This window comes from Sceloporus undulatus, chromosome 6, assembly GCF_019175285.1.
Source record: "Sceloporus undulatus isolate JIND9_A2432 ecotype Alabama chromosome 6, SceUnd_v1.1, whole genome shotgun sequence".
Taxonomy (NCBI): Eukaryota; Metazoa; Chordata; class Lepidosauria; order Squamata; family Phrynosomatidae; genus Sceloporus; species Sceloporus undulatus.
The window spans coordinates 89,052,913-89,108,755 of record NC_056527.1 but is presented as its reverse complement, the minus strand read 5'-3'; the positions used below and the strand labels follow the sequence as shown (position 1 = coordinate 89,108,755).

General features: G+C 39.5%; 3 protein-coding genes across 4 annotated transcripts in view; all 3 read left to right on the top strand.

Moving 5' to 3' along the window:
- Nucleotides 1-4,535, top strand: part of LOC121934290 (keratin, type I cytoskeletal 10-like) — an 11,666-nt gene extending 7,131 nt beyond the window's left edge. The window contains exons 6-8 of the mRNA XM_042474646.1: nt 1,444-1,661; nt 2,081-2,145; nt 4,280-4,535. Of these exons, the coding sequence (XP_042330580.1) occupies nt 1,444-1,661; nt 2,081-2,145; nt 4,280-4,383 (387 nt within the window). The 3' untranslated portion in view covers nt 4,384-4,535. The remainder of the gene's footprint in view (nt 1-1,443; nt 1,662-2,080; nt 2,146-4,279) is intronic.
- Nucleotides 4,536-12,938: 8,403 nt separating this feature from the next.
- Nucleotides 12,939-24,316, top strand: LOC121934291 (keratin, type I cytoskeletal 24-like). The gene is made up of 8 exons (XM_042474647.1): nt 12,939-13,573; nt 15,049-15,131; nt 15,769-15,925; nt 19,617-19,778; nt 20,599-20,724; nt 21,034-21,248; nt 22,937-22,971; nt 23,983-24,316. Exons 1-8 carry the CDS (start codon nt 12,998-13,000, stop codon nt 24,084-24,086), a joined length of 1,458 nt encoding a protein of 485 aa, XP_042330581.1. The 5' UTR covers nt 12,939-12,997; the 3' UTR covers nt 24,087-24,316.
- A 7,178-nt stretch (nt 24,317-31,494) lies between these two features.
- KRT222 (keratin 222) lies at nt 31,495-50,982 on the top strand. 2 transcript variants are annotated; one of them, XM_042475879.1, is made up of 6 exons: nt 31,495-31,654; nt 44,354-44,482; nt 45,957-46,177; nt 47,524-47,603; nt 49,062-49,170; nt 49,873-50,982. In XM_042475879.1, exons 1-6 carry the CDS (start codon nt 31,559-31,561, stop codon nt 50,084-50,086), a joined length of 849 nt encoding a protein of 282 aa, XP_042331813.1. In that variant the 5' UTR covers nt 31,495-31,558; the 3' UTR covers nt 50,087-50,982. The 2 variants fall into 2 exon arrangements, with proteins under 2 accessions (XP_042331813.1, XP_042331814.1); XM_042475880.1 differs by having other exon boundaries at nt 31,567-31,737.
- Nucleotides 50,983-55,843: the final 4,861 nt, after the last annotated feature.

The window sequence follows — 55,843 nt, the reverse complement described above, 5'->3', positions numbered from 1 at the left end:
ATAATAATAATAATAATAATAATAATAATAATAATAATAATAATAATAATAATAGAGAAAGGAACCCCAAAAGTTAAGGAAAGCTATTGAAGGGGGACAAAGCATGGAGGAAAGAAACAAAAGCAAAACCTTAAGAGGTTACAAACAGACCATAATAGTAATTAATTTTAATTACTATTAATTAATAATAGTAATGAATTTTAAACATGCAGCAGCAAGCACCTTAATGTGTTTCTTTGTGCCAAAATAAATACACCACCATTTAATTAATTGCTCAGCAACTGGAATAATAATAGTAATTATTATTATTATCATCTTTATTTATTTATTTATTTATTTATTTATTATCCACCTCTCCCAAGGCTCAAGGTGGGATACAACATAGATTAAAATGTATCAAACTATTTAAAAACACATAAACTAGGCTATCTTAAAATCATCCAACATAAAAATTTGAATATATCACTTTTAAATTTTAAATCAACTGGACAGGCCTGACAAAAGAGACAGGACTTTAATACTATTTGAAATTCAGACAACATATTCAGCTATCAAAACTCTCTTGGCAGGTCATTTCATAGTCTAAGAGGGGCCAACGAAAAGGTCTTCTGGGTGATGGTTGCCAGTCTAGTTTTGGCTGGCTGAAGTAAATGTCCCCCAGAGAACCTGAAGGTATGAGATTTATTATACAGGAGGGGGTGATCCTGTAGGTAACCTGGTCCCAAACCATGTACGGCTTTAAAGATAATAACCAAAACTTTGTAACTTGTCTGAAAACTAACTGGCAACCAGTAGAGTGATTTTAATATTAGTGTGATATGCTCATTTTTAGAGGTACAGTGTGTCCGCTTCATACCCAGACGCACTATACGCGGCTTTCATCATATGCAAGGGGTGCAAGGGGTGGCGTGTCCCATTTAGATGAATGGGGCATGTGCCCATGGTGCGTGTGCACCACCATGCCACCGCACCACCGCCACATGCACGAGCCCCATTACTTTCAATGGGGTTCAAGCATACACGTGTTTTTTTACATGGGGGGGCCAGCAATCAATCTGGCTGCTGTGTTTTCAACTAAGCAAAGTTTCCAAACGTGGTAGAAGGGTAGCTCAATCTAAAGCATGCTGCAATAGTCGAGCCTTGAGATTACCAGCACACGCAGTACCATCTTTGAATGGCTTGTTCAAATAGTTTAAATAGCATGTGAGGTAGTATCCTTCATGGTTGTAATAGTGAGATCATGGTTGGAGAGAGAGAGTGGATCTAGACCAGGAATGGAAGATCAATTCTGGCTCTCCCATGGCACCTTTGTTTGGTAACTTCATCTATTTTCAAGCTACATTTTCATAGTAATATTTTGCAAAAACAAGCTTCCTGAGCTTCCTAGCTCCTTTTATATTTAATAAATGTTAAAATAATTTTTTTTCTACTTCCTCCTTACAGAAACAATCCCTTGAAGGCACTTTGTCAGAAACAGAACGGAACTACTGTGATCAGCTCAACCAAATTCAGGGTCAGATAGCTGGCATAGAAGAACAGCTTTTCCAACTCCGGTCTGAAATGGAGACCCAGAATTCAGAGTACCAGCAGCTTTTAGGGATCAAGACACGTCTGGAGCAAGAGATTGAGACCTACCGCCGCCTACTGGATGGAGAAGGGGGGTAAGGAAGACATGCCTTGTAGTAGGAAGAAAGCACATCCTCATATCAGAAACAGTAACAAGCAGTGTTTTAGCATTGTAATGGCAAAAAAAATTGTTAAGTCATGAAATTTCACAGACTAGAGTGTATAAATATTTGGCTGCATGCACACTGGAGGAATAACCCGGTTTGGCACCGCTTTAAGGCTATTGAATTCCAAGGCAGTTAAAGCAGTGCCAAACCGGGTTATTCCTCTAGTGTGGATGCAGCCTTTGTTCAGGGCTACAACTGACAACTGAGCTGGTCCGAGTGGACTATCAACAGTTACTTTTTATGCTTGACCATTATAATTTTGTTACCTTTCTAAACTATTCACTGAAAAGCAAAGTATTGCATAGTGCAGGATATTACCCAGCTATGTATATATTTCTCTTTTACAGTAGCTTTGGAGTTTCTTATGGATCTACAAGCTATAGTTCTATGGGATCAGGAAGCTCTGGCACAGGTAACTGTAAACATACATATCCATTAGAAATATTAAGTCAACGATTTGGCTGATGATTCTCTCTTAATGCATCAAAGTGCTTCTTTCTTTCCACCTCTTAGCTCCTTCCTTTCAAAATTCCCTTGCCTTCCCAGTAGCTTTTAAGAATGGTATACTCTCTCTTTTCTGTTCTTCTTTTCTTCCTGATGCATCTTTTTCTTCAACTTTGTGTGCCCTACTCAGAACTGTGTGGGCATTCTCTATGTGGGGCCATCATTATGCATAAATAATAGGAATTTTAAGAATTAATTCATTACCCATAATTAGACTGCATCTGCACTGCAGAATTGATGCATTTTGACACCACTTTAACTGCAATAGCTCAAAGCTATGGAATTCTGGGATTTGTATCTCTGTGAGATATTTAGCCTTCTTTATCAGTGCTACAACAAACGACAAATCCCAAGATACTTTTACATTACTGTATTTTAATGCATTTCTTTAGAGGGTGGCTTCATGGAGTGTTTTGCCATTTAGGACATTATAGTCATTTTAATTGATTCATTTAAAAACAATGTATTACTAATGATAAACATGATAAATTAATTTTATAATAACCCACCCAATTACCAATGTTATTGACTTAATTTTCAAATCAACATTAGTGCATTATTTAGCTGTATTATTTTAGTTGTATTTCTTGGGATCCTATCAACACGCCCATCCCATTCCAGAGCCACATTGGAATGAAATACTGTTTTTAAGTCTTCTGTAATGAAAATCAATGTATAGTTGGGTATGCATTTTCCTGAAAGCTGCTGCTGCTGCTCCTTCTGCTGTTGTTTTTGCATGCCATTTCCCTATTCTTTGCATTTTTATATGTTTCCCTCTCGATCTAAGCATGTTTGTGCACATATTCATATTATTCATTTTAATTGTGTATCATGGTCCTTGGGCAAATCACAAACTATCGGCCTCAGGGGATGGCAATAGCAAACCCCCTTTGAAGAAACTTGCCAAGGAAATCCTGTGATGGATTCAACGTAGGATTGCCCTAAGTCAGAAACAACTTAAAGGCACACAACAACAACAACAACAACAACAGCAATAGGGGGATGCCTTATGTCTCCCCAAACATCCTTACCTCAGGACTCATATTTTCTAGCTCAAAATTATGCCACTCACCCAAGGTTAAGATTTCTGGAAGAATAAAATTTAACTTAATGTTAAACTGTGTGCTTTTCAAAAGCAACTAATATGTAAACCTTTTGGAAATTCATTCTCAACACTGCAATTGTGTTGGCATATTTTCTTTTTGACATACTTTCTTTTCATGAGTCTAACTCAGGGCCTCAACATACTTTCTTTTAATGAGTCCAACTGGACAAAATGGCAGCAAAAATTCAGCTCCTGCCAAAATTCTAAATGGAGTGGGGAGATTTAAAGTGTAGTAAGCAGGGGAAACAGATGTTGTGCATTGTTTATTTGCTGTTGTTCCTTGTCTTGCTCCATGGGGAGAGAAATAAATAGAGTGGGCCCTTGTTATCCACTGGGGTTTGGTTCCAGGAACCCCCGTGGATAACCAAATCCATGGATGCTCAAGTTCTATTAAATATAATGGAAAAGGAAAATGGTGTCTCTAACAGAAAATAGAAAATTAAGGTTTGCTATTTAGCATTTATACTTTTATTGAGTATTTTCAAGTCGTGGATTCTTGAATCTGTGGATAAAATCTATGGATAAGGAGAGCCGACTATATCATCATCATCATCATCATCATCATCATCATCATCATCATCATATTTTTCTCCACCTATTTTTTCCAGAGAACCCCTAGAAGAAAAGCAGCATTGGAAAAGCTATTTAGGGGAGAGAAATGAGAGGGAGTCAGCTGCCACCCTCCTGCTGCACTTTAAATAATTCTCACCCACCTGCATTATAAGGAATTGGCAGCAATTGCAGATCTGCTACCATTCTATCCTGTCACAAGCTTAAGCCTCTCTCTTGGATGTCTAACAATAGCCTGCTTTTTTTTTTCTTTGCTTTGTTTTGTTTTGTTTTGTTTTTAAAGCGTAAGATACACTAACAGAAGACATGCCAGAAATCTATTTTGAACACTTATTTGACTATATTTTAACTTTGTTTTCATTTCCAGATTCTAAAAAAACCAGAAAGATTAAGACAGTTGTGGAAGAAATTGTTGACGGCAGAGTCGTTTCATCCCAGGTCAAATCAGTTGAGGAGAAGCAAGCAACATAAATGCCAATGACCTTTACTTTTAATACATGTCCCAGCTGGGAAGCAAAAGAAGACAATGCTTTCAAGAATTATGCAGAAAAACAGTTTATCCCTTTTTAAAAAATTCTTTTTACGTTTCTCTCCTCTGCTCACCTTTCTTTAAGCAATCTCCAAAAGCGCATCCCAAAATTCTGATTTCTTTTCAATAAACCTTTTCACTATTTGCATATTAGAAATATTTAATTGCAATTTTCCAAATTTCTCCCATTGCAGTTACCAATAGCAAAAGGGAGGATCATTTTAACAGGGTGAGTTTATTTTTGGGAAATGAACACATTTAAACATAGTTTCTCCACATTTTAGCCTTTCAGACGGACAGAAACCTTATGCAGCAATAATTATGACTAAGGTATCATCAAATGCCTACTAATCCATTGTACTCTATGACTATAAGAAAGAGAAAGGAGTCAGTGAGGATTCAAATGCAGGGGATGTTGAACATTGAGCATGTCCCCTGGTAATACTCTAACAAACCTGTTTGTGCAATCACAAGCACTCCAACAGCCTTGTTTACGCAACCATGCATGCCAATCACATCTGCTATTTCTCAAGTCTAAATTAACCCCAACAAATCTCTAACACAAAATATTATGTACACAAAGAACAGAAGTTGTGCAAGATCTTGTACTACTCATATTGTTACAATAGGCCATGTACCTGCTCAGCTCAGTCATCCAGATAGGACATAGACGTTGACATATCCTTTCCATAAACAAGAACAAAGCAGCTACTGTGTCATCAGAAATATCCAGGTCTCTAAAAAGAGTCCATTAAAAATTACAGCATAATTCACACAATGACATCATGAAATGAAACGGAAAGTTTGCTTGTCCTGACACACTCATGGATTCCCAGCACAGACCAGTGAAGGAACTTGTGGGTCATGTTTTTGTGGCATTTGGAAGCAACAAACATCACTAAAGGTCACAGCTTAACTCAACACAAAAGAAATATGTAATGAGCTTATTTAACAGGTTGTCTATTATTGTGGCAACAGAGTTCTCTGATAGAGAAGGCTAAATGTCTCACAAAACGACAGTTCCCAGAATTCCCTAGCATTGAGCCAGGGCAGTTAAAGCGATCTCAAATTGGATTACTTCTGTAGTGTGTTTTGGACCTAAGACCACAGTAAAAGCCCCCTATTCCCACCCCAGTCTAAATTCATTTTCCCAATGAACAAAGGTCACAAGATTGTACAATCAGCCTTTCTTATACACGCATTTCTTATACATGGATTCAATCATCCACAGTTTGAAAATGTTCCCAAAAAGTATGAATTTCAAATATCAAACCTTGATTTTCCATTTTTATAAGGGACACGATTTTGCTATGTCATTATATATTGAATGGGACTTGAGCATCCACGTATTTTGTTATCCACGGGGGATCTTGGAACCAACCCCAGGGTATAACAAGGGTCCACTATATATAAAAGTCCCTAAAGGTAAAGGTAACAGCTTCCCCTTGACATGAATGCCTGGTTGTTACCAACTGTAGAGGGCAATGCTCATCTCCTCTGAAAAGCCAGCATTGTCCAAAGACAACTCCATGGTCATATGGCCAGAATGGCTGCATGGAAGGCTGTTACCTTCCCACCAAAGTGGTACCTATTTATCTACTCATACTTTTACATGCTTTCAAACTGCTAGGTTGGCAGACGCTAGGACTAATGACAGGAGCTCACTCTGTCATGCAGCACTTGGGCCTCAAACTGCCAACCTTCCAACCTTACAATCATCAGAATTGGCATCTTAACCACTAAGCTACTATGCCCCTCCTATAAAAGTCCCTACATGTGTTATAACTGTTTTTAAAAATACAGAAATTTTGAAAATCGTACAGCTGTGTTCAGAAGAAAGTAGACAAATGGAAGGGTGTCTGGAAAAGCAAATGTTGGCTTTGCACAATTTCTTGCAATTGTCTACTTGATATTATCCAGGTGCGAATGAGTAAGCAAAATTTGTCATATTATAATACATTAAAACATGCCATAGTTTCAGAGGGATATCTGCTTCCATGTGCCAATTCTGCTCCCTACTGAAGCTACAGAGAGGCTACTGCTAAAATCCTTTTCCCTCCCTTGCTGTAGGCTTTTTCTCACAGTGTAGGCAACCACTTTAAAGGGTTCAACACTGGCTGGATGCCAAGAGTTCTGCCTAATCTCCGGTTAAAGAAAATATTGAACCATCTCCAGCTGACTTACCTTACCACTTTGCAATAAAGTTACCAGCTACCTTTGATGTTTGTTGATCTGTTTTTGTTTTTGTTTTTTTTAAAAAATAATCAAAGCAGAAATAACAGCACTGATTTCAGCAAGAGAGTACCAATGAAATTCCACTTGAGATCAAGATATGATTCTATATATGTTATGTTAAGCCAGGACTGGACAACATCTAATATCTGAAGCCATGCTGTGTTCACATGAACCCACTGGGGGAGCCATTCCATAACAACTGTGATCATTGCACTATCACATTAAAAGGGGAAAAAGAGCTATTCCCCTTTAAAACAATGTACATGGGAAGTGTGCGCCTTTTTTCATGCTCATTCCCACTTCGAGTGGCTTCTGAGGGTTGCTTGTTATTTTGCTGCTCTCTGCACCAGACTACCAAAATTAATCAGTGCAGTGGCAAAATCAGCAGTACTGGCATGACAATTGGGCTGTAAAAAAAACCAACAGTGGAGACTGCAGTATGACCCATGGACTGCATATTGCCCACTTTTGCATTAAGCACAGACTTAAAATAGAGTGCTTGCAGCTTTCCCCAGCTTCTTCTCTTTTCTTTGTTTCCAAAGATCCACTTTGCAGTGTGCATTGTTTTAGAAAGAGCAGCAATAGTCATATGTTGGGTGCCTCATTCTGACCTCAGAATGGATGACCCTCCAGCAGATGCACTGTATGGCCCAGAAGAACCCGCTGCCGCATCACAGAAACAGAGGGTTCTTCCCAAAAGATCCGAAGTAACAGGCACATTCTTTTTAATCTATTGTAAGTATGTTATGCATACTGCAACCAGTTTACTCCATGCATCTGAGGAAGTAGAGCAAGGCCTTGTCAACATGGGTCAAAAGTCCTTGTCCCCTCTCCACTTCTGGCATCATCTTGTGCAAAGGACGCACAGCCCAAACCCTGATTCTGGTTTTGGCAGCCCAGACCATGCCCAGCACATCCCATGCCAGAACCAGGGCATAACTCACTTACAGTAAATTAAAAATAAAGTGCCTGTTGCTCAAGACCTTCTGCAAAGATTCCTCTGTTCCTGAGCTGCAGCTGCTGTCTGCATTGGTGTTCCAATGGCCACATGGTCACCTGCCGCAGCTGTGGGTCATCCATTCTGAGGTCAGAATGAGGCACCTAGCATATGACTGTCACTGGGCACCACAATCTGACCTCAGACGTGAACAACCCATGGTAGCAGTGGATGTGCCAGGTGGTTCATTGGGTCATTTGGGACATCCATGCAGACAGCTGTCACAGGACAAAAGTGGAGGTATTGGGGAGAGGGGCTTCTGCAGGGCCAGGATACTCTGGGCTTGCTTTCCCTGTTATATCCCGGGCAGTGCAAACAAGGCCCAAGTCTAGGTAAGCTTCTGCTACAACTTCTTTCATACATTTAGTCTCAAAGGCCTTACTATAGTCAGGATATTTTGCTGCCTGTAGTACAGAACAAGAAAGCATTCGCCAAAATGTCATATAGTGGAGCTGATTGCACTGAGAGTTTAATATTGGCCATGGGATAGTAAATTCCACTGTACTTGAGGATGAGAAGCCAGTTTAAGAGAAGGAAATGGGCCATGTGACATATGTAGGTCTATACTGTAAGAGAGGGAAATGTAAGAGAGAGAAATGTCTATGGAGCTCAGGAGGAACAAACAAGGGACTGTCATTGCAAACTCTCAACATCTGTGGCCTGGGGCATTTATTTCACGGCATAAGGGTATTTCTGTCCTTATGTGGAAAAAGTTCAGGACAGAAATGTAAGAGGGCATCATGCTCGTCTCCACTCTCTCACATAATGGCAGTAACTTGAACAAATGAATCTCCAATTTTTTTTGGGCTATCATCTCCTTTCCTCTTGGCTGACTATCCTAGCACACCCCCAAGACATATTTCTTCATATTAGGTCTACTGTTTGTGCAGCAGCCAGCCAGCTAGCCAACAGTGTCTTCCTAAATCACACCCAGCTCGCCATTGTGTCCTCCTCCTCCTCCTCAGCCTCAACCTCTCATGTGAATGCAGCAGTGGTAATAGCTCAGGCCTGTTTTTCCCTCTTGCCCATACCAGCCTTACAGCAAAAGGAAAGCTTGCTGGCCATCTGCTTGGTTGCTGCTCCCAGAGTAACCGGTTGCAAAGGGAGCAGCACCTGAGCAGATAGTCAGTCAGCCATCAAGAAGCCTCTTGCCTGTGCCAGCCTTGCAGCAGAGGCCAAAGGAAGCAAGAGCCTTCTCAGTCACTGTTTGACCAGCTGCTTAGTTGCTGATCCCTTTGGAGCTGGTCACCCTGAGAGCAGCAACCAAGCAGAAGGCTGAGCAGTGTACAAGAAGCCTCTCGCCAGTGCTGGCATTACAACAAAGGCGGATGCAGGCAAGATACCTCTCCGTCACTGTTTGACCAACTTCTCAGTTGCTGCTTCTCCCCAGCAAGGAAGGACTCTCAGTTCTTCTTCGCTAGGGTACAGAGGAGCCCAGTTTATAACTGCATTCAGCGCAACAGTAACATTTATTTTAGGGGGCTTCCATTCACACTTGATGTTGAAAACTGGTGGAACAGGATGATAAAATGTCTCACACTTAAATTTAAAACACATTTGGTACTGAATGGTGAGATAAAAAGGAAAAAACAGGGAAAGGGCTACTAAAATTATTTGACACACTGGAAAAGCAAGCAATTCAAAAACACACACACACACACACACACACACACACACACTCTATAACACGAGATTTTTCTCCTCCTGCATTGAAGGATAGTCATCTACAATAATGTGACTGTCTGTCTGCCTGTCTACTCCAAGACTGTGAAACCAAGTCACCTGAAACTTGGCAAAGATACTTAGGGGACCCTAGGGGTGTGCATCTGAGGGTTAATTTGTTTTTTAAAAAAATACATTCATTAATGTTAATTAAAATCAGTCTATATCCTGCACTATCATTTTAAACCTCCAGGTGTCAAATCTCCCCTGAGCAGAGAAGGTCTGGGAGACTCATGTCTCTGCAAGGCCTCTAGGCATCTCTGTGTTGTGCTCTCTGGCAAGGTCCCAAAACTCTTTGAACAGTTGAAAGAGAGAGTGGGAGAGGCTTCCTGATGTAGTTAGCTGAGGACAAAGTTAGCACCCAGATGGAGGGAGACAAAGGCCCTAGAGAAAGAAAAACATTGGGGAAGGAGAGAAAGAATAGAAAGAAAGAGGCAAGGCACTGGTGGGAGCAGGCTAAGGGGTTTCTGAACTGGTATGGGATGAATGGAACGGAAAGAGAAAATGACTCGTGAGAACAGCAGGAGGAGGAAGAGAACCCACCAGTCAGAGGTGGAATAACTGGCTTTTAGCCCAGAAGAACTGGTACTTCAGCTGGTTGTAAAAAGTCAAAATCCCTTGGCTTTGACTTAATGATATTTCAGATATAAATACTCCTTGCATTTAATTATCTGGCACAATAAAATCAAGCAATTAGCAGTCATACTGTAATATAAATAAACTAAGAAAATTTAATAAGGCCGGCCTTTCTATTTAAAGTTACCAGGTGCAGGGGTTGTTGTTTTTTAATGCAAATATCCCTCATCTTGCAAGATATTCCACACGGCCCTCCCCAACATGGAGAAACTAAGAGGGATGCAAAACAAACTGAATGTATCTCAAACCTGCAGCTAAAGAAAAGCCTTTATGGGGGGGAGGGGGACTTGCGGACAAATACTCGTAACAAATACTTAGCAAATTTCTATCCTAGCCACCAGCGATGTTTCTCCAGTGGTTTATAAAAACAGAGACGAAGCAATAACATTATAGCAGCATAAAAAATAAGAATAAATGATAAGAGCAGGTATTAAAATAGCAATAAAAGAGAAGGTTTTTAAAGGCTCTGACAGCAAGAAAACCTCCTTAGGGAGACGGTTTTACAAACAAGGTACTACAACCAAGAGGCTCCTTTCCTCCACAGCCACTTTCTTATCTCAGATGGCAGAGACACCCAAAGGAAGGCCTAGACTTAGTGGCACAGAGACTAGTAATTAGTTGCTTTTCATTAATTACGACACCTTTGAAATGTGTCTTGTTTGCTTTCTGGACAAAAACAATGTGGTACAAGGAAGCAGCTTTAGAAGACACAGCGTACATTAGGCTTTCAGTACACACCAGCTCTCCTAGATTTCCTCATCTCATCTCAATTAGGGTGGCACACTATGATTTAAAATATTGGTTGTTAAATATTAATTATTAATAACTATTATCTTTAATAATTACAGGCATAGCAGCTCTGCAGTGTCTTTTTGTTCCTGGAATTTTGATCCCACAATCCTCAATCCAAAATACCTTAAAGGCACCAGATCCTGTCTGATCTTGAAAGCTAAGAAAGGTTAGCCCTGATTAGTACTTGGATGGGAGAATGCCAACGAATACCAGATGCTGTCGGCTATATTCCAGAGGAAGGAACTGGCAAAACCACCTCTGAACATTGCTTGCCTAAGAAGACCCTATGGGTTCACCATAAGTCGACAAGCAACTTAAAGGCACACACACATACATAACTCTGAATCCAATGTACTTCTTTGAGGGCTGTCCAAATTGCAATTTTCTACTCCCTGTAGAAACTGGGCTCACATGACTGCCATGCCAGCTGTGGAAATGTACATCCCACATTTTTTAACCCAGATCCTTGCCAGATGTTTGGTTCAGGTATCATGAAATGAACTACCACTAGAGTATTCCACATGGGGCGTGTTCACACTGCATTGTTATACCGATCTGATACAGTCTTAACTGACCGGGCTCCATTCTATGGATGCTTGGAATTTGTTGTGAGGTACTTAAATTTCTCTAGTGTATTGTCTCGAGTTACAACTAAGGAACTGTCATTGCTAACTCCCAGCATCTCTGTAACACAGTTGTATCATTTGGATCCCGGCACTTTAATGACCATGGCTCCATGCTATGGAGATAATTAGAATTTTCTGCAGGAGAGGCAACATTTGATGGCAAATTGGGAAAGCAAAATATTGAAAGCAAGCATTTCTTGCTCGGATTAAGGAAGTATTCAAATTTCAAGAGTATGGCAATTCAGTCCACAATGAAACAAACTGGCCCACAGCCCACAGACATTACCTGCCCCTAGCTTTTGGACATTAATCTTTGTTTTGTTTCTGTTCCTCTGAGCATTCTCATAATATCTGAAACCTCAAGTTTCCCTGTTACAACAGGACCCTGCAGGAGGCCCTGCTACTGCTAGTTGGTTTTTTGTTGGGGGGGGATCATACTGGGAGATGGATTGTAGCCATGCAGGATCTCAGACATTAATTTAATACAGTTTTAAAGGCTGTTAAAATATAATAACAATGATAAAAGTACTTATACGAATCCAACACAACCCAGATTAGAAGACATTCTCCAGATAGTTATCACTCAAAGCCCTACATAAACAGAGAGGTCTCCACCTTTTAGAAGAAGGAGACCAGAGAAGGAAGCCAGCCTAGTTCTCCATGGCAAGGGTTGCACAATCTAGGAACAGCCACTGAGAAGGTTCTCTCTCATGTTGTCACCAAGCATGCCTCTGATTGTGTTGGAACCAAGAGAAAGTCTTCCCCCAAGCAACTTTAAATTTGGGCAGGTTTATATGGTAGATTGACAAGAGAGAGCATTATCTTGCTCAATGAAACCATCATGGCAAGACAATGGGGCAGGGAACTGGGCCACATTTAGCAAAATGAACATGAGGGGCCTCAAACACAGCAAAATTCAAACTTATTGAATGTTGATGTAAATGAAGTACGTCATATTACCATCCAGTGAGGGTGAGCTCATGAAGATGAAAACATCCAAAAATTAAAATTAGCTAACTATATCCTGATCCCACCAGAATTAATAGTCAAGAAGGGAAACTGTGACAGTTAGGCAAACACCAAGAGCTTCTATTATTTTGTTATAGCAACTAACTGTGGAAGCTTATATGATAAAGCACAAGATTTGCCCTGGGAATGAGGAGTGTTGTGCCTGGGGTCTGAGCAAAGAGGAGGAGCAGGGGGAGAATTACTCATCTGTAATTACAATATCATAATGAATTTTTAACTTTGTTCCATCCCACTCCGCCCTCAACATTACATTAACCCTCAAACTGCCAATGGACACAGTACTGGATTAAATGCTAAACTAGTGGGGGAAGGAAGAGTAAACCATGTGTAGTTTAGATTTGCTGAGCAGACAAAAAAAAGATTGCCACAGGTAGGAGGCATTGCAAAAGCAACACCCTAGTGATCCAGTATAAAAGGAAGGGAAAGCCTCCCTGCTAGCACATTGACTGCATAGCTTTGACTCTATCTCTAATTTGACACTGTCTGCTGCAGTTTAGCAACCCACACCAGCGGGCTACAATGTCTCTTCGGATTTCTACCGCATCCAGGAGAATCTCTTCCATTGCTGGGGGTGATGGAGGTGTCAAAATGTCGGGCATAGGAGGAAGCAGCATGCATGGCTTTGGTGGGGGATCTCTTGCAGGGCTAGGCAGTGGCTATGGAGGAAGTATGAGCGGTGGCTTTGGCGGAGCAGGCTTTGGGAGTGGAGTGAACTTTGGGAGTGGAGCAGGCTTTGGTAGTGGAGTTGGCTTTAGCAGTGGAGGAGGTGGCTTCGGTGGAGGAGCAGGCTTTGGTAGTGCTTCTATGGCAGGTAGTAATTATGGAGGAGGCTATCGCAGCAGCTCCGCTATGGCCGTGGGCAGTGGTTTTGGAGCAAGTGACAGCATCTTTTTGGCTGGGGCTGAAAAGGAAACCATGCAGAACCTTAACAGCCGCCTGGCAAACTACCTGGAAAAAGTCCGTTCTTTAGAGGAAGCCAACACTGAGCTTGAGGTTAAAATCCGTCACTGGTATGAAAAGAACGGACCAGGGGCTCCTGGTGTTGTCCGTGACTACACCAAATATCATCAGATCATTGAAGACCTTCGCCACAAGGTGAGAAAAATGAAAAGATTCAGAGGAATTCTGTATGGATAGAAACCTGTTCTGAGTAAGACTAAAAGCAGCAAATGGAATCAGCACGAGGAATATGTTCTTGGGCAGCTCCCATTTATTTGAATAAGGTAAAAGTGATATTAGGAATGGAGAAGCATTTCATTTCACTTTATTTCTGATATTTATAAAATGCCCAGTTCTGAACATTCCTTCTTATTTGGGATGGAAACGTCTTGAGATTTTAAAAATTCAAACATGGGAGTTTCCAAACTGGACAATTTCACCCATCCTGGCAAATGGCTTTCAGTGTTTACCTCTTAAAAGTCTGGGTTTCAGTCCTTCTGTACTGTATTGAGTTGTGCTTGTGGTGCTGTCAGATTACCACGTCTTTTTTTTTTTAGGCTTCTCATCATTAATACATTTATGGCAAGCAGATTGAATCTGGTCTTCTCAATGCTGGCAGTAGCTGTGTTTATTGAGTTTGGTTGGTGCAAATATGGGAGAACTGCAATTCAGTTTTATTTTCAAAGAATTTACCAAAATTCACAAATGTCTTCATATTCAAGCTGGAAAAAATTTGACATTTAAGCAAATCAGGTGTAGAAAACCGCCAAACTTAAAAACTTCCCCATACCAAGGTCATGATTTTAGGATTTTGGAGTCTGTTATATGTAAGAGATACCATATAACATGACATTTTTGTTTTTGCTTCTACTGCAATTTGTGGATAAAGAAGATAATTTTTTCTATACTTAATACTCACATTTCCCCCCTAATTTATCATTCTCATTTCCCTGGAGCTCACATGGCAGCTAATGTATATCTCAAATGTGCCGTACGTACCATTTGGAAAGTATCTTAAGTATTTATGTAAAACATGCAAAACTGTCTAATGTGTTTGGGAAGTCAAACATAAATGCAATTTCTCTTTCTTGACATGAGCAGCTTCCATCCGCACTTGAAGTATGAAGTTAATGGAAGTGAATTGTTCACATCATTTTGCCCAGTTATTCAAAACTCTAATGAATCAGCATTCAAAATTGATGTATATTTCTTTTTTGTGATATGAGTGTTGTTATCCACATATTATTTCTACAGAGCTACTTTAATATAAACTTAACCATGTTTCCTCCAAGCTTATGGATTACAACAGTGGGAATTAGTTTCAACTGAAGTACTTCAGTTGAAAAATTGCTATAAGAACCAAACTTTGCTGCCTATTCCTTTTCTTCATATTCAACACATTTTGCAGTAAGGAGAGTTTTACAAATAATATTTTGCTGCAATGTTTATTAGGGGAAAACAAAGTGTGCAATCCTAAACTCAGTTACCCAGAGTAATATTCATGATGATTTCTTTTTGCTTTATGTTACTTGTAATCCCTGATTATGCACAAATGCACCTGCTGTTGGCCTAGTAAAGGAACTGTGCCACAAAACAAATGTTGCCTTCTTCTTGTTATGTTTTCACTTCAGATAGTCAATACAACAATTGACAATGCCAATGTAGTCTTACAGATCGACAATGCCAGGCTTGCTGCTGATGACTTCCGCCTCAAGTAAGCTAAACACAATACTTTTTGCTTTTAAAATTCTTGTAGACCTTTATTTTCTACTCTGCTCCAACACATACCAGCAACATTAGGTTATTATTATTAAGTTCTAAAAGAGCAAATGAAAGTGTGAAATCTAAATCCTATGTATTTATATATGGTTAGATCCAGATGTTTTTCACATGTATCCACTGGAATCATGACTAATTTACATTCCACTGGTTTCAATGGATCTTATTCATTTTTATTTCTTTAACTCCTTCCTTCCTTCCTTCCTTCCTTCCTTCCTTCCTCCCTCCACCTGTAGCCCGTAAAATATCTCTCGGGAAGCTTAGGAACACCACTAAATAATGTGTGATTGGTTCAGGGGAGATGAGAGAATTGCCCCAAATTGGACTTGGATCTTGAGATCAGGAATGTTGTGGAAAGTAAGGATTCCCAGCTCCTCCTCCTCCTAAGCAACACCCTGCAGGGCTGGCTTGTGGTTCCATGTCAGTAAGACAGTAAATCTACACTTAGTTTTAATTTGAACATTAAAGAACATATCCAAGGTTATGATCCCTATACCCAAAGCAGGATCATGTCTTTACAAATCCCTCAAGTGACCCATTTTCTTTTCATATTTTCACATATTCCCGTTCAGATATGAAAATGAACTCTTCCTCCGTCAGAGTGTTGAATCAGACATCAATGGTCTGCGTAAAGTGCTGGATGAACTGACCATGAACCGCTCTGACCTGGAGGCCCAGCTTGAGAGCCTCACAGAGGAACTGGCATACTTGAAGAAGAATCATGAGGAGGTAAAGAACTTTAATTCTTTCCTTTTGCTACAATGATTTCCCATCCCAGTCCTGTCAAAGCAAACAAAGCATCCACATCAAAGCACAAGGCTTAACCATTGTTTCAGCACAGAATGTGCAAAAGTCAATTTTGGACCATGACTCTCTTGGCTCCATCTGGGGAATTCTGAGAACTATAATGCAAAAAAGTAATTTCTTCAGCATTTGCTTCAGTATTACAGTAACAAGCTGCAATGTGCTTTTAGGCTTGTGTGATTCTCCCTTCTGTCTCTTCTACATGCAGTTAAAAAAAATGCTTTTATTTTGCTTATCCACATTTTTGTGAGAGACCATGGTTTCAAGCCGGCTTCTTTTAAAGAGACCAGTTTTACATAAACCACAATTATCTGTTCATAACGTGCATAAATTGAAGCCAAGTTTTCCAAACTCCACCATGCAGCTACTCCAGCAGAGGCGAGGGGAGAAACCTTTGAGCTAAAGGTTGGTTGAGCTCATTCTCATCACAGTAGAGTATGGTTTCACATGGTGTCCAAACTGAGCCTGTATGCACCTCTGGAACAAGAAAGATGTTCAGTGTAGTGCAATAGATAGAAAATTTGGTTTTGACTTATGAGGAGTCAGACTCAAATTTCCACTTAGCTGTGAAGGTTCTAAACAACTCAGTTCACCAAATCAAACCCAACTTTATCTACCACCAACACCAACTGAGTTATTTAATTCAATTGTAATAGACTAGCTAAACCCAGAAGTAATGATGTACTTCAGTGGAAACAGTTAGAAAAGTAGGCAGGCATAAGCACAGAACATTGGCAAAAATTTTACCATTTTAACATCATCAACACATACATTAATTAAGTTCATTTATATTTCCAGCATAAGGTTTGATACCATGAAATCCAGCTGCACCACTGTATAGAAGGCATAATGAATTTCATACGCAATTCTGTCCCACACCTGCTATTCCTGATCCAATTGTTATATCATTAGGAGAAAAATTACCGGAGGCAATAGAGGAATAGGCACCCTTATTTGAGCCTCCAGCTGCCAGGAGATGACTATCTCTCAAAATTAAGGTGTTCAGATTGTGTCAAACAGGTTTCATGATTAGTTTAGTCTCTTCTAATGTCTACACATGGCTATCTGTGTGGTCCAATATTAGTACACAAAATACATGGGGAGTGAGCACTGTAGTTTCACCTGGACTTCCCCCAGGTTTCTCTACATGAAGATCATCACCTTATACTTTCAGCCTGTAAGATAAAACTGACATATCCAGACTACAGTGGAAATGGGGGCAGCTGGAGTTAACTCTTTATCCTTTGGAGAGTTCTGCCTTGCCTTTTATGCTTTTTAATGCTTTTATGCCTAGAAGATGCTCCTGAGCCATGCAGGGATAATGGATTTGTTCCACAGATTTCCAGCTCTAAAGCTAGCTAGTTATTTAGATGCAGGTTGTTTTCTCTGTTGTATTTCTGCTGGGAACACTTCCAACAAATATTAAGAATAATGGTCTCAAACCACCTGAAAAAGCAGTTTCCTCTTAGAGGGAATGATTTGTTCTTAGAGAGACATCAAAAGAGTAATCATGAAACAAAGTAAGCTGTGTTGATTTATAAGAAAAATTCCAAAAGCTTGTCAAGTAAATCTTTATTAGGCCAACTTACGCATAATGTTAGGGAAAGTATGTTGAAGTCATGAAGCAATAGCACTTAGCACTTTACATTTCTACACCACTTCATAGTGAACTAAGCACTCTCTAAGCAGTTTACAATGTGTAAGACAATTGCCCCCAACATGCTGGGTACTCATTTTACTGATCTACCAAACTCTGCGTATCAAAGTCTTAGGATATGCAGCTTTACATTTTATGAAACATTCTGCTTGATGGAGATCTTGAAAGTTTGAACTCACAATTATGTGCCCAAAAGACATAGGACCCTATCACACAGGGAAAACCGGAGGGAAATCAAGGATTTAAACAGCAATTATCCCTTGCAAAACGTGGTATCGCAATTAAGATTTGTACACACATTGCTATTAAACGGGCAACAAGCAGGCAATAACCAGCAACAAATCATCTTCAGAATTTCCCCATGAATGATTCGTTGCTGTTTACTACCTGTGTATTGCCTGTTTAAAAGTGACGTCGTGAGAAAGTCTTAATTGCGATTTTGCATTTTGCATGGGATAATTGCTGTTTAAACCCCTGATTTTGCCCGATTCCCCCCATATTATAAGTTCCATAGATAACTGATGGATTTTGGAAAGAAACATTTGGGTGATGATTTTATTGAACCTCGCTTAAGATAGTAGTTAGCTGATGCAAGTTGCTCAGCTGCTGGGAACACCTTCTTCTGGTAAGGAAAAGGATCTTGTGTAACTCTCAAACTGCTATACGCCTTCATCAGTCTATGTGGGACCAGTGAACAACCGCTCTTTCCCAATCATACAGGTCTTAAATGTCATCAACATGCCAATAACTAGGTGATTACCTATTAGGATATGCAGAACCTCTTATTTATATACATAAAGCTGTCGAATCTCAGAGTTGCCTTGAAGCCTAAGTTCTCCCCCACTGAAGATATGCCTGAGAAGCTTTGAATTATCAGTAATGAGAAGAGTTCTGTATATGCTCAGAGGAATGGTTTCACTGTTACAAGTTCCCTCTGGCCTGGGAGAGCTTAAAAAAGAACTGACATCATGCTTTTGGAATGAGATCAGGCTCACAGGAAGGTTCTATAGAGCATCCTTTTTGCCACTGAATATTCTCTGCGACTGCAGCAGATAACCTTTCAGTAATCTTGGCTCATCAAGGGAACAAGAATTGCATATTTTGGTTTCAGACTTTCACTCCAGGAAGGTCTTTGAATATTCAGGAAAGGTGCCATATTTATTATGCCACATTTCTATCTTTCCTTTCAGTTTCTGAAAGCCTTATCAAGGATAATTATTACTAAAACTCTTAACTCCCTGTTGCAACATCAATCAAAATAATTTAATGTGCAAGATTGAGACATTGAATTGAGAAAAATCATACTTAGAGACAACAATTGAAATCAATGGAGTTAAAATTAATCATGGCTAATTTAAACCTCTTTTGTTCAGTGGGCTTTTTTAAAGGATGATTAAATCCAGCACAATGTACACAGAGCAAGTATAAGGGTTTCATTCCCACGCAACAATGTTTAGATATGCCTTAACTGTTAGATCCTGTGGATAAGAATTTTAGCAAGAAGTTCAGAGGACGCCCATCTGGAGTAGCCATGGACAAAGTGCCTGTTCTTTCATGGCCCCTAGATAACCCAGATTGCTCTTTTTCTGACAAAAATAAATAAATAAATTGGGAACTGATTTTCCTAGATGCCTCTAGAAATGATGGTTCACATTTTATAGGTTGCTCCTGAACCCAACAAAGTTGCCCACCTCTGATTCAGATCCATACCCCAAACATCACTTTCTATGCTTCATAAGGAAAACAAGTGGATGAAAATCTAGTTCTCCATCTCCCAAGATCCTATGTGATCTCTCTTCTTGTGGGGCGGGCCTTCAGGGAGGGGCAAATCGGGAATCTCTGTGGACTGGATTTGTGATCCTATGGCCAGATTAGACCCAGGAGCTGGGGCCTTCCATCCCTTGATTTACAGACTTTAGGCTGATCTTTCAGTAATTTGCTTTCCATATTCTTGCTTAGGAAATTACCTTACTGAAGAGTAGCAGCACAGGTGATGTCACCGTGGAAATGAATGCTGCTCCAGGTGTGGACCTGACTAAGCTACTGAATGACATGAGAGCACAGTATGAAGACCTTGCAGAACAGAATCGTAGAGAAGCTGAAGAACAGTTCCACAAAATGGTGAGATGGGTGACTAATGAAACAAAATGTCATGTGGTGCATTCACTGATAACATCTGTTCCTACCATGCCAAGCAGACCATATTAAACAAGAAACTGTTCCCAGCTTAAATGGAATAGACATTGTTCCTTTACCATGCCAAGCAGTAAACAATCCAGACTTACCAATTTTCAATATTAAGGTTCATTCTAATTTATCTTGGAAGAGAAAATGCAAGTGTTTCTGAACTCAGTAGACATTTACAGGGAGTAGACATATGTAGTATTTGGATGGCAAGTTTGATATCTGTACGAATTTGCCTAATTCCCATTGAACATAATGAGACTGGCCTCTGAGTAGAAATGTCCTGGAGCGTGGCTTTGGCATGGCTTCTGGACTCTAAGGACACATGCATCATTTAATCAGCATACCTCCAAACTGATCTGAAGCAGCTTTATTTTAGCCTGTCTGTATGGGGCCTAAATTTCATAATAATGGGATCAGTACAGAAAAGTTCACACTATGCCTTTTTCAAACTTTGGGTCATGGAACAGTGTTTCTGGAATCTTTGGAAGGTGAGGAGACTTATACTGTACTAGGTGAAGAGTTCCATATGGCAAACTGGGCCCAAGCTATAGAGAACAATTTTTTGGTTCCACCAATTCCAGATTTCTTTTCCACAATCCATTCTTAGATTATCTGTTATTATTTATCAGTCAACCTGTTGTAATGGATAAAATGGATCTGTGTCTAAGGCATGCATGACAAGAGGTCACTTAAGACTTCATTTATTTATTTATTTGGTTAAGTTACATTACATTGATTTTGTTTTTATCCACAGAGCCAACCTCTACAGCAGCAGATCTATGATGATACTGGGGCTGCTAATTCAGCCAGGAACGAGTTAATTGAACTCAAGCGCTCCCTTCAGTCATTAGAAATTGAACTACAGTCCCTTCTCGCTAAGGTTTGTACATTGCTCTGCTTTCCCTGAAGGATACCAAAAGCAGCATTTAAGAGGAATGTTATTTTGCACATACATATACAGATACACACACACACACACACACACACACACACACACACACACATATATATATATATATGAGAGAAGATTAAGGAGGCGGCAACTGTATGCACAGGTAGTGCTAGCTCAAAGCCAAAATCCATGTTAAGGGGATGTCTAAATTCAGCACTGAAATAGAACACAAATCAAACATTTCAGCTTCATCCAAGTTACAACAAGCTTTAATTTGTTTCTTTCTCCCATTAACAGAAAGCCTCTCTGGAAAGCACCTTGGCAGAAACTGAAGGCAACTACAGCAGTCAGCTTCACCAGTTACAGCTTCAAGTCAGCAGCCTGGAGGAGCAACTACAGCAAATCCGATCTGAAACAGAATGCCAAAATTCTGAGTATCAACAATTACTGGGCATCAAGACCCGACTGGAAATGGAAATTGAAACATACAGGCGCCTGCTAGATGGGGAGAGGTAAGCAAATGATCTAAATATAAAAGGATGCAGGCAGTATTTTGAAGTAATTCCAAAAAGAAATACTTCTTTACAGAGTTCAGAGACACAGCCATGTTGTTCGGGTTCATCAGTATGCAAAGGGATCTTGTATCACTTTTGAGACTAACTGAAGGAAAGATGTTATAGCTAAGCTTTCATAGACTTGGTCTACTTCCTCCGAAGAAAGAAGCTTAAACTATCAAATGTGGTGCTACAAGGTGTAGTGATGGTTACTAGCTGGGATGGCTGCAAAAGGGTACAGACAAATTTATGGATAATGGGGCTGTTAGTGGCTTCTTACAATGATGATTATAAATCATCTCCAGTATCAGAAGCAGTATGGTTCAGACTAAACATTAAGTGGAATGTTCATTCCCAATTAACCCATTTTCCACACCACAACAGGATTTCCTCAAATATATTTGTTTCAGCAACCAGATTTGCTAATTAAGCCTGTATTTACCTCCCCATGACCAATAACAAAACAAAGCATGCTGAAAGTAGAATATGTATGTGAGAAAAATCGTATGTTATGATTAACACATTTTTCACCCCTTGAGGAAACATCTTTTCTAAGAATGTGAACTACACATTGTGTAATTTGGCCTCGAGGTTCTGAGCACTTATTGCTGGGGAATATGAACAGGAGAGTTGTAGTTCCCTCTTATCACATTTATCAGTTTCCTATTGCCACTATCCAAAACATTATGCTGGATTAGTTTGGCATTGGCCTGATCCAGCACAGCTCATTTTATGTTCTTATGGTGCAAATCAGTATGTTTATCCTTAATCCTGCCTTCCTGCCCTTTGCCCTAATCCACAAGACTTGGGGGAGAGGTTTTGTTTTAAATATAATCCCAGAGGTTTGTTAATCCAATTATTAAAAAAGAAAATAAAGTTTAAAAGAGGGAAAATAGCTTGCTATGGAATAGCAAGTGGGATGGACGGGAGAGGAGACGTTGACATAACATGACTCCAATACCGGAACTGCTGCACGCAGAACATGTTTCGTATGATAGCTAATGCTACAGCAGCATGTTTGGGAGTTTATTGGTAGGTTTTCCCCATCAATGACAAAGTGCACTCTAACAACTCTTTGAGGGCAAGGCAGTGACAAGACCAAGAATTGTTTTTATGTGCTTGACACAATCAACCCTAACAAGGAATATGTGGGAAAAACAAGGTTAAGAATGAAATCATAAACATGCTTACTAGGGCACGGGAGGAATCATTTAGCTTTTCAAATATTGCTGAACTACAAATCCCAGCATTCCACAGCACTGGCTGTGCTGACCAGGGCTGCTGCATGTTACAAGTTTAGTAACCACCTGGAGGGCCACACAATTTCTACTCCTGTACTAAGTAGTAAGCCTCACTGGACATAGTGGGACTTCCTTCTGAGTAACCTCTTTTGCTTTAATTTTGTTACAGTTTTAGTCTTATAATTTATTTTTACCTTAGGCAACACATATTGGTGGATCTTTAATTTAGTTATTGTATATATTCTTGTACATTCACTTAAAATATGCTGTTAATGACAACAACAAAGAACTATGAACCACAGAGTGTAATGGCTTCCTTTAGAGTTATTCTCTTTTTTCTTTTTAAAGAATTTCCATCAGCATTGTGATAAAATTAACAGAAAGTGACCTATTCTTTTTCAACAGTTTCCGCTCATATGAGACAAAAGTTCAGATCAGAGGTAAGTACAATTTTATTCTTTCAGAAACAAATTTATTACCAAACATCTTTTTTATTTTTAAAACATCCAACACAAAAAATATGAAAAAATCACCATTGTATTCCTAGGGTTGCCATGGGTCAAAGTCAACTCAAAGGCAGTTAAAAACAAAAAATCTTAACTGCCATAAGACAATATGGCAACCCCACCATAGTCCATGAACAGATGTTAAATGGACTGTTAGTGCCGGTGTTGAATCTTGCATCAAAATTGGTAGTGAGTCCTCCAACCAGGACAGGTGTGTGTCATACACATCTCTGCCCCACAACAGAAGGGAAAATGAAGACCGTTTATGAGAATTAAGAAGATGATCCACCGACTGGTATCTACATAAGTGGAAACTTTGGCTGTCATCCTGTTTGTTAAAATGTCATACATTAGACTTAGGACATGATAAAGTGGACCCTTATTATCAGCTGGAACTTGGGTCCAGCCTCACCCCATGGACACTAAAATCAATGAATGCTCAAGTCTCTTTAATGGAATGGCATAGTAAAATGGTGTCCCTTATACTGTAAAAAATGAGAAAATCAAGATTTGCTTTTGGGAATTTATATTTTTTGGAATATTTTCAAGCCAAGGATGGTTGAATCTGTGGATAAAGAATCTGTGGATATGGAGGGCTGACTGTAACTGCTTCGCATTCTCGTTTGCGATCCTGGCACTATTGCCACAACTGCAAATGCCCCTGAAACCCACCTTAAAAACCAACCAGCCAGCCAGAGCAATGAAAGTCTATGGACCTAAGCAGCTAACTGGTTTTTAAGGTGGGTTTCATTAATTGGATGGGGAGCTAAAGCATAGCTGTGACACTATGGCTATATGTTTGATGCTGGACATCAACCTTTAATGGTAAGCTAGGTTCTGTAAGCACAACATTGTTTGCAGTAGCAGAATGGCCCCACTGGATGCAGGTGCTAGTATTGGTATTATTAGTGGATAACAATGTCATAAACAATTTTTCCTCACCAGAGCCCACCAAAACCAGAGTGGTTAAGACCATTGTGGAAGAAATGGTAGATGGCAAAGTAGTCTCTTCTCAAGTGAAATCGGTTCAAGAAAGGGCAGCTAAGTGAATCGCATGAAAAACAATAAGGGAGAACTCTTCCATCTTACCAGCACCAAGTAGAAGAAAACTTCCTGGAAGCAGAATCAATTGCAATTTAATAGCTTCTTGAAAATAAGGAATCTGGAGATGGGGGAAAAAATCCCACACACTATGCTTTCTGCTAACTTTACAGCAATGTATTCTTGTCCTGGTACTAAACTCTACATTCTCTTTCTACTGCAATGCAATAAACTTTGATAGTGCTGCAATTTATATTTGTCTTTGACTGTTATGTATTTTTGACTCATTCTTCATAGCATGCTGATAAAAATAAAATACTGAAGCAAAAGCTTCATGATTACATTAGCATTGCTGAGTGCTACTAATGAAAATTAATTGTAAATCTGATTACTGCTATCATTTATAGCTATTTTTGTTTTATCTAACTGGATTTTAGTTCATATTATGCCCGGAGATAAAGGGGTAGAAAAGATGAGGAGACAGCACAGGGAATTGAACAAGGTTGCCAATATGAGATTTATTTGCACACTGGTAACAAGGAACCAAAAGACAATGTGGTTAAATACCTCTGACAGTCAGAAGCAAAGAGTAGAAACAGCAAAAATTAAGAATGGTGGGCAGTTAAAATTCTACAGTAAACACGTTTAAAAGGACTAGTAAGAATTTTAATTTAGAGTAAAACTGTGCTGGCAATGATGCATGTAAATCCACAACTTTCTAGGAAATGTTAATTTTGAGAAACAACAGAAGGGTTTCGGAGGTGGTGTGCCAGTTATTTTTCCTCACAAAGTTAGTTATTGGATCCTAGTGTCGAAATATACTTAAGTGTTGCCTCAGTGCTGGTGCAACCATAGTGCTAAGGAGTAAGATATTCCCACTACACTCATACCAGCACACAGTATTGAGCTGCTATAGTTTTCATATAATAATTCAATTATTTTCCCACAAAGCCAAATGTGGTGCTTTAAACCATTCAAATTTGGTGCAATAAAACAATTTTTCACATAAACCCAAACGTGGTGCTCTAAAACATAATGGATTTCCTTATCATTAGGCAACAATGGGTAATGAATTCTGGAAAATCAAGTTTTCATTAATGTCATGATAACCAACACAACAGCAGTGTGACTGAAGTTTATAATAACTACCATGTTCCATTGGTTTTCCTGCAACTTAACCCACAGTACTTATCACATTTAGAATGGAGTGAAACTATGCTAATGCATGAGAGGAAAGCAGTGAGCACCCAGCCATATATGGAAATGAGAGTGACCAGCAACCAAGCTTGCCTTCTAACAGACAAGCAGTAGGGCAGTTCCCCTCATTTTCAAGCACCATGCTTCAGTAGTGTTGACATGTTTGGACTACACACACATGACAAGGAGCTGATGTTTAGCTCTGGAAAGTGGTTAAGTGAGGCAGTGGTGGTGTTGGCCAACACCACCATTGCCTCAGTTAACCACTTTCCAGAGTTAAACATCAGCTGTGTGTGAGAGAGACACAGGGAGAGAAGGGAACAGGAGGAGGAGGACAAGGAAGGAGAAGAATAAGAATTATTCAATAGTCCATACTAATTCACTTAAATCAAATGTTAGCCCTTCCTGCCCTTATGAAAAGTACAAGGATGTGTGTGTGTTCATGTGAGACTCAGAGAGAGGAAGAGGAGTGATAATAATAATAACAATAATAATTGTTATTGTTATTGTCGTTATTGTTATTCAGTAATGCAGACTATTCCACTTAAATCAAATGTTAATATTTCTGGCCCTTACAAAAAGTGCAGGATGGAGTGTGACTGGAACAACTAGCCCAAATAGTCACAGTTCCTTCCGTTGTTACTTTGGGCCCTGTGTATTCAAAGCATCAACTCTGACTTATCAATAAAAAGGCAATGGAGCAGGAAATCTTTCTCCAGCACTACCACTATTTCTAGTAGCTGGAAAAACCTCTCTCAGCTAGGTCTCTTGCTTAATGCTATAATGGCTGTCTCAGAAGAGCTAAATTTATCTGAAGGCAAACATATTTTTATATTCATAATCTTGTATTCCAAATAATTTTAAAAATGGCCATATCTGGGAGAAAGTGGGTCTCTTTTAAAAGAAATCTGTACAGTATATGCATCTTTTTGCCCAGCTCTGGCTTTCTAGTGCCCTGAGTTACGCACAGGATAGAGACAACCTGGATCTCAAATGAGGTTTCCTTTTGTGTTGCTAGTAGAGTTTAAATTTTATTTCCTGGACTTTACAACTCTTTGTCTTCCAGACCCCCCTTTTCAAAAAAGGAGGAATGGCCTCTGCCTACTACATGAATATCCCTCCATACCATCTTAACTGAGAACAACTATAACAGCAGCTTGACAAAATGTAGGCCTGTGTCTCCAACATCATTAATTCCCCCCCCCTTTTTTTTTTTTCCTCCTGTTTGATTTTTAATACCTTTGCCAAATGAAGAAGTCACCAGTGGAGCTATGAAAGCTTGCATGCCATCATGTCTTTTGTGCATTTTGGTTGATCCATTAAAGATGTTGCTGTTCTGGGGATATACTGATTTGTGGATAAATCTAAAGTAGTAAGGGAAGCAAATCATCTGGTCTGATATTATTTAGCGAAGTTTTAGGCAACCTTTAAAATAACATTTTATTAATATTTTCTTTCCCTTTCTTCTGTTTCTAGTTAGTCAGCTTCTTATTTAGGAGTTCTGGGGATGGGACAGTGCTTACCATGATGTGTATGGGTTATTATGTGCTTTCAAGTCAACTCTGACTTAGGGCAAACCTATCATTGTGTTTTCCTGGCCATATTTATTGAGAGGTTTGCCAGTGCTTTTTTCTTTAAAAAAAGAAAGGCAAGAGAGTATGACATCCTCATGGCTGAGCAAAGATTCAAATCATAGTCTCCTGAAGTCCTAGTCCAACACTGAGATCATTATCTTAAGCTGTTTTATCAAGATATACAAGTAATATTTGTATGCCGCTCTGATAACCTTTTGACTGAAGAGTGGGGTATAAGTAAATTATTATTATTATTATTATTATTATTATTATTATTATTATTAATTTTGGAGGCTGCAATTTAAGGTATTTACTTCCTTAGACAAATCTTAGACTCCATCTACCTTGAATCAGTTCAGATATTAAAGAAGAAAGATATATAGCTGAGTTGTAACAAATGCTTCCATCTCCAGCATCTTTAGCTTTTGAATTAAAATTCAAAGGACTCTGGTGTCTGAATTTTAGATGATAACATCTTGTTTGAACATGCACATCAGTGTCAAACACCATTTCTTGTGGCATTTGCTTGGCAGAAGCTTTGATAAATCTTTGGCCAGATGATGTTACTCCCCAGCTTTATAACTATGAACTGTCAAATAGATGGATTATTATCTGGGCCAATAGAGTTCACCTACAAGACACACATTGTTAGCACCCATTGTGACAAAAAGGTATGTAATCATACCTGGGGCTGAAGAGACACTTGCAAAGGCGCTTGTCACAGCTTGAATTAATAGAGCACAGCCTCCATCTTCACAGATCTAAACTATATAAGTAGAGATGCAATCAGTTAAAGAGTCTGCGATGTAGAGTTGGAAGAAAATGTCAACGTTCATAAAATTCACAGATAGGTGTGAAGTCCTAACTGTGCAGCAAATAGTAGATCTGGATCTCATGTTAGATCTCCAGAACTTTCTTGTCAGATCAGCAAGGATTTCTAATTCCTATTCATTTAACACTAACAAAAACAATTTCCCCCACCCCTGCCCTTAACTTTTACAGCTAAAATGAAGAAACCTTGAGGTGATCAAAAATGGAGTTTTGTGCAGAAGGTAGAAAATACCACAAACATCTCTCCTTAGGCTTGAAAGTAAAAAAAAATGAGTAAAAGAAAAGTATATAAGCAATTTGCTCCCCTTTTATGACGTTCAAAATCTGCTGCTTTGGCCAGCTTAAATAGTAGACTCTGAGGCTTATACAACAAATTCTTAGCAACTCAGGAATCTCTGCCCAACCTGAGAATTCTCCAGCCAACCTCACCAGGTAAAATGAAGTGTGTGGCCTCTGGAGAAGACATTTTCTCTGCAGTGGTACCTTGGTTTGGAATGCTCTTGAAGAAAAGCAGGGAGTGGAGCACCAGCTCACAACTTGTGAGCCTTGAAGCAATGCAGGGCATGAGGAGAAAAAGCTCCCCAGGAGCTGATGATGACCCTTCCATAACCTCCAGTGTTAGCATAGGAACTAGAAAAATTCCTCACAAGTTATGTGTGCTGTAGGTAAAGCCACCCAAGATGAGAGCACTATTGGCAATAGTAGCAACTGTTGCATATATTTTGCATCTGCCCATCTGCTTAAAAAACACTTTCGAGTTCTTCTTCCTGGCACTGGGTTGCCACAATATCTAGTTACCTGGGTCTTACTCAACGTCTGGGCTATTTAACTAGATTGGTTTCATGTTCATTTCTATAATCAGCTGATTCAGCCGTTCCAGTCCACCTCCCGATTCCTGTTTACCTTGCCCCTCTAACCTTATAAGAACCTGCCTCCTAGTCTCAGGTTTAGACCCTGAAATCTTACGGTACATGAAGTTGGCTGATCTGGCAACCCTAAGTAGTATTTGGCATCAAAGCACTAAAACATGCAGTGCAAACCCCGTGCATTACGTATGTACTTTATACTGGCTGAATCTTCCTTATCCAAAATGCTTGGGAACTGAACTTTTGGATTTCAGATTTTTGGGAATTTAGAATACCTGAATTTTCATATCCATACATAATGAGATATCTTGGAGATGAGATCCAAACTGAAACAGAAAATTCATAACTCTCACATACACCTTATATACATAGCCTGAAGATCATTTTTCTACAATAGTTTTAATAATTTTGTGCATGAAACAACATTTCTGTGAAATGACCCATCAGAAAGCAAAGGTGTCACTATTTCAGGCACCCATGAAAAACATTTTGGGTTTTTTAATATTTCAGATTTCAGAACTCCAGTTAAGGGACATTAAACCTGTACTCTTTACAACTTCCAAAGAAAATTTTGTAGAGAGTCTAAGCTTGTATTTATTATTCCTCTTTAGACCTTAAAGCAGGGATGAGGAACCTGTCTTGGGTGTGGGGATAGATCTCTCCTGCCCCTGATTCTTCCAGTTGATGTCATGGAGATACAGTAAGTGAAGGAGAAGAGAAGCACTCTCAGCCAGTGTTTCAGAAACTGGCTGAATCCCAATCCCAGGGGACTGTAGTAGCCAGTTGTGAAGCACTAGCAGAATACATACAGTTCAGTGAAAGAGGAATGTGGGAAGGATAAAGGTAGAGCTAGGTCCTCCCAGCCAGAGTCTCAAGAGCCAGCTGATTCAAGCTGATATTCACTCAGGCCTAAAGTATCAAGGAGTTTGGCCACCTTTGTTCTGCTCTCACCTTTCTCAGACACAAAAGGCAATGGAGTAGCAAAGGGACTAAGAAGTGAAGTGAATGCCACAGCTTCTGTTATTATCCCACCCTCTATGGCTTCTAGGCTTTGGTGAAGGCCTTTGGAGAAAGACTGCACATGTCAGATGTACCAGCATGGCAGGTCAAATTTATGATAAACCAATGGTTACCCATATCTGCTGAAACAATACTCAGGTCTTCTTGCTGTAGTAGAGCAAAAACATAAAATAATAATAAAATAATAGTTCTGGGTAACTTAATATTAGAATTTGAACTATTTATCTATGAATCATACATTTCATAGGAGTGTATTTCATATAAAAATGTAAAAGAACACCTCTCCCCAGTGGCATCGCCACTTGGGGTGTCATCCAATGTGGGGCATCTGGGCAGGGCTTCCAGGGGGCAGAGCCAAAGGGGCACTGCCCACTTCCCTGCTGAACATCACTGTACACATGAGTAGAACAATGTGTGGCTGGGAGGGAGTGTGCTCAGCCCCATCCCCTGCCATGCAGCATTCTACTCATGTGTAGAATGGTGTGTGGCAAGGAGGGAGACCTGGGCATGCTCCCTTGATGCCACATGCTGTTCTGAAGCAACAGCACCAAGGTAGGGGGCGCTTAGCTCCCTCAGTGCCGCCACATCATTCTCCTCATAATACCGTTCTCATGAGGAGAATGAGGCAATGGAACCCAAATGGTGTAGGGAAACAGGTGTCACCCCACTTCTGGGGTGTCACCCAATGTGGGCTACACCCCCCACACACCCTTAGTGATGCCACTACTTCTCCCTATAAATGCCTGCCTATGAATTGAGATGTAGGTTTGCCATATCACATTTCCTCAAATAATTAATTTGCATATTATGCAATTATTCTAATTAGGAAAAATTACTCTAATTTGCATTATTATGAAGCATATTTGGTACATTAATTCTTGCATTTTTTATTTTTCATTTTTATGTTCTACTATGTTTCAAACTTCATTCATTGGTTACAGTAACAATTGATTTGAGACAATAAGTATAGAGTAATGCTTATTCTAGACAGGGAACAGGGAGACCAAAGTTCAAATCTCTGCTTGGTCATGGTATTCACTGGGGTTTGATTCTGGAACCCACTGTGAATATCAAAACCAGAGAATGCTCAAGCCCCATTTTATACTGTATAATGGCATAGTAAAATGGTGTCCCTTATATAAAATGGCAAAATCAAGTTTTGCTTTTTGGAATTTATATATATTTTAAATATTTTCAAGCTATGGATGGTTGTATCCGGGATAAAGAATCTATGGATACAGAGGGCCAACTGTATGGATTTTATTTGGGGTAAGAAAGCTAACCAAATGAAATAAAAACACACAGTTCATTTGAACAGTACATACAGTTCAGGAAACTGTGGTATATATCCATTCCGCAACATGCATATGTACATGATGAGCCCAAGCAGGCACACATCACCACAGTTAGTGAAACATGTTTTCTGCAGCATTGAAATCTATTCCTATATTGGAATGTGTCAATAGAAGAGGCCCTTGGTTGAACTACACAGTGGGCTCTTGGTATCCGCTGAGGTTTGGTCCAGGACCCCTTGTGAATACCGAAATCTGTGGCTGCTCAAGTCCCATTAAATGGCATAGTAAAATGGCAAATTCAGGGCATGTTTTTTTAAAAAATTTATATATTTTTAAATACTTTCAAGCTGTGGATGGTTAGATCCATGGATAAAGAATCCATGGATATGGACAGCTGATTGTACATGCTGCAAGATGGTGAGAAAGTAGGCAGAATCTTGGTCACATCCACGCTAGTCATGTCAATGGGATCTAAGTGTGAGAATCTCAGAGCCATGATGAATGATGACGAATCAGTGATGGTGCTTAAAGATCAGAACTCTGTCACTTTAAAAAAAAATCTGTGTTTCCCTCCCTCCTCACCCTCCCTCCTTTCTCTCTCTCTCTCTCACTTTTACTGCAGGCTGGGAATGCTCTGCAGCAGCCTTCGCATCCTATCAATAAGGTTCAGTTAGCCAAAGTGGAGGATGGGAGCAGCATGGAACTGTCCCAGCTCCTCAATGAGATCAGGGCAAACTATGAAAGGCTCATCACCCGAAGTCAGATAGAGACCATCCTCTCAGCAGGGACCCAGGTAATGATCATATACAGACAGGCACCTACCCGAATAAGGAACCAGTCCAATGTGTACTCAGTTCCTCTCTCAGCCTCTGTGAGGTACAGTATTTCCTTTTTCAATGCAGCATTTTATTGGGGAAGGGAATCAGATTTATTTTCTTCTCTCCCCCCCCCTTCCTTATCCCATACTGCAGTGTGTCGGGGAGAAAATATGCTAAGGTATATAAAAAGAATGCTAAGGTCGAATTGTGTCACCTTGCATTCAGATATTTGCCTAAATACAATGACAAAGCTTTTGCAGTTTATCTATCCCTCCTCATCCATGTGCTTTAAATACATTTCTACTCTTAAGGCTCATTTTCATCTAATTCTTTCTTGCAAAGGAAGCAAATTAGGTTCCATTTAGCTGTGTGCTGTACAGTAAACGTAGTTAAGATGGGTTAGGATTGCTAAGGACCTATTACATTGTGGGAAGTGGCATTTTACTATCAAGGTAATATTTACAAAGTCCCCTTGAAGACAAGTGTTCATAGTGTTCTGTAATGCTTTGCTGGCCCGCTTGTAATCTGAGATTTCTTAAAGGTTACCCGGTCATGATGACACCATTAAAAATTCACACAGAAAAAAAAAATTCACACAGAAAGAAATGCCTCTGAAATTCACAGCTCACTGACAAATCTGACAACTACAGTAAACATCATAAACCAAAAAAGACAAGGTGGATGAATGCTGAGCTTATCACTTGGCTGTGCTTTGAAATTATTATTTCTAAATGAGTGATCCTTTTATAATCCCTTACGGATGGCTTCCCTCTACAGTAGGCTGATACCATTTGTTTCTTTGGTTGAATTTAAAATCCTTTCCCTAGAGCTTGAGACAAGTTACAACATTTCTTTGTTTTGTCTTATAAACTATCTGAGACATTAAAACCTTTAGTTACTGGCTTGCCCATCCAGTAAGGTTTTCAGTGAGAGAGAAATTTGGACCTGAATCTCCTATGTCCAACCTACATGTTTCAATACATTACACACCCAGCTTACTCTGTGCAGCATTTATGTGCAAGTCATTAATAGCAATATGCTTCATTGTTTAAAACTGTGCGTACGCATGCGTGTAATATTGTAGAAGTTGTTGTTGTTGTTAACTGTCCTCGAGTCAGCTTCAGCTCACGGCAACTCATAAATGAGATGTCTCTAAAATCCTCTGTCCTCAGCTGCTCTGCTCAGGTCCTGCAAGATCAGGGCCATGGCCTGCTTGATTGAATCTATTCTAGCATGAGGTCTTCTTCTCTTTCTACTGCCCTCTAACTTCTCTAGCATTATTGTCTTTTCTAGTGAGTCATGTCTTCTCATGATGTGGCCAAAGTACAACAGCCTCAATTTAGTCCATCTTGGCTTCCCAGGAGAGTTCAGGCTTGATCTGTCTTTTTGGCTGTCCACAGTATCCTCAACACTATTCTCTAGCACTACATCTCAAGTGAATCGATTTTCTTTCTATCAGCTTTCTTCACTGTCCAACTCTCACATCCATACCCGTTGATTGGAAATACTATGGCTTGGACAAGCCTATCTCTAGTGTTAGGTTTTATATCTTTGCACTTAAGGATCTTGTCTTTCATAGCTGTTCTCCGCAGTCCCAGTCTTCTTCTAATTTTTTCACTGCAATCTCCGTTCTGATTTATCCAAGCTATGGGAAATCTTTAACTATTTTTATTTCCTCATCCTCTAGGTTGCATTTATTATATTATTTTTTTATTTTCTTAACATTCAGCATTAAGCTTGCTTTTGCACTTTCTTCTTTGAGTTTCCTCGCCAGTTGTTCCAAGTTTTTGTTGTTTTCTGCTAGTGGTATGGTGTCGTCTGCATATCTTAGATCATTGATACTCCTTCCTCCAATCATCACTCCTCTTTCTCCAAGTCCTGTTCTGTGTATGATGTTATCTGCATAAAAGATAAACAAATAGGGTGAAAGATGGCAGCCTTGAAGTAGTACAGATCTTATTCATACAAGTCTAGAACATGTTCAGTCATGTGAATGTTCGGTTAGAGTTGTTACCTCTTTTTAAACCTTTAACATCCACATTGCAAGCCCTTTACATTCTGAGAATAGCGCTGCATGTATAGAATTAGCCTACTGTTGAGATTTTTGCTTGGTCTGTTATTGGTAAGAATGTAGCAAAATCTATAAATTCATTCATATTCAAGATGGAAAGAATTTAAAAATTAAAAACTCAGAATGTGAAAGAAAGCAAAACTAATAAATTTATCATTTTCTTAATGGGACCAACATACTTTCGGACAGCACTGTTCTGGATTACTGCATTTAAGGAAATGAAAACTTCTTCTGTAAGGATCATAGTCTTTGCCCTCCAAAATGTCACAAAAGAAAATTGGGACATGGGTGGCCAAGCAACTTCAGAATGTGAGCAAGATGGTAAAAGTTATAAACAAAGAAGGACATACAGGCTAGGGACTTTATCACACAAGCCTTTACATCTGGTGTTAAAGTTAAAGAATAGCCCCTTTGGCACTATTCATCTCAAAATGTCATAGCCATTTTGTTGCTCCTTCATTCTTAAGAGCATCCCTTTCCATTGATGGGAAACACCCATCAATAAGGTCCCAAACATGGCACTGTAGCATTTCTCCTCAAGTGTGATAACATTCTGAATGGCTGTTCTGGTATTGGACAGTCACATGGGTCAGTGTTCCTGTCTTCCTCCCTAGTCCAGAGCAGGTTTCTCCATGCCCCTACCCCAGCCTCCCAAAGATGAAATGATTGCTTTCTCACAAGTAAATAGTCCTTCTGTCTTTGGCAGGAGGGAATGGGGAGAAGGAGGGAGGGCAAGGAGGTGGGGTTAAGGGGGAATGAAGAAGAGATTGCAGGGGGGCCCTCAATAGTTCAAAAGGCCCTATTATGCTATTGAGGATACATGTAGTATTAGAACTTTCCAAACTGTATGTTTTTTTTAAAAAAAATGCAATTGCATTATTAAATGCAATGCATCACCAGCTGTCGCTACTGAGAGGGTGGTGCTGCAGCCTCTAGAGGACCCATTTAGGGTCCAGTTCGGCTGCTGGGCAAGTGGGAGTGCCCCCTTTTTCACTCACCCAATAGCCTTGCCAATCCCTCTAGGTGTACCACTCCACCAGATGATACTTCCTCTCTTTGGTGTCACTCAATGCAATCCACACTCCCTGCACCCTAGTAATGATGCCCCTGCCTGCCCTATATCAGAAGATTTTGGGGGCAAAAATGCATAGGTGGTGGCTGGTACTCAAGCTTCAGTGTCATATGGGAATGATCTTGTGGCTCTTCATATTAATCAGTTTTTAGTCAAGGCCCAGCCCTACCATTAGGCAAAGTGTGGTAGTCCCTTCTAGCAGCAGATGCTGAGAAATAGGGAGCAAAGGCATGCATGGCCTCTCTGCTAGCCTGCTGTCCTCAGGTACACCTGCTATCCCATTGTCAGTGTTGGCAGTGGTTTAACCTCCAGTCAGTACTATTTAACATATAAAATGTGGAGTGCACTATATGGTCATTTGCTCCAAGCAGTAACATGTCAAATGTTGGCCCTGATATGAATGATTCTGCCCTGTTTCTAATGCAGGGACCCTGGAACTATTCAACTCAAGCATGTAATTATGAATTTTGTGTAGCTGTATGTGTGGTGTAATGGTTTGAGTATTGGACTATGACTCTGGAGACCAGGATTTGAATCTTCACTCAGTCACAGAACCCCACTGGGTGACCATGGACAGGTCACACTCTCTCAGCCTCAGAGGATGGCAGTGGCAAACTCCTTCCAAAGAAAATTGACAAGAAACCCCCATGTAGGATTGCCTTAGGCTTGCCATAAGTTGGAAACTACTTGAAGGCACACAACAACAAAACAGTAAAATCACAAAACAGTAAAATCATAAACTATAATGTATTATTATTATTATTATTATTATTATTATTATTATTATTATTATTTCAAAGAAGTAGCCATGGTTGTCTCTTGCAGAACAAAAAGGAGGAAGGAAGAGGGAGGGGGGAAAAAAGAATAGATTAACTGGTGCTTATCTGGCGGAACATCCGAGAGGGATGGGACTTCCACCCTCTGTGGGCAGGATGTCTGTGGGTAGGACTTCCCAGGAGAAAGCTCAAGGCCCAAGAGGGCAGGGAGGAAGGAGAGGAACAGGTGGGGAGGATTTATTATTATTATTATTCAGGTTGATGACTGAAACAACATTAGGAAATGTAGCATTAGGCTACATCACACATATCAGAATCAATTGTAGGCCTAAAATTGAATTTTTTCAGCTGAAAAGCAATGAAATGAATACAAGGATTAGGTGGAGATGTGAGGAACTATTACGTGTGGCCTACAGGCTGTATAATTCCCACTTCTGCCTCAGATGATATCTGCCATAATTATTGACTCTCCAGCTCTTTGAGGATGTGTCATGGAAAGATAATTTGTAATTTGGCGATGACAGAGTACACTGACTTTGTACATTAGGTGCAAGATGTCCAGACAGTGAGAAGGCAATCACAGAAAAATAATGTTATGAGTAATATGAGTAACCCAACAATTACAGTATTTTTTGCAACTCAGCTGATGAGCCCATTTTCTATATGGTACTCCTTATTTATTTATTTATTTATAGTATATAAATTTTAGAATATTTCTCTTCATTTCAAAACAGCTTCCAGACACTGAAGAAAATTATATATTCATAACTTAGGCTTTATAAAAGGAATATGCAAACCATAGCTCATGGGTCAACTATGTTTTGTGTAGTCCCTTTCCATCCAAGTAAGAATTTTAACAGATGACAGGAGAGAAGATCTCTGAGCAGTGCAGGGGGGTTATGACAGGCAGAAGGCAGGTTTCAACGTTTCTTGCTGTTGTCATTGTTGTTGCTGCTGTTGTGCGCCTTCAAGTCATTTCCAATTTATGGACACTCCAAGGTGAACCTATCACAGGGTTTTCGTGGCAAGATTTGTTCACAGCAGGGTATGCCTTTGCCTCCCTCTGGGGCTGAGAGAGAGTGACTTGCCCAAGGTCATTCAATGGGTTTCCATGGCTGGGGGAGAGATTCAAACCCTGGCCTCCAGAGCTGTAACCTAACATTCAAACCACACCAGTAGTCACAGACTTTGGTCCTCCAGGTGTTTTGGACTTCAGCTCCCAAAATTTCTGACTGTTGGTCAGATTGGCTGGGGCTTCTGGAGCTGAAGTCCAAAGCACCTGGAGGACCACAGTTTGGGAACTATTGCACTACTACATCTGGAACACCCTTCCAACTCCTCCACAATATTGGCAAAAGCTGATCTCTCCACCCTTAGCCATAAGGTGCTGCTTTTAAGCATATAGGAAAGGCTAGTAGGAGTGCAAGAAGCCTGATCTTCATCACAATAGCAAGCAGCTGGGGAAGGGCTAAAATTTTGTAGGCACATGTGAAAGAGTTATTTATTCATTTACTTCATATCCCATCTAGCTCCCAATATGAGATCCAAGACTGTAAATGAGGAGAACTGTATGAATAGTAGAGAGATGAGTATGAAGGCGGACTGTGTGCCTCTGAGATGGGGCAGGGCAGAGAGTTCCCAACAGATTAACCTCTTGGGTTAAAATGTTGTCCACCCAAGAGCTAGGCTGTTTATTTTTCTTTTACTCTGTGACTCATTTCATGGCTTTGGGGCATCTTTTATTCAAAGTTAATAATGCTTCTCTTTTGTATAACATAATCTATTATATAATAACCTAAGGGACAAGGCCAATATGGGACTAACAAATTCAAATAAATAAAAACAAATTATAATCATTTAATCTTATTAAATGCTCAGACGTGAAGCATAAATTTAAAGCTTTGTTTCCAAAACCCAATACATCGCTTTTGGACACATGCCTATTTTAATTCCATATCAAGAAATGTAATTGTAGAGTTGGAGACAGAATGACAAACTTTTCAAGAAGCAGGATTCTGTAGCTCCTTAAAGACTGTGTTTTTCTGGCATGCTTATTTCTCAGATGCAGTGTTTAAACCTAAACCATTGGACTTCCCTAACCAGGATGTCTGGGTTTTATTTTATTTTTTTAAGATTCATGGATTTGGCATATAAGGTCTTTCTGTGTTTGAAAGGGGCATTTACAGTATGTTGCATCCTGATTATAAGACATCCAAACTTTGAACTGTTCTTGACTACAAACACCACATTCTTCTAAGACTCACCACGCTACTCTCACTTTTGACTTTTAAACTTTACCACATTCTCCTAAGGCTACACTCTTGTGTTCACAAACACGGGAATAAACCCGAGTGGGACAAACTTGTGAGTAAATATGCATATGATCAACCTTTGCTTCATGAGAGCTCTTCTGCCAGCTGCAGAGCAACTTTTTTTTTTGAACTTCTAAATCAAAAACAGGCTGGATTGTCCATCCAAGATTGTTACTATTTCAAATGCTTGCTTTACTCTTCTGACATTTTAAAAATTTAGTCTGAATGGGGAACTCCATCTAAAACAAGTATATAGAGATCTCCTGTTGTTACCGGTAAATGCCCATGAGTCAATTTTGACTCATGGCGGCCCTGTGGATGAGACACCTCCAAGTCCCCATGTCCTCAACATCTCTGCTCACATCTTACAGGCCTGTGTTTTCCCTGCTTGAGTCTAACCATCTGGCATATGGTCTTCCTCTCTTTCTCCTGGCTTCCACCTTTCCTAGCATCATTGTCTTTTCTGATCATTCATATTTCCTCATGATGTGGTCAAAGTATGACAGCCTCAAATTTAGTCATCTTGGCTTCCCATGAGAGCTTCGGCCCGATATGTTCTAGAACCCATTTGTTTGTCTTCTTAGCCATCCACAGCATTCTCAGTACTTTTCTCCAACAGCACATCTCAAATGAGTCTATTTTCTTCCTATCAGCTATTTCAACTGTCCAGCTCTGACATCCATACATGGGGATGGGGAATAAATGGCTTGGACAATCCACACTTTGGTATTCAGTGTTATGTCTTTACACTTTATGATCTTGTCCTGTTCTTTCCTAGCTACCCTTCCCAATTGTAGTCTTATTTCTTGATTGCAATCTCCATTCTGATCAATATTTGAACAAACATATGAGAACTCTTTCACTATGGAGTGAAGTAGATGGCCCAGCAGCATCGTCCAGAGGCCGCCCTGGTCACAATTGCACTGTGACCATTGTAACCGCATGCCTCGCTTCCAAAGTGGGCTGCTGCTGTGGTCCCAAGCCAGCCACCACCAGGATCCAGATTATTCCAGATCCAAAGGACCAGATCATGGTGCTGCAATTTCTCAAAGGACCTGAGTGTACAGAGTGGATTGTATGGGAGAAGGTGATCCTGTAGGTACCCTGAACTCAAACCATGTAAGACTTTAAAGATAATAGCCAACTAACATGGCCATTAGCTAGAGGTGATAGAAGTTGCAGTTCAAAACATTTTGAGGATATCTGCTTGGGGACAGCTATTCTATACCACTCTAAGAATTGTTGCATATGCTGGGTCATTCCAAGCCAGTATATCATCAACCTGGCACATGTCCCTAAATCCCTAAATGTCTAGGATAACAATTTTGGCTCCAGACATCAGCAATCCACTTTATGACAAGGGTACTGTTTCTCACAATCCAATATAACTGCAATTGTGAATTCGCTTGCTTTGATATGCCTAACCATTTTATTCAATGTGAAGTTGAAGGCTTTCATGGCTGGCATCCATAGTTTTTTGTGGGTTTTTTGGGCTATGTGGCTATGTTCTAGAAGATGCCAGCCACAGATGCTGGTGAAATGTCAGGAATAAACTCTTCTAGAACATGGCCACATAGCCCAAAAAACCTCTTATTCAAGGCTTGCATTGAAGATATTGCCAGAATGCCCTCTTTCACAAGTGCAGTAATTCTCTCTCATCCTTCCCCTTCCCTCACACAATTCCAATCAAGGTGTTGGGATGAGAAAAATAACTAAAGAGGACTCAAATTGAACGTGAAATTTGTAAATCACTTTGACTTCAGACATGTTTGTCTACCAATGAGGTCATTTTTGTAGTTCAAGTGGGCAATGTGTGGCCCTCTAGATGTTGGTGGATTGCAACTCTCATCATCCTTCACCACTGGCTACTTCTCAGATAGAGCTGATGAGAGTTGCAGTCCAACAAATCTGGAGGACCACAAGTCACTCACTTGCTGTACATGAACCATCAGTTCTAGCCTTGAGGCTGTTCATCCCTAGGATTTTAAAATGTTAATACCATGGGTTTATGATCAGACTGAACATTCAGTGGAACCTCATATATGCATTGATTATATTCTCCCATAGTAGGCTACATATCTGCTATTCAGTGTTGAAAGAGGGTACATAAATGGATTTATAAATAGTATGAACTCCTGTGATGTCACCAAATGTTTCACAGTGCTGTTGTTGAAACATTCCTCTTGCTCTTTCAAAATGCAAAGGAAATTGTATGCTCTCTGTGGTGAGTCAAAAATATATTGATTAGCAGATTGCTTACATATTGGATAGCTACAAATGTTTATCTTATCCAGAATGGTAAATATTAATTTAGCCAACCAATCAGTACTCATAATCTGCTGATGCTGGAAGGCAGTAGTAAAGTATGGCTTCACTAAACACTCTGAAATCCAGACTCCCATTTTTCTTCTCAGTAATGTCTAGGCTGTTGATTAAAAGGATAGGTATCCTCCCGCCCCCCTTTACAAACCTCTAGTGAGTCCTTAAGTCTATGGAGTTTATCGCACTGCCCTTTTCCATCTTTCCCTACTGAGCTAGGCATGGGATGAAAACTTTTATCTACAGATTTTATTGCACACATTTGTGCCCAGGCCAGAGACATCCCATACCAACCAGGGCATCCCAGGCCTGATCTGTATTTCTCCTGTATTTTGCAAAGGACATGAAAATCGCATTCTTTCAAAAAGTGCGGGAGGAGTCTGGATCAGGTACAGGATGCCTCCTGCCTAGGCATGGAGGTGTGCGATAAAATCCGTGTTTAAAAGGTTTCATCCCAGGCCTAGCTTGGGAGGGAAGGATGGAAAAGGGCAGTGCGGTAAACTACTATAATACCAAGGAGGAAGGGACTTTGAACATAGTGAGGCTTACTTCTGAGTAGACAGGTTTAGGGTTGCACTGTGTGTCAATCTATCACTGAACATGGTACATATAGTAATCTGTATAACTTTAGAAGGACGAGCACAGGGCCCATGATGTCAGAATACTAAGAAATCGGTTCTTCTTGGTGTAGGATAATTTGTATTTCAATATGATATGCCTGTTATGATTTACTCGATAAAGGACACCATGGCCCTGAATTTGCAAGACCTGAGCAAGGCTATTTTAATAACAGGATCTCTTGGAGGTCTCATTCATAGGGTTACTATAAATCAAAGCCAACTTGATGGCACATAATAATAGCAAATATGCTCTGCACATCAGTGAGCTGTATGATAGCCAAACAAGGTTGTGATAGATGCCCTGGTGATGAGAAATTAAATCTGCCTTCATATCTGTCTGTCACCATTGACCTCTCCATATTTTACCCAGATGCTCTCAGATATTCTAATATCTTTATGACTTAGTACTTGTTTCCAATGGAATGTAGGAAGAACACTGGCTTCTGCCCCACAGTCATGCCTAATTTTAGAGGAACAGCCTTTATAAAGCAGTGTGGAATAACACGGCCTAGACAAATCAGCAGCCAGGGAACCTGAAGACACCACATCTGGGAAGCGATGTCATTCATATTTGTGTTTAGTTGGAGATTTCTGAATGTCTTCTAAGGATTCTAAGGCTATCTGCCCCCTTTGTCTTTATACAGAGATCTTGTTCTCTCTACTAGTTTTCTTTCTGTGTTCTCTATCAAGAGTTCAATAAGTTGTATTCTCAAAGTAGGATAGCAGGGAATAGAACGACCCTTTATGGAATCAGTCCTATCTGTCATCTTTTTTTACTCCCACTTTGAAACCATCCCATCTTCCTTTATTCTTCCTGAATCAAGCACTGTCATGGAGATCCCACTGCTATATAGCGATTAGTGGCAGACAGTACTTGGATTGGAGACTGCTAATGAATGCCAGGTGTTGTAAGCTATATTTCAGCGGAAGGAACTGAATACCTCTGAGTATTCTTTGCCTAAGAAAAAACAATGAAATTCATGGGGTCACCATAAGTTGACAGGCAACTTCACGGCATGTGCACACAGGAAAACGAAAACACAGGTTCAAATCCTCACTCAGACTTGAAGTTCATGGTGTGCTCTTGGGCCAGACATGCTCATTGTTGAGCTCTATGGAACAAAGGATGGGATAAAAACACAATAAGATATATCAAGAAAGGTTCAAGGCATTGTATTTTAGGTTTTCCTTCCTCATTTAAGACTTCAGACAGTTTCACTTCTAGTTCCTCATTCACCCAAATCCTTTCCTTCTGGTCATGCATTCTTACTATTAAACTAATAGTAATACAATATTCCATCACTGACCATACTATATTCAAAGCATGCCTGGTTATGGAAAGCGGGACTGCACTATTATTTATTTAAAGTGTTTAGTCTAAGGCAGCTGCTCTTAGAATAATAAAACACAATAAAAATTGATCAACCAATAAATAAAAAACTCAATAAAATAATAAACCAGCATGTAAAAATACTTCACAATAACAACAGCAATATAAGAGATCATAGAAGTGATTCATGCTGCCCAAACAATTATATACTAGGTACAATAAGTCGGAGCAGTAAAATCAAGCCCATAAAGCCCAAGCACTTTCTTTAAAGGGACAGAGTCTTGGTTGTGTAGCAGAAGGCCAAAAATGAATGGACAAATAAGTTTTTCCTAGGCAGAAACACCAAAGTCTGAGCGTAGGGTAAGACTAAAATGTGTCTTTAGGTGGATTGGTCATGTTACAACATATCTCCATAGACTCTGTTTTAAAAAAAAATTGAAGTATGTTCCTGGATTCTCATGAGGACTTAATCACATGAGACAATAAAAAGAGAATTTTAACAGGATAAAAGCGTCTTTGGCCAATATTTATCACACACTGTGTCCGTCAAGCTGCTCCCTTGCATTCCAGTTGGCAGGTAGTATACATTCCATTGATGGGTAAAACCCATCAATAGGCTCTCAATTTTGCTGCTGTTGCATTACTGCCTTTTTGCAATAGGTCCTTTCACTGCAGTTCTGCTTCTCAGGCAGTCATATTGTGTGAATGGGAAAGTTCTTCCCCTTCTCAGCAGCTGTGGATGCCAACAGCTTTCCAAAGCTGGCTTCTGTGTGCACATTCACACAGCAGTCAGCTTCAGAAGGGGATTGGCAGCAACAATTACTTGCACAGGGCTCTGGGTGGATGTGCACACAGCAGCCCCATGTTTTAGGAGGGGGAAAGAAGGAGTGATCTCAGATGCTAACTGCCTCCTGAAGCCAGGTGCTATGTGCATATTCACACAGCAACCAGGTTCAGGAGGTGGTTGGCAGTCATGATTGCTCATTCCCACCCTTCCTCCCCAAAGAGGGCTTTTGGCAGTGTGGAAAAGAGATCACACAGTCATGGATCGTAAGGAAAAGTGTGATAAGAAATGATGCCAAACTGGTATGCTTCAAGTTTCAAAATAGTGTAGTTGTGGAAGGACAGAAGGCTGGTGTGATGAAGTCTTCAGAATGCAGCAATTGCACAAATCATATGAGGCTTAAAGTGCAGTTGCCTTCTGTATTCACGGATTCCTTATCCATGGGTTTAACCATCCATGGCTTCAAAATGTTTTTTTTAAATAAAGTTTACTGAATTTAAAATATACACATTAAAACTATTAAAACATACATACAACTACAAACAAATCAAACCTATGGTAGTCAAGAGTACCACAAAATAAATTACCGAATTGGTATCATTTCTGATTGTATTTCTTCTATCCTTTATAACCTTCTTCATAGCAACCAATCTTTCTTTATCCTTTCTTCCTTTTTTGTCCTTTTTATCCTCCCTTAATCCCTCTTTCCCTTTCTAATTACTCAAATTCTTCCCTTCCTTTCAGTTTCTTTTATACACATCCCTTCTTTAGCTCTCTCCAACCTTCTAATCTCTCCACTTCTACGCCTTTCACCTCATATCTCTTCCTTTTGATCTCTCAACTGACCCCTTCTCAAACCTTCATTCACATACTCTTACCATCTTCTCACTTACTTTTATCCTTCTTACAACCATTCTTACTAATTTCCTCTTCCTTTGGCCACTGTTTGTTCTGCTTCATCCTTGACTGACACCTTTTCTCATATTTTATCTATTCCTAGGTACCTTGTGAGCTTATCTTACCTTAATCTCTTAATAGTGAAAGTTCATTAAATCATTCTTTCCCTTAGCGATTCCCCAGAAAAAAAAGATTAGGGCTTTACATAGACAAAGTCAAGATTTCTTCCTGTTATGCTATTGTTCCAAAACTTCTTTAAGTAATCCGCCACTTTCTTCCATACCTTGTTTACCCCATTTGTTTTGTCACCTGGTGCAGTTTGCACCTCCTGCATCCCCTTGTGATGCCACTGAGGTAGCCTATTGAAGTAAAGAGGTCCATCATGCCCAGGAATTGCTTTGTTTCAAAAACTTGGGGTTCATACACATGAGCAAAGGTGGCATTTTTATTGACTCAGGCAGATTGAACTCACATAGTGAATGCTTCCTTGCAGCTAGAAGCAGCCACTAGTGAAAGAATGAGCAAAGACGAAGAAGTGCTAAAAGCAGCCAGGGCAGAGTTAAATGAAGCTAGACGTCAGTGGCATCAAATGCAGACGGAAATTGACTCTCTCCATGCGATGGTAAGTAAATACAATCCAATGACCTTACTGCATATGTGTGGGGTGGGGATAACATTTTTTCTGTTGGAGGCTGTATCCAAAGTATACTAGAAATCCTAAAACAAAAACCATGGAATAAGGTGTAAATGTTCTGGTGCTTCCATAATAGAAGCAAACATATATCCCCCAGCTTTTTTTTTCTTTTGCTTTAAAAGAGCAGAGGAGGTATACAAAGAGGTATGGAGATTAGCTATTAATGATAAATTGACATGTAAACTGAAAGTAAAGCAAGGATTATGGAAAAGAAATGATTTTGAGGGGATTTGGAAAGAATTTGTCGAGAAAGTGTTGAGAAAAGAAGATGGAAGATTACCTCCAGAAGACGAACTGAAATTTTGGATGGAATATAAGGATGGAAATGGCTCCGGGGAAGGGGGGCATTGAGGGGTATATAAAATAATGTGTCAAAAAGGTAATAGAATGTAATAGAATGTAGAGATGTATTTGTTTATGGAAATAAAATTTTAAAAAAAGAGCAGAGGAGGAGGTTTAATGTACAGACACGATCAGCAAGGGCTGTAGTAGTGGATGCAATTAGTAGATATGATATTGTTGGGAGAATCAGCAGTCAGGCTTTGCACTTTTCAGGAATGAGGAGAACACAACTGTTTTGGTTACACCTGAATAGCCCTGGGCCACAGCATGGCCACCTAACATTAAACCCATCTGCTGGCCAATAATTGAAACCTAGGGTGCATCTATACCATAGAAAAAAATGCAGTTTGACAACACATTAACTGTCATGGCTCCATCCTACAGAATCCTGGGATTTGGAGTTGTGTGAATTACCAGCACTCTTTGACAGAGAAGGCTAAAGATTTTGTAAAACTACAAATACCAAGATTCCATAGGATGGAGTTGCAGCACTTAGAGTGGTATCAAATTGTATTATTTCTGCAATGTAGATGCACCTCTAGTCACCCAGCTTGCCTGCTGGATGGTGCTGAAATGACAAAATGTGGAAATCCACTTGGATGAGAGTGAGGCAGGGCCATCTTCCCCAGAACTGGGAGTGATATGGTTGTCCACAACCTCACAGTGACCCTCCATGCTGGGTATAACAGCAGCACAGGCCCTACATGCTCCCAAAATTGGGTCAGCCCCTCCATGCCCAAACTGTACAAAGTTATGACAATCAAAATTAGCAACGTGACTTTATTACCAGAGAAATCATCTATATCTATACAAAAATGCTAGCACTGAGGAAGAGTATGTGGGAATGGTGATCAAAACTGAATGATATAAACAAAAATACTCAGGATGTCAAGGATTCTCCAATTTTTATTCCATTTATTGAGGCCTTCACTCGAAAACCAACTTCAGCAATTTTTTTAAAGTGAGCTTTTTAAAAGTTGACTATCCATTAATTTTTTTTTTAAAGCCATCGTTTTGAGAAATACATTTTAGTTTGTCAACTGGCACCTCCATTTAACAGGAAAAAGGCCTGGAAACTGCTCTGCGCACCACAGAAGAGAAGTACCAGACTCAGCTCAAGGATTTGGAAAGAGAGATTGAAGACCTGGAGGCAGAGCTACAAGAGGTGCGACACGGCATCGAGAAACAGCTCCAGCAACATGAAGAATTACTGAACACTAAGATGAAGCTCGAGCAAGAAATCGCCAGATACCGCAGTCTGCTGGAGAAGGAGGAAAAAAGGTACTCATAGCTGAAAATAATCAGGCTTCTTGGGTTAGTATTATTTATTATTACTACTTTTCCTTGTTAGATTTTGCTTATATTGCATGTTCATCCAGCCTTTTTTCACTAAAAAATCTGTGATTAAGGCAGTTAATAAACATCATTTACTTATATTCTGTATTTTAACCAAAGCTCTCAGAATGCCCAGGACTGGGGCAAAACCAAGCATTGCAACTGGGCTGAGAGGTGTTCATACTGTACCTATTGGTTGCAACAAAATACTCATCGAACAAAAACAAATACTTGGTGCTTTAGGCTACGTTTCAGAGGAGGGGACTGGCAAAACCACCTCTGAGCATTCCCTGCTTAAGAAAACCCTATGAAATTTATGGGGTAGCCGTAAGTAATAAGCAAGTTCAAGGCACATACAAACAACAACAACAAAATAATCATGCCAAGTTTATTTAAAGACAAGAGGCATGCTTTCTTGCTCAATGGCTGGTTATTACAAGAACAAGCTTGGACAACTCTCGAGCTCATGTTCTTCCCACTCCCAGCCATGCACAAGCGGGAGCTTCTGCTTTCTCTTTAGTAATCCAGTTTGACACCACTTTAACTGCCATGGCTCAATCCTATGGAAATATGGGATTTGAAGTTTGGAGAGGTCCCAGACTTCTCTGAGAGGGAAGGCTAAATATCTCATAGAACTACAAATCCCAGAATTTCATAGCATTGAGCCATGGCAGTTAAAGGAGTATCAAGTTGCTTTATTTCAGCTGTGCGGGTGCACCCTATGTCATCAGAATTACAACAAAACAGATCTTAGGTTTTTCTAATCACCAACCTCAATCCCCAAAAAAAACATAGTTTCCTAGTTCAGATATAATTTGAGATTACATTTAATTATTCCAGGGACCGTCATTTGTTGTATACAAGAAATGGAATGCCCAATTGAGGGAAAGAGCTAAAATACAGCCGTTCCTCCTTTTTTCTTCCCTTTACACCCACAACATGCAGAAAACTTAAAGTGGTCCAGAGAGCTCCATGAGTTGAAGCCAGTTTCCCCATCAGTGCTATAGGGGAACAACCAGTGTATAAAACAGCACTGAACTGACCCTGCATTAATGTCATAATAATGTGCTGCAAGTAGACAATACTAGACAGAAAGGGGACATAAAGCCTTTCCACTGCAGACCAAACAAGTTCAACATGAACTACTAAACTGAGCATCAATATAAACTCTACAACAACACACAAAGTTAACTCACTACAAACATCCATGGTGTCTATCCACTTAGAAAGCTACACGTATGAACAAGCCCATTCTACAGTGTTATGATTTGGGAATCTTGTTTTCTTTGTAGGTTGCACCGTTCTACACACCAAGAAAGAAAAGATGACAAAAAGCCTACCACCAGCCGAATAGCATTTATCTTGCCTTCACGTGAGTTTCTTTAAAGCCAAGCAATGACAGAAAAGGATAAATAATAATTTAGTCAAGGCTTAATTTGAAGTGGGTCTCAGAAATTTAGGATGATAATAAATCATGGTGTGTGAGTGAGGGACTCCTCTGTTTAAGACCTGCCATAAGGTATAAAACAATTTCTCTGTCTCTCTCTCTCATACACACACACACACACACACACACACACACACTGACACTCATACCTGTATCTATCTTTTAGGTCAACAATGTTTAGACTGCCCTGACCAACCAGATTCTGCTGATCCCCTGCTTGGCTATCTGGACTAGCCACCAGATTCCCTCTACAAATCTTTGAACATCTTGGCAACTAGAAACCAAGGCTCATGCACAGTTCTGTCATTTTCTAGTTGGAAAAATGTGTTTATTGATTGCTATCACAAAGTTGAACTGGCACTTGTAGGACATCTAATCCAGCCCTCTGCTTGAAAATTTCCAGTAAGGGAAAAGATGGAGGTGCTCCCTTCCCCACATTCTTCAATGTATGTTCACTATATCGGTGGAATGATACTCATGGCTAAGTGTGTTATATGTAGCTTATGAATCCTGAGAGACAAGTCAGAACAAGTCATTCAACATATGCAATGAGATCAAACTAAGGTCTCAGTAGCTAAAGACTTAACACAACTCCATTCCATGGCACTTTTTCTTGCTTTGCAAACATCACAACAGGCCATTTCTGGGAACACTAAAAGCCATCTTATATTGTATCAAACTCCTGGTCAGTCTAGCTTGGTATTATCTGTGCTTGTCCAGGGTTTTCAGGCATATTAGGAGGTGCTGAGGACTGAATCTGAAATCTTGTGCGTGCAAAGTTTGGATTCTACCACTGAGCTTTGATCCTTCCCCTTCTCAAATACTTGGTCTTCTAGCAGGAACCTAGGATACCAAATTATCCCCAAAGGAAGAAAAAGATTAACAGCCTGTCAGTCGGTGTGATACCAAACTTATCAGTTTCATCCAGTACCAGTATTGCTCATGAAACATTGCAACTGAACTAAGATAATAGTCAGATGTAACTTGTCAGATATTTGTTGGATAACAGACATGCATATTTAGTTTTATAGGCTATATTTCAAACCTGAAATCCCTTCACTGAGCTCAAGACAATATTTATAGATATCACCTTCCCCTATTTTATCCTCACAACAACCCAGTGAGTTTCATGGCTCAGTGGGGACTAGAACCGGTATCTGCCGAGTCTGCGTCCAAAACCCTGACCACTAAAAACCACACTAGCTCCACACTGTATTACTGTAGATACACCCTTGATGTGCAAAACTATGTCTTTCTGGCAAAAGAACATTAACAGTCAAGCACCAGGAATAAGGCCAATGTATGTCTTGCACTACAGATCGCAGACTCATGTCTGAATGTGAAATTTCTTATATATCTGTGTACTTTCTCCCCTTTATACAGCAAGCGAACTAAAGAAGCATGAGATTGAAAAAGTGGAAATAGTGACAAAGCAAGCAATCTTAAATGGAGATGTTGCAAAGGAACGTGCAGAAGCTCATGGCACAATACAGTAAGTAAACAGAAAAACCAAAAAAAAAAAAAAAAGGGTCTGTGTACAAATAATAAGGAAATATTTTCTAAGGCAGATCCAACCTAGAATGTTTTGGTGTGAAATTATATTAGAAAACAAGGATATATAATCCATAAAAAGGTTCTCCCACATAAATTTAATGCAATGAATTGAAAGGGTACAAGAACTCTATTATCATCAGTCATGTCTAAGATCTGCCACTGAAAGTGGCTACATCCCCATTCCTCATGGTAAGGAGGTTTCTACTCTAACATTCTGCCTAAGGATCCACCCTGTATCATCCATTAATATTTCTTTCAGACAATACAGGGTCACCTAGCATAGATGTGTCTTAAGTGTCACTGTGGTAAAATATATTAGTAACCAATTAATGTTTGTAGTTTATTAGCCCATGCTAAACAATGTACAATTTCCAGGATACTGGTTCCATTATGATGGCAGATGGTGCCTTCATTCCCAGACAGGAGGAACTGAGCCCATTGACTCAATACTGAATGATGAGTCAAGTCCCATTGACTCACTGGGTCTACTCCATCTGGAACTAGCAACTGAATTCATAATCTAACATTATCACCATGTGTGGCCAGACTGTAGCATTTTTATCCCACTATGAAATTGTAGCTTGAAGATATGTTCCATATTAATTCCTGCGCATAATTTATCATTAATTTATCATTTCAGGACAGAAAAAGTCGACGAAGTGATTAAAGAATGGGAAGGCTCTTTCTTTAAGGACAACCCTCGCTTAAGGAAAAAATCTGTTTCTTTGCGCTTTGATCTCCACCTGGCAGCCACAGATGAAGGTTGTTTACAGACTAAACAGAAAAGCTTGCCTGATATCGAAGTGAGATTGGTTATGAGGAGGTCTTGCAGCATCCCGTCAATCAAAACTTAAATTGGCACCAAACTAAGCCAAAGATTATTCATGGATGAGTTTCAGAAATAAATGCTAGTGTGGACCTAGATGAACTACACGATCGCCTACAATACAAAGAGTATGCTCCTCAGCTAATATATATTCCTATAACCTAATGATCATTTTGAAGACATAAAAAAGGATTAAGGGTATGACGTTTCTGAGAAACAGAATCACTATTTGATTATTATCATTATTGTGTCTGCTGAAATAGTTTCCGCTCTCAGATTTCCTGGCTTTTAGAATTTTAACACATACTTCAGAATTTAATAGATCCATTCTTGCCTTTGTGGAAAAGAATGTCCACACTAGAAAAGACTCAGGCATAAGATTATGAATGGCATAACTGCATTCAACTATTTTGACCCCCTCCCCCTCATCACAATTAACATTTTATTGAATTGTTGATATGTCTCTCCTGACAATCAGTAAATCCATGCAAAACCTTCACGGGAGCAGATGGACTTCAACCCATCAATTTCCAAAGTCATCCCAACAAAGTCCATTTCAAGTCCAGACCATTTTCAGAAAAATGTTAATAGTCACAACAAAATTTATATCTATTATGTGTCAAAGCTATCCAATAATTATACACTTATCCTAGGGTCTGTGTACAACAATAGTTGGATTTCTCTAACAGATCCACGCTAGTATTTTCAAGGCTTATTTTTAAAGCCATTTTAAGCCATACCTTGTAATCTGATCCCATCAACATTTTTGTAAAACCCTGCTAGTTTAACCTCAAGAGTGGCTACAGCCAAGACAATACTGTACCAAATTTCCTGTGACTGCCAGCTCTCACAAGTTTATCAGACAAGGGGAATTGGAAGTATAATCTGATGGCAATCTGAACGCAATCATGGGGTTTAACGTTATTGCGTGATATACTGCCACACGCAAATTCAGGCAATGGCAAGCTATTTTCAGGCAATGGGGAGCCAGTTCGAAAGCAATGTGTTTTCACGTAATTGCGCTAAACTAGTGGCTTTAAGTGAATGTGTTGTGGCCCCACTTTCTTTTCATTCGAATTTAAGAGAAATTCCTCCCGTTTGATAAACTCCTCACTGTCTCAACTGGCTTCTCTTTGGTGAGAATGTTTCAGGTTTTGTCTTCTGCCCTATAGGATCCAAATATGTATGGCAGTAAATAGATCCATGATCTATTACATGGTTACTGGTAATATAAAATGACCTATCTAGTACATTTCTTGCTGTCCTTTCATTACTGGGTTTTAGTAAGCAAAAGATTTTCTTGAAATTAAGCTTTCAAATATGATTTGTTTTTTCATATATTTATTTAGACTTTTCCGTTTGTTGCAAAAGACTGAGGGCAGATTATCCATGCCGACACGTGCTTCTGAATGTTTCATATTTCTTGTAGATAGTATTCTGGTTTCTGTAGAAACAATTGCAAACCTCTCGATTTCAATACATGGAGGGCTTCAGCTGCAATGTTGCAGGGATAAAGGACAAAATATTTTTATGATGTCTGTGCCTATATCATATGGTCTATCATCATAACTACTGGAAATCTCTAATCCACAGTCAATTAAATGGATCAAAAAGGGCTACATGCTAAAGCCAAAATCATGCTAAAGTCTTAGGTGTATCACACTTTCTAAATGCTTAAAGCAATTCGAGAGAAACTTTTTGTTTTACTTTTAGTTTTATATTTGTGTCTCATTTGTGGTGTAGACATCTGAGTGTTGGAGAAGGGCTCTGCAAGACCACAGTTCAAATTCCCAGTCAGCCATGAAAACTCACTGGTGACTCCTGGTGTGTTATACTCTCTCAGCCTCAGGTGAAGGCAATGGCAATCCATCTCTGAATACATCTTTTAAAGAAAAAACTATGAGAGGGTCACCATAAATCTGAGTCAATTTGAAAGTATAACAGCAACAACAAATAATGACATTGCAACCACTACAAGCTGTCCACACAAAATTAGAAATGAAAAAGACAATGGAACCTGTGGCTTTCTGAAGCTGGCATTACCTGGCAAAATAGGATCTTTCTGTAAAGCCAACAATTCTTTCACCTAATACAATTTTTCATCATCTTGTGTTTATACTATAGCAAACCTCTCAAAGAAATATCCCCTGGGCTTTTTATAGAACTATACAGTACATATTGTCTTGAGTCCCTATATTGGGAGAAAGGTGGGATATAAGAAAATAATAATAATAATAATAATAATAATAATAATAATAATAATAATAATTCTTTCAAATTGCAAAGTTTAAACTCTTCTGTTTCAAAAGCGGTAAATCTAATCTTGAACACAAGCATTAAGTTTATAACGAAATTAGAGGGCTAGGCTGTCATTTTGTTCCATTCAGATGGAACTGCTGGTTGTCAGTATATCTTGACAAATCAGGTTTGATGTTCTCTTTATTTAGGTCCTCAATAGCATGTAATAAATTTTACTAGCGTGTCAACAGTTGCCTTACATATGGCATGAGTAAGAAATGATACAACCAGTATCATGTGGCATTTGGTTAACTTCCAACTTTTAACAACATATAAAAACAAGCGTTTCTACTGCAGGTTCTTCTTCTATAACAGAAAATGGTATGCTAGCTATTGACATTTAATCTTAATAAACTCTGGCCTAGCATTGTTAACATTTCTTTCCTTGGCATTCTGAATGTAAAACTGTCTTATGACTTACTCTGTGCAGCTTTTTCTGTTTTTGTTGGGACTTAATTTGTACTTTTTAAAATACTTGGATTTAAAAAAGGAAACTTAAAAACTACTTTTGAGTGTTAAAAAGTGGGGACATGAATTTACCAAAGTAAATGATGCCACTGTCATACAGATAATAAATCCAAACCTGGCAAAAATAACATTTATGTCCTGTGGATCTTCTCAGCACAGCATCAGGAATGGGGGAATTATTACAGTCAGCCTTCCTTATCCACGGATTTTTTATCCATGGATTCAGGCATCAATGGTTTAAAATATTTATTTAAAAGTATAAATTCCAAATAGCAAGCCTTGATTTTTTGTGGGTTTTTCAGGCTATGTGGCCATGTTCTAGAAGAGTTTATTCCTGTTCTCTAAAGATGCCAGCCACAGATGCTGGTGAAACGTCAGGAATAAACTCTTCTAGAACATGGCCACATAGCCCGAAAAACCCACAAAAAACTATGGATGCTAGCCATGAAAGCCTTCAATTTCATATAGCAAACCTTGATTTTCTGTTTTATATAAGGGACACCATTTTGCTATGCCATTGTATTTAATGGGACTTGAGCATCCACAGATTTTGGTATCCACGGGGGAGCCTGGAACCAAACTCCAGCCAATAACAAGGACCCACTGCATTCATACATATTCGGGGTCATGCTTCCAGAGGTCCAGAGCACTTAGAGTTCCTTTTAAAGAAACAAAAATCTTTTAGAACAAATTTTCATTAGCATTAAGGTAATTCTTGGGTAAAGGTTGGCTTGAGTCATAGGAATCTCTTAAGTAAAACTCTTTTAAGAGCAACAAACATGGGTCTTGTTTTTAATATTTAAGTCTTTCATTTCCCATCTTTGGCTTTGCCAAGATTCACTAAGAGTTCGGGCCGCAGCATAAGTACAGCTAAAAGCAACACAAAACACAAACATCCTCTGATGTTACACAAGAGGCATCGAACTACAGAGGCATTCCTATCCATCCGACAACAGCCAACTATGATTATTGTGTTTTAATCTCACAAAGTAATAACCTTACCCCTAAAAAGTACCATTCGTTTTAAGAAAATTACTTATAGGAAAAAATCAAAAGGGGAAATAGGAGGCCAGCACATTGCTATTCACTGTGTACAAAAAGATCTGACAACCCAAACAAATACCAAGCATTCATAGGAAATGACTACGCAAATCCCTTATTATAAGTAAATGTTTTGTTTTAGCGGTACAAGTTTCTAGTTCAGATTTCAGATTTTTCTCTTTATTCAGACATGCCACAAGAATGATGATTGACCGTTTCCATCTAAACACACAAAATACAGCTGAGCCACATCCCAGGAAAATGTCTCATCTTAATTGACACAATAGACTTAGCTTCTCTTAATCTGACTTCAAAGTTTTCATCACCTTTAAGACAATATATACAGGTATTTTGGAATAACAGAATGAATTCATGTTCTGGGACGATTTGACAGTTGGCTGCTTATCCAGACACTATATGTTTACAAAAAGGTATAAGTAGTCTGGGGAATTATCTTTCTTTTTCTTTTTTGCCCAAGCTCTTGCATGTTTTGTTTCTTTTTCAAATAGCTTACTCCTTTTCAGTCAAGTATCTCTTGATGAAGAATAATATTTTAATACCAAACATATCTTTACACTAAATTAACGACAGCTAAAACAGCCTGCTGAAAACTTAAATATAAGAGAGAAAGCCCAAACTACAGAATAGGACAGGACATTTGGACATAGAACTATTATTTTAAAATGCTTTTAATGGCATGTTTTACTTTCAACTTTTCAAGAAGCATGAACTTCAGGTCAAAATATGATTTGTGCAAAATATACACTACGCACACGCACTTTAAACACGTCCAAACAAAAATCCATTAGTGATACCTTTATTGGCTAACCGAAAAATGCACAATATACTTGTTGCAAGCTTTCGAAGCCCCTTAGGCTTCTTCATCAGGCAAGATGTTACAAACCAAAAAGGAGGAAAAAAACAATTGGAGATGTCAGCTGCCTGTATGTTGTTTCAGTCCTTAGTAAAGATGGTAAGGCAACAGGGAGATTTTCAAAGTCCAGGAAATTTAAAGTCCATTTGCATCTCAACAGGGACCCCTCTTTTGCAATCCACTATGTCTCCATTCCAGGGAAGTCACAGGCCTCTGAATCATATTGGATTACAAAAGAGGGGTCCCTGTTGAGATGCAAATGGACATTAAATTTCCTGGACTTTGAAAATCTCCCTATTGCCATCTTTAGCACTGAAACAACATGTAGGCATCTGACTAACATCTCCAATTGTTTTTCTTCTCCTGTTTGGTTTGTAACATCTTGCCTGAAGAAGAAGCCCATGGAGCTTCGACAGCTTGCAACAAGTATATTGTGCATTTCGGTTGGCCAATAAAGGTATCACTGATAGATTTTTGTTTGGATTTGTTAAATGGCCAACACAGCTACCCCTGCATTGTACACTTTAAACACTTAAACAATTAAGAATGAAAGACCCAATTTTTGTCAAAGGACAGTAAAGTGTTTTCAGTCAGGATCTCGTAACTAGATGTCACTTCTGTTAATTGACAACAGAAGTAACATCTGAGACAAAATGTAGTCTTGTAACTGTAACACCATCGCTCTTCTTCTCCTGTATGATTTTAACATTTTTGTCTGATGAAGAAGCCAGTGAAGCTTTGAAAGTTTGCCTGTTGCCTGACATATTATCTTCATTTTGATTGACCAACAAAAGTCCCACCCTTTTGTAGATGTTGCATTTTGTTGTATGCCTTTTGCTGGATGGCCAACACAGACCCCCCTGGATACTTTAAAGGTGCGCCTACATTGTAGAAACAATGCAGCTTGACACTACTTTTAAGTGCTGTAGTTTCATTGAATGGAATCCTGGGATTCGTAGTTCCACAAGGTCTGTAGCCTTCTCCCCTGGAGTGCTGGTGTCTCACAAAATCCCAGAATCCTGATTCTGCAGACATAATCAAATTCGACACTACTTTAACTGCTTGAACTGCTATGGAATTCTGGGAATTGTTAATTTTGTGAGA

Bases quoted from the DNA above. Each gene is read 5' to 3' on its own strand.
- LOC121934291 (XM_042474647.1), top strand. From the start codon at position 12,998: ATGTCTCTTCGGATTTCTACCGCATCCAGGAGAATCTCTTCCATTGCT. The intron at 15,132-15,768 runs GTAAGCTAAACA...ATTCCCGTTCAG, and splicing joins GCTGATGACTTCCGCCTCAA to ATATGAAAATGAACTCTTCC. The intron at 15,926-19,616 runs GTAAAGAACTTT...ATTCTTGCTTAG, and splicing joins TGAAGAAGAATCATGAGGAG to GAAATTACCTTACTGAAGAG.
- KRT222 (XM_042475879.1), top strand. From the start codon at position 31,559: ATGGAACTGTCCCAGCTCCTCAATGAGATCAGGGCAAACTATGAAAGG. The intron at 31,655-44,353 runs GTAATGATCATA...GCTTCCTTGCAG, and splicing joins TCCTCTCAGCAGGGACCCAG to CTAGAAGCAGCCACTAGTGA. The intron at 47,604-49,061 runs GTGAGTTTCTTT...CCCTTTATACAG, and splicing joins AGCATTTATCTTGCCTTCAC to CAAGCGAACTAAAGAAGCAT.